This window comes from Zingiber officinale, chromosome 8B, assembly GCF_018446385.1.
Source record: "Zingiber officinale cultivar Zhangliang chromosome 8B, Zo_v1.1, whole genome shotgun sequence".
Taxonomy (NCBI): Eukaryota; Viridiplantae; Streptophyta; class Magnoliopsida; order Zingiberales; family Zingiberaceae; genus Zingiber; species Zingiber officinale.
In genome coordinates, this window is record NC_056001.1 from 73331455 (window position 1) to 73403543 (window position 72089).

At 38.1% G+C, this 72089-nt stretch overlaps 3 protein-coding genes across 3 annotated transcripts; all 3 read right to left on the reverse strand.

Annotated features, from left to right (window-relative positions):
* Positions 1 to 19501: 19501 nt before the first annotated feature.
* Positions 19502 to 27487, reverse strand: LOC122013968 (3-deoxy-manno-octulosonate cytidylyltransferase-like). Its single transcript, XM_042570172.1, has 2 exons — positions 27220 to 27487; positions 19502 to 19557 (listed from the first exon to the last, which is right to left on the reverse strand). The coding sequence occupies exons 1-2, from the start codon at positions 27485 to 27487 to the stop codon at positions 19502 to 19504; spliced, it is 324 nt and encodes a 107-aa protein (XP_042426106.1).
* A 6500-nt stretch (positions 27488 to 33987) lies between these two features.
* LOC122013969 (probable serine/threonine-protein kinase clkA) lies at positions 33988 to 34626 on the reverse strand. Its single transcript, XM_042570173.1, has one exon. The coding sequence runs from the start codon at positions 34624 to 34626 to the stop codon at positions 33988 to 33990; it is 639 nt and encodes a 212-aa protein (XP_042426107.1).
* Positions 34627 to 35093: 467 nt separating this feature from the next.
* LOC122016561 (protein DMP4-like) lies at positions 35094 to 36056 on the reverse strand. Its single transcript, XM_042573900.1, has one exon. It carries the CDS (start codon positions 35825 to 35827, stop codon positions 35201 to 35203), a length of 627 nt encoding a protein of 208 aa, XP_042429834.1. The 5' UTR covers positions 35828 to 36056; the 3' UTR covers positions 35094 to 35200.
* Between the last annotated feature and the right edge of the window lie 36033 nt (positions 36057 to 72089).

Consider the following 72089-nt stretch of genomic DNA (forward strand, 5'->3'; position numbering starts at 1 on the left):
AAGTTTGCCTCCCGGGCGCCCGGATCCCTTCCGGGCGCCCGGACCTCCGGGCGCCTGGATTCCTTCCGGGCGCCCGGACCCTGTTTTCCCGCAGAATCCGTCCTGCACGACAAACGTTAGTCCGGAGGCAAATATATATCCTGTAAAACAAATTGTTAGCACAATTAAAGTTCAACAAAGTAATAGCAAAGAGTATGACTTAGATTCCGTCTTTCCGAGACCGGAATCTAGTCACGATCTCGACTTAGACATCCGAAATGGATCTAAGCCGGATCGACGCCTAATGTTCCCTTCCCGGGAACGCGTCCTCGCAGTCACTCCCCTCCAGTGACTTACCTCACTTACCTGCCAGACGTCCGGTCAGCCCGTCGACCCGTCTGGACTTCTCGCCAAGCGTCCGGTCAGCCCGTCGACCCGCTTGGACTTCTCGTCAGCTATCCGGTCAGCCCGTCAACCTAGCTGGACTTCGTGCCAGACATCCGGTCAGCCCGTCGACCTGTTTGGACTTCTCCTGCACACTCGATGAAAGTGTCAGACAACAACAAAACTAACTTAACCTATTTGTCATTCATCAAAACCTGGGTTAAATCGTTAGTGCTAACCGCACCAACAATTTACGTCTAACTTAAACATATTGCGACACATCAAAAAGAGAGAGATTGTGAGTGCAATCAACCTAGGTTTGATTAGGTACGATCATGATTTTGATATGTGTGTCAAAAAATTTAAGTTAGGTTTCATATATATTTGATATGTGTTTAAGTTGTGCAAGATTTAATGAACCACATATGAGAAACTTGGTGCTACCAAGTTTGATAAGACTCATCCTATAGCTTGGGTCCTTGAGATCGATGAAGGATGGTGCATCTAAGGGGTTAGACGAGGAGCAAAGGAGTGGGCTGAAGGAAGCAGACTTTAAGGCAACGTGAAGGATTGCATGAAAAGGAGCCATGAGCTTAAATGCATCTGAGGGATGAAGGCTGAGGAAGAGAGTTTCAAGGGACACTCCGGAGAGGATGAGTGTGAGTGATTGTAAGGGACCAGTCAACTGATGTGAATGCCAGTTGATTGGTCCAGGATCACGAGAGCACAGAATGGTTCTGTGCCCAATTGTTGTGAAGACCAGTTAACTGATCGAAATATTAGTCGATTGGTAAAGAGTCGTTGAACAAAATCACAGATTCTGTAGAGTGACGTTGGCTATGTCCAACGGTCACACCGATCGACTGATGTATGTATCAGTCGACTGGTGCAAGAAATTAGTTGACAAGGGGTCAACTCTTTCCTCTCTATTTAAAGGAAGCTTGGGGGATGATACTTATTGAATACTCCTAAGTGTTTGCCCTCAAACTTCTAAGCCTATTCTCTTCCTCCTAAACCTAAGTCTCCATCTTGTAAAGACAAAGAAAGCTTTGTGAGAGGTTCTACTTCACCAAGAAGGAGTAAGCTTTAGTTAAATTTTGTCGTGAAATCATCCACTGACGGATAGGAATCGTTCACCTTACGGACACGCCGTGGAGTAGGAGTTTTATCTTTGAACAACGTAAATGAACATGTATGTAGTTTGATTTCTTGTCTTTGTAGTCTTTAATTAGATTAACTTCCTTTATATTGCTTGTATTTCCGCTACGTAACTAACCATATAAGAAGTTAACGATTTGGGGTAAATGACTATTCAACCCCTTCTAGCCGGGCCACGATCTTCAACATTTTGTTCATTCTTTTCTCCACTTTTTACTTGGTCACTTTACTAACTTGAGCGTTGAAGAGCCTGCACTAGGGACTCCCTCCCTGATTCTTGCTCTAACGTTTCCTTTGCCCTCTCTTTGATGTGTGTAGAGAAGAAGAAGAAATCTTCTTTCTCTAGTTTAGGGTCTTCTTCTAGTCAACAGAAGAGTTACTGTCCAACGCGCCATCTCCGCCAGGATCAAGGGTTAAAAAAAATTATTAGAGAGGTTTATAATAATAAGGAAAAGTTATTAAAAGGAGTGAGATTTTTAACTTTTGATATGATAATAATATAATAGAACATAAACCTCTATAAAAGATTTATGCGTGCGAATGCCCTTATCGTGCATGGGAGTATCACTATATATCCCCTTAATTTTAAGTTGAAAGTTCCTTCGTTGCTTCCATTTTAGATTCTACTAGGGTGATTGCCGAGGTGGCTCCGTCGGCTGATGCATATGCCTACAAAGATGTCCCGTAATTATCATTTCATGAGTGAGCTCAGCTGTAAATTAGTTCTTTCGCTTTGATTAATTCGAAAATCATCAATCTCATTCCATAAAAATTTTTTATTAGTCACTAAAATAAATCGGGAAGTACAGATAAATTTTGATGGACAACCTATCATTAAAAATTTTTTAAATTCCCTAAATATAATCTATGTGATATTTGAACCCCTGCTACTAAGAAAATCTATATCACCTTTTACCATCACACCAAAACCCCCTTGAACAAATTGATGCTGAGATAACCCTTGTTTACTCGTTTCATTGATGCTTAATTACAATCTTCTAACAATAATAGATGATTAATGATAACTTTTTTTGTTTTGGATTTAACTGTTTGTTTAGGTAGAAGATTGGGATAATCATAATAATGCCGCCCATCCTTTCTCTAATATCATTCTTCTCCTTTCTTGAATCCACGTCGATAATTTGATAAGATGCATGTTAAATAACACCGACTCTATCCATTCGAGAGAGACGATGAATAATTTGAGAAGAGGTCGGCAAACGGATGAAGCTAAATGATTAAAAAAAGGGCGAATAAAACATTGTATTTGTGAAAGGTAATGAGACTTTTTGTTTTCTCTTTAAGAAAATTCTCTCTTTTCCACTTTGCAGGTTAGAATTCATTTTTAAAAGAAGAGAAAAGAAAGAGTTTTGCACATGGGCGATTGGGCGGCCGGCTTATAGAATTTTAGACAAAGATATCATAATTTTTACATTCCATATAGTTAAGTTCAATTAGATATAGATTTTTATTTGTAAAAAAAAAATCCCTTTAAAATAGTATAGTGGTTGACATATGGAATATTATCATATTAAATCATGGGTAAAAACTCAACGTGTTCAACATATCTTCTTTCATACCTTGACCATTGCACTAATAGAACTGGAAGTCAACATATCGCTTGCCTTTTACCATATTATTTATAAAAAAACATTATCAAACCTTTATTTAAATATAATATTAAAATTTATTAAAAATATACTTATATGATGTGCAAAAAAGTATTCTCTTAACTTAAGTTATGACTGATGGATTAACCAATCCAACTAACTTTTTAGGCTATTCTGGACATTGAACTTAATCAACTTGCTAGAACCTATTGATTTGCTTTATCCTGGCCTGCCACTCTCAGAAGCATGAACTGAATGAAGGCAAACAACATAGCCACTCGCAGAAGCATGAACTAGTGAATGAACATCAGTGAAAGATGAGCTAGCCAAAGTAGGTATTTTTGGAGTAGGTATTTTTATAAAATGCCGTCTGGTGATAGCTAGGCTCGATCGTCTGGTCATATGGATCGTGTATCTCACTTCAGCATCATACCATGTTTCTTTCTCTCATCAGTGCTTCTATCTTTTGAACATCCTCAGGGGTGTCGACACTATGGGCGTCGTGATGTACCTTAATTACCTGTAATGAAAAAATAGAGCTTTACTAAATGCAGAACTTAGATCTCTCAAACTTAGTAGAAAAGGAACAAATGTGAAATTAAGTGCTTTCTTCATGAATGGCAATGTTCATCAAACCATCACCAATTTCACTGTTTCGGTGCTTCTGGAATTACCAAAAAGAATGATAAGATTCATTTTACGCAGTCCTTGAAACCTAAAATAAAACTTGGCTAGGAAACCTCAGTTAAATGGAGAACCATAAACCAAATTTTTTGGTTTTACACGTTAATGATTTATATTCCTAATTGTTTTTTATTTTTTTTTTTCTTTCCTATCTGACAAGCATGTTGTGCAAACACAATATAAAGGTATTCAAGTTTAAGGAACATATTTCCATTCAAGAATTTACCCACTGAAACATGTGAGCTCAATTCTTTAATGCACTAATCGTCAAAAAGATATGAAATGCACACAAGTACACCCATTTGTAAATTTACTGGAGGACATGGGAATCAGATGTATATACATTTGGAACAGTTGGATAAGATGACTTATTAATATTGAATTGCAAATGAATATAGACAAGAAAATATACAAGTTCAGGCTATGCTAGTATTGTATTCTCATGATGCAAAGAAATAACCCTCTTTTCCGCAAGTGACACATAATTGGACGGCAATTAGATCATGATTTTGAGGCTGATGGATCTCCATTTGAAAACAATAAATGTTGATCCTTTGCCACCCAGTGGAAATGACGGCCATGATGAAATGATTAAAATAACGAATGAGATAATGATGACTATATGGATTATGACAACGCCCATAGTTGTAATAAAGATGCACCTGTCTTTCCAGCCTCACCAAAGTGACAGATGGGGCGAGGTGTATTCCTGAGAATAACTGATATCCCTTTTAAGACAATTTTGATCCTCTGCCACCTAGGGTAGAGGATCATGAAGAAACACTTAAAATAATGAATGAAAAACAAAGAGATTATGACAATTGCTCATGGGACTCATACTGATGTGTCAATTTTCATCTTTCCGGACTCACCAATGTGACAGATGGATTAACTCTATTCCTGAGACTCATTCAGGTAGTCATTGTTGGAAATTTCGGACCGTAAAAATCATCTTTTTACGTTACGGAAACCCCGAATCCAAGCCACTGGATCCGTGTGAAGATAAAATTTTCAAAAAACATTACGAGTACGAGTTTCTTATGCTAGTTCTAAACTAGATCTACAAGGAGAAGGAATTTACCCTCGATGCGATGCCCTTCGCAATCCCGCTCGTCCAACGGTCCGCCGGATCTCGAGATCGTCAAGTGTACGATCCTCTAGAAGTATCCACACGAACAAACTAGTTGGAGAAGACCAAACAAAGGTGTGCTAGCACCTTAGATGGTTCGGCCAAGGAGGAGGAGAGGGAGAGCAAGAAGAGAGGAAGAAGGAGGAATGAATGTCTTTAATGAAAAATCAACTCCATTCATTACCATAAGTGGTCGGCCACTATTGGAGTTGTAACCTCCATTCTCATTTAATGTGGCCATTAAAGAGGAGATTTGTAACCTCCATGAGGTGGCACACACATGTGCTAAACATGATGATGTGGCATATCATCATTAGGCCACTTAATGCCAACTCACAAATGAGGTGGCATATAGTCAAGTCAAACTTGACTCTTCCTCTTCCTCTTCCTCTCAAGTCAAGTCAAACTTGACATTATAACTCCCATGGTTGATCAAATCCAACCATTTGATTCAAGCCAATTTAATAAAATGGATCTAATTCATTTAATTAAATTGATTCAATGAGTCATAATCTAAATTATACTCATTGAACACATGAATCAAATTGAATCCAACTCAATTATTTCAATTAGGATTACTCTTAATCCAATTTGATTCATCACATGAATCTAATCCTCTTGGTTCATCATATGAACCTAATCTCCATCTAATTGTCCTTTGTGTGTGACCATATAGGTTCTTATAACGTTGGCAATGCTCCTAAACCAATTTAGAAGCATAAGTAATGAGCGGTATCAAGCAACACATCATTACTACCCAAGTTATAAGAATGTTGAGATCCAACATCACCGTGTGACTACTAATTGTGACTCCTCACAATATATGACATTGTCCTTCTATCCTAGACATCTAGATTGATCAATGTGAGGCATAGACCGTGTCATCCTCTAATCAATCTAAATCTTGAACTCCAAGTAGACTCACTCAATCAAATGAGCTCAACATCTCATATTGACTCATTTGGGCATGGCCATGCACTTAGTGGTCTCACTCTATCAAGAATATCGATGTCACTCCCGTCATATAGGAGGGATAGATCCCATCTACATCACTCACATCCCTCTGCATAATTTGTAACATACCCAGTAATCGCCTTTATAGTCCACCCAGTTACGAATGACGTTTGACGAAACCAAAGTACATAACTCCTTATGTAGGGAACCATGGTGACTTCAGGTCTAAGGACTAATAGTCATACTAATAGCCACATAAGAAAGTATATGACACTCATATAACGATCCATGATACTTTCTCACGGCGGGTCATTCAGTATACATTCTCCAATGCATACCCATGTGTCAACTTGATATCTCCATATCCATGACTTGTGAGATCAAGTCATCGAGTTGACATACATGCTAGTTTCGTTGCATTAACATTATCCCTGAATGTTAATACTCGACTAGGAATGATTAAGAATAGTATTTACTATATCATCTCACTATCGATTCAACCAATCGATTGATATAGGTAAGAACCTTCTACTCAAGGACGCTATTATACTTAGTTATTTGGCACCAATACAAGTAAGTATAATAACCAAAACAAATGTCTTTATTTATATAAGAATATGATACAACGAGTCCATACAATAATCATCAAATGATTGGCTCTAGAGATCTAACTAACAATCTCCCACTAGCACTAGTGTCAATCAGTGTAGACTCTAAACCCCAATGACCTAGTATGACCATCATGCTTCCTCTGTACCAAAGCCTTGGTCAAGGGATCTGCGATGTTAGCCTCTATGGGTACTCTGCAAATCTTTACATCTCCTCTCTCGATAATCTCTCGAATGAGATGGAAGCGCCGTAGTATGTGTTTGGTCCGCTGGTGTGAGCAAGGTTTCTTAGCCTGCGCAATTGCTCCATTGTTGTCACAATAGAGCTCAATAGGGTCAGCGATGCTAGGAACCACCCCAAGTTCAGTGATGAACTTGCGGATCCAAACTGCCTCATTTGCTACTTCTGATGCAGCAATATACTCGGTCTCTGTCGTAGAATCAGCGACTGTGTCCTGCATCGAACTCTTCCAGCTCACAGCACCACCATTTATACAAAACACGAACCCTGACTGCGATCGATAATCATCCTGGTCAGTCTAGAAGCTGGCATCACTGTAACCCTTTACAGCTAGCTCGTCATCACCTCCATATATCAAGAAATATTCTTTACTCCTTCTTAAGTACTTAAGAATATTCTTGACCGCTATCCAATGACTTTCACCTGGATCTGACTGGTATCTGCTCGTCATGCTAAAAGCATATGAGACATCAGGACGAGTACATAGCATGGCGTACATGATAGATCCTATGGCTGAAGCATAAGGATCTGATCCATGCGGTCTCTCTCCTCTCTAGAAGAGGGACCTTGAGTCTTCGAAAGACTCACGCCATGTGACATCGGCAAAAATCCCTTCTTGGAGTTCTGCATGGCAAACCGAAGGAGTACCTTGTCAATGTATGTACTCTGACTTAGGCCAAGCAATTTCTTAGATCTATCTCTATAGATCTGTATCCCTAGAATGCGGGATACCTCACCTAAGTCCTTCATTGAGAAACATGTCCTTAGCCAAGTCTTGACAAACTGTAGCAAAGGGATGTCCTTCCCAATGAGTAGTATGTCATCCACATACAATATGAGGAAGACAACTATGTCCCCTACAACCTTCTTTTAGACACAAGGTTCATCTTCATTCTTGATGAAACCAAACTGTTTGATTGCATCTTCGAATCGAAAATTCCAGCTCCGAGAAGCTTGCTTTAGTCCATAAATGGACCTATACAGCTTGCATACTCTGCCAGTATGCTGTGGATCTTCAAAACCCTCAGGTTGTGTCATGTACACATCCTCGAGCAGGTTTCCATTCAGAAACGCGGTTTTGACATCCATCTGCCATATCTCATAGTCATGGTATGCTGCAATAGCAAGCATGATCCGAATGGACTTAAACATCGCTACTGGAGAAAAGGTTTCATCATAGTCAATACCATGAATCTGCTTGAAACCATTAGCTACCAAGCGACCCTTATAGATAAGTCCATTCATGTCAGTCTTTCTCTTAAAAACCCACTTACACCCTATGGGTTTTACCCCTTCAGGTGGATCAACCAAAGTCCATACTTGGTTAGTGTACATGGATTCCATCTCGGATCTCATGGCCTCTAGCCATTTCTCGGAATCTGGTCTCATCACAGTTTCCTAATAGGTGGTAGGCTCATCCTCTATGAGCACAACGTCATCATGGTCAGACAAGAGAAATGAGTATCTCTCAGGCTGACGACGTACCCTATCAGACCTGCGAAGAGGTATGTCTACTTGAACTGGTTGTGATTCCTCAACTCCTTGTGGAACAACATCATCCACAACACTTTGTGGTTCCAGTTCAACTTCCATCGAGGCTTCAGTGCTATGGTTCGCATCTTGAACTTCTTCAAGATCGAACGTACTCGCACTAGTCTTTCTAGAAACAAAGTCCCTTTCTAGAAAGACTCCAGTCTTTGCCACAACTACCTTGTGCTGACTGGGAATGTAGAAGTAATATCCCTTAGTTTCCTTGGGATATCCAATAAAGTAGCACTTGTCAGATTTGGGTCCTAGTTTGTCCGAGACTTGACGTCGTACGTAAGCCTCACAACCCCAAATCCTCATAAAAGACACTTGGGCATCTCTCCCAGTCCATATTCTATATGGTGTCTTTATCACAGCCTTGGATGGAACTCGGTTGAGTATAAAAGCTGTCGTGTCTAGAGCATAGCCCCAAAGAAATGTAGAAAGATCTGTGTGACTCATTATAGACCGTACCATATCTAATAGAGTACGGTTCCTCCTTTCGGGTACACCATTCCACTGTGGTGTTACAGGAGGAGTGAGTTGGGATAGAATCACACACTCAGCTAGATAGTCACGAAACTCATGGCTAAGGTATTCTCCACCTCGATCTAATCGAAGTATCTTAATACTCTTGCCAAGCTGATTCTGTACTTCATTCTTGAATTCTTTGAACTTTTCAAAGGATTCAGACTTATGTGTCATCAAGTACACATAACCATATCTACTGAAGTCATCAGTAAATGTGATGAAGTACCTATAACTGCCTCTAGCAACGACATTGAAAGGGTCATATACATCACTATGTATAAGTCCTAACAAATCAGTCGCTCTTTCGCTGTGCCCACTAAAGGGAGTCTTGGTCATCTTGCCTAGTAGGCATGACTCGCACGTCTCATAAAATTCAAAATCAAATGAGTCAAGAAAACCATCCTTATGGAGCTGGGATAAGCGCTTGTCATTTATATGACCTAAGCGACCGTGTCAGAGATAGGTTTAGTTCATGTCATTTGACTTGAACCTCTTGGTATTTATGTTATAGATAGGGCTTTCAAGGTCTAGAATGTAGAGTCCGTTCATCAGAGGTGTACTACAATAGAACATATCTTTTAAATAAGCAGAACAACATTTGTCCTTTATTATAAAAGAGAAACCTTTCTTGTCCAAACAAGAAACTGAAATTATGTTCTTAGTTAAAGCAGGCACATAACAACATTCATCTAATTCTAATACAAGCCCAGAGGGCAGAGATAGAAAATAAGTCCCTACAGCAACAGCAGCAACCCGTGCTCCATTGCCTACTCGTAGGTCCACCTCGCCCTTCGTCAATGACCTGCTATTTCTCAGCGCATGCACATTAGTACAAATGTGATAAGCACATCCGGTATCTAATACCCATGGTGAAGAAATAGATAGATTGACTTCTATAACATATATACCTGAAGTGGAAGTCTCACTTCGCTTCTTCCTAAGATCTTCTAGGTACACCTTGCAGTTCTTCTTCCAATGCCCGGTCTGACCGCAGTGGAAGCAGGTAGCATCCTTGGCGACCCCTCCTTTAGGCTTCAGTGCCTTGCCTTTGCCCTTGGCTTGGGACTTTCCTTTGCCTTTGGGTTTGCCCTTGCCCTTGTGTTTCTGAACCATCAGAACAGAGTGGGGCTTAACCTTCTTAAGGTTCAGCTCAGCAGTTCTTAACATGCTAAGCAACTCGGGCAGTGGCTTGTCAATTTTGTTGTAGTTTAGAACGAATTGACTATAGCTATCCGGCAAGGATTGCAAGATCAGGTCAGTGGATAGCTCTTGGCCAAGCGAGAATCCCAACCTCTGTAGGTTTTCTATGTACCCAATCATTTTGAGTACATATGGGCATACGGGAGCCCCATCTGACATCTTGTACTGAAATAGTGCCCTTGAGATCTCAAATCTCTCGTGTCGCGCTTGTCCTTGATATAGTTGACGAAGATGTTCAACCATATCATAAGCACCCATTAACTCATGTTGCTTCTGAAGCTCAGAGTTCATGATCGCGAGCATAAGACATGACACATCTAATGCGTCATCTTGATGCTTCTTATAAGTATCTTTGTCAGCTCGCGTGGCATTAGCAGGAGAAGCCTTCGGAATGGGCTGCTCCAGAACGTACAGTTTACGTTCTTGGATGAGAACTATTCTCAGATTCCTGTACCAGTCCAGGAAATTTGCTCCGTTGAGCTTGTTCTTGTCAAGGACAGAACGCAGAGAGAAGGTGTTCGTGTTTGACGTCATGGTTATCTACAACAGAAAAATGCAGAAAATAAATATCATATTCTTTTAATCATTTAATTAGGCCTTTAACTAAATAATGCTCCCACTGAATTCTATAATTCAAATGGGACAAGATCCACATCAAACTATGCCTTGAGTTAGCTTTGGCTAAATCGCCCAAGACTTAGTATGATCGGTAGGTAACTAATTACCAATTACATCTCTATGCAACTCTTGTTTATAGGATCATTATCCGCAGTTATATTAAAACTTGAGTTAGCTTTGGCTAATACGCCCAAGAATTAATATAAATGTGATTATGTCCTATATTTCAACCGTTAGAAATATGCCTATAGTTTTACTCGATCCAACCGAGTTAACTAGTTACTCAATCTAATTGAGTTATACTCACCCATGCGTTGATAAGCGGGACCAAGATTGTCCCTCCGTACCCTACCAAGATAATATGTGTTGCTCTGCTTTGGCAGATTCAACAAAACATGTGATCGAGGTAGTGATAGGTATCACGGCATGGTAGGCATTTGAGTTGACGCGATTGAGATATAATCTAATCGATAGAGTGCATCTTGTACACGATTTAGATCTAATCTAATCGTTAAGGCGCTAATTAATTACTATACTAGCATGCATCACATATACACACACAAGCAATTAATTAAATTATTTGTGATTAGTCATGGCCCTACTACAATCTTCTCAAGCCAATGAGAAGATCGGATGGTCAACCTAGGGTCAACAGCTTCTCAAACTCCTCCCTTTGACCACCTTGTGTTGCTCGGCCCTCCTCGTAACTCCGTCTCGAGTGGACCTTCCACCGCTCCAATTTTGTACATTACAATTTTGAAACTTGAGTTACATTCGAGTCTAAACTAATTTACAACAAGAATAAAAAGAGAGGCATGACGCGCAGGTCGCGTATCAAGTATACAGCACACACAAGACAAATGACAACGCGCAGGCCGTAATATGAATTACAACACAATTTTTCAAATCCAATTTGGGTCTTTTGGGCCATGACTATCACAAAATAATACATAATTCTAAATTATGTATTTTCTATAATTTTCTATAATTTTTACTACAATTTTTACAATATTTATGAGTAAAATTCCCGGTGATTCTGTTTAGCGGGTTTTCGGGCGCAATCGCGGAACGAATCCCCTTGTGGGGCCAGGGGCAGTACCCCTACCCGCGATATAACCATCGCGAGTGTTCCTTAGCGATCCTACAGCGCCTTAGCCTGCTGTCCCAAAATGTTTTGGGGCGAAACCTTGCCGTTTCAGAAAAGTCTTCTAGGTAGTCGAAGCCTACAAGTGTCGAAACACTTGTGCTTCGCTTCTACGAGAAAAATACTCATAAAAACCATAAAATTACAGAAAGTTACAGAACTGATATTTTTTCTAAAAATACAAATTAAACTCGTACAAGACTTCGCACGTGGCTCTGATACCACTGTTGGGAATTTCGGGCCGCAAAAATCGCCTTTTTGCGTTGCGGAAACCCCGAACCCCAAGCCACCGGATCCGTGAGAAGATAAAATTTTCGAAAAACATTACGAGTACGAGTTTCTTATGCTAGTTCTAAACTAGATCTACAAGGAGAAGGAATTTACCCTCGATGCGATGCCCTTCGCAATCCCGCTCGTCCAACGGTTCGCCGGATCTCGAGATCGTTAAGTGTACGATCCTCTAGAAGTATCCACACGAACAAACTAGGTGGAGAAGACCAAACAAAGGTGTGCTAGCACCTTAGATGGTTCGGCCAAGGAGGAAGAGAGGGAGAGCAAGAAGAGAGGAAGAAGGAGGAATGAATGCCTTTAATGAAAAATCAACTCCATTCATCACCATAAGTGGTCGGCCACTATTGGAGTTGTAACCTCCATTCTCATTTAATGTGGCCATTAAAGAGGAGATTTGTAACCTCCATGAGGTGGCACACACATGTGCTAAACATGATGATGTGCATATCATCATTAGGTCACTTAATGCCAACTCACAAATGAGGTGGCATATAGTCAAGTCAAACTTGACTCTTCCTCTTCCTCTCAAGTCAAGTCAAACTTGACATTATAACTCCCATGGTTGATCAAATCCAACCATTTGATTCAAGCCAATTTAATATAATGGATCTAATTCATTTAATTAAATTGATTCAATGAGTCATAATCTAAATTAGACTCATTGAACACATGAATCAAATTGAGTCCAACTCAATTAGTTCAATTAGGATTACTCTTAATCCAATTTGATTCATCACATGAATCTAATCCTCTTGGTTCATCATATGAACCTAATCTCCATCTAATTATCTTTTGTGTGTGACCCTATAGATTCTTATAACGTTGGCAATGCTCCTAAACCAATTTAGACGCATAAGTAATGAGCGGTATCTAGCAACACATCATTACTACCCAAGTTATAAAAATGTTGAGATCCAACATCACCTTGTGACTACTAATTGTGACTCCTCACAATATATGACATTGTCCCTCTATCCTAGACATCTAGATAATGTGAAGCATAGACCGTGTCATCCTCTAATCAATCTAAATCTTGAACTCCAAGTAGACTCACTCAATCAAATGAGCTCAACATCTCATATTGACTCATTTGGGCATGGTCATGCACTTAGTGGTCTCACTCTATCAAGAATATCGATGTCACTCCTGTCATATAGGAGGGATAGATCTCATCTACATCACTCACATCCCTCTGCATAATTTGTAACATACCCAGTAATCGCCTTTATAGTCCACCCAGTTACGGGTGACGTTTGACGAAACTAAAGTACATAACTCCTTATGTAGGGAACCATGGTGACTTCAGGTCTAAGGACTAATAGTCATACTAATAGCCACATGAGAAAGTATATGACACTCATATAACGATCCATGATACTTTCTCATGACGGGTCATTCAGTATACATTCTCCAATGCATACCCATGTGTCAACTTGATATCTCCATATCCATTACTTGTGAGATCAAGTCATCGAGTTGACCTACATGCTAGTCTCGTTGCATTAACATTGTCCCTGAATGTTAATACTCGACTAGAAATGATTAAGAATTGCGTTCCCTATATCATCTCACTATCGATTCAACCAATCGATTGATATAGGTAAGAACCTTCTACTTAAGGACGCTATTATACTTAGTTATTTGGCACCAATACAAGTAAGTATAATAACCAAAACAAATGTCTTTATTTATATAAGAATATGATACAACGAGTCCATACAACAATCATCAAATGATTGACTCTAGGGCTCTAACTAACCGTCATCAACATTACTTCTCCTTTGAGATTGACCATATCTACATTTCAAGTTGTACGAATATGATTCTCTGAAGAATTTGGAATTTCCCTCGATGATTGCTTTAACAAACTATTCATCTTCTTCTCCACACAAATCTTTGATCCATTAAAAGAAATTAATTCACAATAATACCATGCTAGTTTTTCAAGCATTGATCGAGTAGTTTTTTTGATGGCTGCTGAACATGGGGGCAAACCTAGTGCATATGATTGCTCTTCGCCATACAGGAAAGTGTTATTGTTGTGCATGTGAATGTGGTAATATATTTCATATTATTTTGGATTTTCAGTTTTCTTTTTATTCATGGGAGTATGTGCAGAATTCATCAATTTAGGCCCAATACTTGCTTAAGTTATCAGGGGGGGCGTTGCAAGATCTGATGTGCTAGGAATTGTTGTGGACACTCCAACTTGTGCAACTTTTCTCTCTAGATTTAATTGGGATTGAGTCAGTACTCCCTCATTCACCACAATTAGATTGTCCTAAGAATGGAGGCACACAAGTTCAGAATTTGTTACTGTCAAACACAGTGCAAGACTTCCATATGGATTTAGCTCTATTTATGAGGACATAAACTCCATTAACACTGGATCCAACACCAACTCAGGCAAAGGTTGGATGATGGAATTGTGCTGCTTTTTAGCTCTTTTCCATCCTAATTTTTATCTCACCAATCCAGAAATCTTCCCTACCACCCATTATCACTATATTTAAAATTTAGGATAAATAACTTACTTTATTAAATTTAGACAATCACTTGTCACTACACACTACATTAACTACTCTAAAATTTCTATTATCTTCAATTTTTTATTATTTTCTTCTATTTTTTTATTATTATATATGTGAAATGAAGGGAAGGAGAGAGATTGAAAAGAATGAGTGGAAAGAGAGAGATTGAAAAGAAATATTATTGTACTTTTAGGGTGAAGTTTCATTCTCTAAATTTAGAGAATCACTATTCATCAAATCTAAATTTAAGGAATAGATAGAGTAGTTGATGCAAAGGATTTTTAGCTACCCTATCCAAAATTTAGGGTAAAATTTTTGGATAGGGTAGCTGATGTGGATGCTCAACACTTGAGGCTTCATGTCTTATCCAACTTTAGCGTGACTCTTTGCAATGGACAAAGACATTCATGAAGGATTAACCTTTGGGACTTTGTCTTGGTCCGTTGCATCTTTATATATCACATGATGTCAAGTACTACCATCGACTTTACTGGTTCTCTTGGAATCTTTTAGTGATTAACACAACTAGTAAACAACATAGACGGCTTCAATATATATAAGTGAGAATTTTAGATATCTACATACCCTAGAAGCTTAAACTAACGAGGATAGATGGACTTGATTATCCTACGCAAATTCATGGACTAACTTAACAGGAGGTATTCTAAAATTTGCATATACTACCCTATTTTACCACAAAATAGTTCCTCTTGTATATGAAGGATATTTGAATTAACTTCATCTTGTACCCATTTTCAAGGACTTTAAGTTGCTCAAGGTCCTCCTCCAATTGCAAAAGAGTAGGTGGTATCTGTGGATAGATCTTCAAGAACTTGAATCAACACTCTGGCTAAAAAAAAAAAAAGGAAGAAAAAAAATGAGCACAAGTGTAGGAGGAGGATAAGCATTGACCAGCTAGCAAGATTTAAACAAAAATAACAACATTGAACAATTAAACATAAATACTAGAGAAAATAAAGATATCAACAAGAGTGATGTAGTTAAACCTGAATGCCCAAGTGAAGTAGATATGGAAATTGTGAATTGACTTTCGCTGACCTGGATTTTATGATGAATATGCTATGCTGATGAATATCCCAAAGTAATCCATGGATTATGTTATAGGAAGATTAAGAAAAAACTAACTTGTTAAATGGGATCAAACCCCTTGAGAAGTAGATTGCATATCCTTGGTTGTCAACCACACACTTTACCTGATTAGGGTCAAGTCCATCTTCAGGTTTTAAGGATGTAACAGCAGTACTGAAAACAGCATCAGGAGCTCCCTACAGCATGGCATATGCTCCAATGAAAAGGAGAGAACAACATTGGATCATGTTAAAATGCATAACCAAGGAGGAAAAAAAAGACACTGGATCATGATCATGAAAAAAATTCATAACCAATGCAATAGCAAGTCATAACAGAGAACATTAAAGCAGATAAGAGCAACAAAAATGAGAATAACAAGACATCTTAATGATGTGAACCTGCATTCCTTTGAACATTGAAAAATCAGAATAGCATAGTTGCACTTTCGCCTCTTTATCAGAAATCTGAGGAAGTTAAATTTCTTCTAGTAGTAAATTGTGTGCATCATAAACCACTCCCCCCCCCGCCCCCCCCCCCCAAAAAAAAAAAAAAAAAACACAAGCAATCAACAATAAGCTCTTTTACTTGTTAGTATTCTTTTATGTTGCAAATTATGTTAGGGATCTTATAACTATTTATTTATTCATATTTGTTTGTGAAGTAAATATTTTTTCCTTTGTTGTGTTGGATATTCTTGTTGTGTATTTGTTTGGGGCTCAACTGATGGAAAAGAGATTGTCATGCTGCCGTTCAGTCCCTATAAATGCCAGATTTCACGTTCTCTAATTCAGAACCTAGGGGTTACAATAAACAAAGAAAACTTTTCTACCATTCCTGCACTCTACTGATGTGATTACTACTGTAACACCCCAATTTCCTCAATTAGAGTTCTAAAAATAATTTAAAAATATTTGGAAATGCTATATAAAAATTCTAGAGATTTTTAAAAATTTTTAGAATATTTTTATGTAATTTTTGGAGTTCGTTTGGTATTTTTATCAAAAGAAAAAAGTTTAAAAAAAAAATGTTAAATCGGATTTTGAACCCAAGACTTCAGACTTGGCTCGAGTCTTAACCGAATTCAACAAGCCAACTGGTCTACGACCTGTTTGTGAATATATATGGGATGAAATATATATAAGCAGTATTTAGGAACGTTTAAATAAATTGGAAATAAAAAAGTGTGCGACTGAAGAATCGCAGCTGCGACTGGGATTTGGTTAAAGCCGGGAGAAAAATTTTATTTAAGCAGTAGTTAGGAAACAGAGAATAAATAGGAAATAAAATGGTTGCAGCCGAGACTCGATCACACGAACCGAGTTTTAAGCGGAACGCAGCCAACCAACTGGCCCGCAGATAATTCATGAAAAAGTAAGGCACGAAATATTCTTAAGCAATAGTTGATAACGGAAATTACCTTAGGTTATAAAAAGAGGGCTTAAGTGATTTTCAAAAATCAAAACCTAACTTTTCCTTTCTCCTCTCTCGGCAACGGCGTTTTCTCTCGGGCGAAGAACGCAACAGAGCTTTAGGGCTTCTCCGGCGGCCAGCCAAATGGGACCTCTCCGTGGGTTCTCCACAAGTCCGAGCTCCTCTCGTCGAGGAGAATCCGTAGGCACGAGGAAGAGGGCGAGTTTGCGAGATCCTCCGCAAGCCCTAGAAGCATTGGAAGCCTTCTTCTTCGGCTGTAAGTCCAAGAAACCCAAGGTAAGTTGCTACTCACCTGCGGTAGGAGTAGTTCCGGACCCTTGTTTCTTCTCTAGTTCAAGTTTTTTTTTGGGATAGGCTGCAGGTTGTGTGTTTTCCGGTTGTACATGCAGTTTTTAGATCCATTGATAGTGTAGTTTAGTCTTTCAATTTAGAAATTTCTTTGTTAAATCTAAGTATGAAATAGTTTAGTTCTTTTGAGCAAGTAGTCTTTATTTCATTTGTCATAGTGATGAGTAGTTTCGGATTCCTTTATTTACTGCCATGAATTGAAGTTTCAGATTCCAGTTTTTGTTTGTTAAAGAAGAGGAGAAGGGATTTGAATGGATTTAGCATGTTGTTTAGATTTTTCTCTTGTTGTTTAGTTTTCATTTGCTGTTAGTAAAGCATGAGCATATTTCTTTTCCATTGCTAATAGAAGTGCAGTTTTTCTAGCTTTATCTTAGCTATTTGTAAGCATGAGCAGATTTCTTTTCCATTGCTGATAGAAGTGCAGTTTTCCTTTCCTTGCTACCTTATTTAGCATGAACAGAACATATATGTGTGTGGTGCATTTTCCTTACTTGAACAAGCACGAACGGCCTTTATTTTTAGCACCTTTGTGTAGATTCCAGCCTAGCATTAAGCCTTCAGTTTTAGTTTAGCTTTTAGTGCTACTCTAACATTTGTTCCAAATTCCTGGATTTAGCATTTCAGTTTTCGCCTTTAGTTTAATTGCTGTTTTAGATCTTTCCGTTGGAAGTTTTAAGCATGCAGATTTAGTTTTCAGCCTTTAGTTATTTACAGTTTCAGATTTCAACCTGTTTGATTCCTTTATTATTAGATGAGCATGAGATATTTCTTTATTAGAGGTATTAACAAGTATAAGAAAGATAAAGAGAAGAAATAAAAAGGCCAAGGCCTTAAGTAGATCCCAAAGTCAAGACTTTAGGGATTTTGGCACACAAGGTGCTAAAGAAAATGCCGAGGCATTATATAGAAGTATTAAAAGATAACAAGTATTTTACTTTTATCAGTGGCATTGTGCTGGACTCTTGGTTGTCCTTGGGTTGGGCTCCCATAGTCGTCCCTAGGTTTAGATAACCTACTAGTAACGGCACGGCCGACGGTCGACGGTCGACGGTCGACGACCCGAGGGTCGCCAAATGGGCCGCCAAATAGGTCGGGTCGTTACAAAAGTAAAAGCAAGTACAGTTGTCGGGCCCAAGAGAAGTTGATTACTATTTTGAAGTATTATAAGTATAAGTTTTTGAACAAGTAAAGTAAGTTTTACATAAGTATAAAGTATTAAAGAATAAGTTTTAAACAAGTGAATTAAAGAATAAGTTTAGAACAGATGAATTAAGTTTCACTTTGTTTTAAAATCAGCAAGTTGAGTTTTCTTTTATGCTAGCATGTTATTTAGATTAGCTTACTGTTCTTTGCTATTTTCTGAGCATGAGTAGTTTTACATGTTTAGCATTTCAGCATGTCTTGTTCTTTTATTAGTAGATGAGCATGAGTAGTCTTCAGTAAGTAATCAGTTAGATCATGTTATAGATATATGTACATGCATATCGAGATTTTGTGAGTTAAATAGCGCTTACTAAGCATTTTGCTTATAGTTTGCATTTCCTCTTACTGCAGATACAGGAAAAGAAAAGTGTTAGCAAAGGAAGGCGACAAGGAGGTGCGGATGGATGTGTGATGCCAGGACTATGGAGAGACCTGGGAAGTTTTGAGTTTTCATGTTTAGTGGATAGAAATAGTTGAGTTGTACCTTATGGTTTATGTCTTTTTAGATTGTATTTTCATTCCGCAATGTTAGTTTGGTTATTTTCCACTGTTGGAGTTTTATTCATTTGTTATTGCTAGAATAGTTTTTTTTTTTTAGTTGTTGTGTCTTATAAACTGCGTGGTTGTTTGATAAATGTTCCAGCCGCCTGTGGTTGTGTATATTATGTTATGTATTAATGATTATGGTCACCAGTACAGGGGAGACTCTGCCGAAATTTTTCAATAGGGATTCCTCGTGGTTTTTAATTATACCGGTTAAGTAGAGTTAGTAGTTAAGTAACGATCACTCTTAGAGAGTAATAGAGCAGTAGTAAGAAGAGTGGTCATTACAACTACATCAGCACAGAAATCCTCTACAACATTCTGCAATCTTCTCATCATCTGTTGCAACAACTGCAAAAAAAGAGTAAGCAAATACAGATGAAAGATAGAAATTGTATGAAAAATCCAAAAGAGTTAGTCTTATAGGTCATAATTTCATCATTGTAATTTCTACATGAATGGTTAAATCACTGAACTGGAAATTGTATAATCTCAGAAAATTAGGAAAGTGCTCCAACTTGATTACAGTGAGTACTTAACAACACTGAAACACATCCTAGTCTATTTATGAACCCTATTGAATAATTAAGAGATGTTAAAAGATGAAACAGAATGCAATTGGAATATAAGTACCAAAAAAACTTGATGATGGAATGTAAGTGTCAAACAAATTTGATCATCATGAGTGTACCGGTATTACACTCATAGTTGTTGCTTTATGACTAAAAGGTCACGGGTTCGAATCCTAGAAATAGCCTCTTACAAAAAGTAAAGTAAAATTATGTATAATGGATCCTTTCTCGAGACCTCATATGATGGGAGTTTCATGTACCAGACTGTCCTTTTTATGAGTGTACCAGTATTACATGCATTAGAAAGAAATGTTGATTTCTTGTAGAATAATTTACACCTACTAGTTAATTAACTGTGCATACTTACCAACATCCTCCAAAGGTGAGGCCAGGTTTTCTCTCTCCCATGTCCTCTGTTAAGAAAGAATAAATAACACAAGAATATAGTGAAATAACTGTTTTCCATTGAACTCTATGTTATTCCCGGGTAGCTTCTGGAGTATGCAAACTGATCGTCGAGGCTAGTGTTCGACACTATCTCCGTAAACGATATTGCTCCCCTACGGTGCTTAACGGATTGTTGCAATTCGTTCCCAAGATACAACAACAACGAACGTCTCGGAATCGTAGTACTCCGACTTCCGAGACCAGCGAACCTTCTAGTAGACTTCTTGGACTCTTGAATGCACAAGATGAGATGAATGCTTGAGGAAGAGAAGAGAGGATTGAGTGAATTGAGTGAATATTCCATCATCTGGAGGGTTCTATTTATACTGAAAGAAGAGGTTGATTGTCCTTTGGGTGAGTGGATGTGTTCCTTGGGCTGGATCGATCTAGATCATCCATTCTGAAGGGTTGTAACCCTTCACCAAGCCCACTTCAATCTCATCCATCAGATCTGAGGAGTTGTGACCCTCAGATCCCGCCTATTGTCATCGGCCATCGGATCTGGATCCATTGATTCGATGCTTCAGATCAAGTCTCATCCCAAGCCGTCAGATCGTTACTCTTTGCGATCCAACGCTCTAGATCGCATCACAAGCGATCCATCATACCTATTTGATCAACGTTGATCAACGGTAGCCATCCATTCCCTAAGTCAACTGTCCAGTCATCTCCCTTTGCCCACGAGGATGCCGCATAGGTACTGCCACGTCAGGTACGAGCCTGACACGTCACCCGAGTGCCACGTAGGCACTGCAATGTCACCTGGAGCATAAATTTAAGCTCCTCGCGATGATGCGAAGTGCAAAGTGCGCCTACAAAGCGCCCATTGCGCACGTGGCGGGTGGCGGGCTCACAGGTGCGAGCACCTGCTCGCCCTGGGCTAAGGGAGCACCTGTCCTTTTATTTTTTGTGTTAACTCCATTAACACATCTTCATTAATAAGTAGAGAATACACATCGAGAATTTCCGATGTGGGACTATTCTCCCATGCACTTTATTAATGAATAATAAATGTTATTTTGGGCCGACTTTAAACATTAATTTCTCATTCACCCTTAATCGGTTTTGACCAAATTAATAGTCTAAATCTATCTACGCGAATCGTAGATTTCAATTTTGAAGTCAATTACGACTTTCAACAATTGATGGCTTCCTTCCTCAAAATCATTTTGGTCCATTTAAGGCCCCAATATCCAACAATCCCCCACATGAATGGAAATTAATGCAATGCGTGTATGCATGCTGACACTTTACAAGAGTCCAATCGATAAGTCACTGCATCGGGAGAGGTAGCTTGTGGCTTTGAACCTTTCGTAGTGAAATGCTATCGAGTATACTAGGCTGCGCAGTGAACGTGATGTCTTGAACTGCTCGCTGTTGGTGTATACTTAGACAATAACACCCACACAGAGATCTATCTCACCTACTTTAGGTTCTCATGGTTGGTTCCGTTTCGGCCATGGATACCATCTTGGATTCATGAGTGTTTCATTAAAGCGGCCTGTCTTCACACTCACATAGGTGACACTTCTATCAAGAGTATCCTACCATACTCCACCTTATCAGGTATAGAAGTCACTAAAAGCATAAGCTTAACCTCACTACATGAGGTAGGACAGCACAAATTCATCCTAGGATTGGGATAGAGATAAACTATCGAATGTGCTGGACCACAACTTCTGTAACTTCGTTGTCCCATTGAACCAAGATCTTGGGATCTCCAGTCAAAAAGGTTGAGTTACCGCTACAGTCATTTTCAGTTGTAGATTTTTAATCTCATTCCTCTTGATGAGCAGTATACTTGATCTCGACTCAACCCCTTCATTAGAGGATCTGCCAAATTATCTTTGGACTTAACATAGTTGATTGCAATCACTCCATTCGAGATCAACTGCCTAATGGTATTATGTCCATGACATATATGTCGTGACTTCCCATTATACATATTACTCTGTGCCCTTCCAATCGCCGATTGACTATCACAGTGGATTAGTACGGCAGGCACAGGTTTCATCCAGCTCGGAATATCTTCCAAGAAATTCCGCAGCCATTCAGCTTCCTCAGCTGCTTTGTCTAGTGCTATAAACTCGGATTCCATAGTTGACCGAGCAATGCAAGTCTGCTTAGTGGATTTCCAAGATACTACTCCCCCACCGATCGTGAATACATATCCACTAGTGGATTTGGAGTCTTTTGTATCTGATATCCAATTAGCATCACAATATCCTTCCAACACAGCGGGATATTTTCCATAATGTAATCCAAAGTTCATAGTATATTTCAAATATCTGAGAACTCGCATCAATGTTTTCCAATGGGTGTCGTTTGGATTACTCGTAAAATGACTCAGTTTGTTGATCGTACAGACAATATCTGGACGTGTGCAGTTTGTGAGATACATCAAACTGCCTATTATCCGAGAATATTCCAACTGTGATATGGTCTCACCATGGTTTTTCGCTAAGTGTTGACTTAGATCCATAGGTATTTTCACTGTAGAGAGATCGTACGCATTGAATTTTTTCAATACAGATTCTACATAATGGGATTGTGTTAAAACTGTCCCTTCTGATGTCCTGAGAATTTTAATTCCCAATATAACATCTGCTTGACCCATATCTTTCATATCAAAATTTTTTGTCAACATTTTCTTTGTAGTCATGATTACTGCCCATTATTAGCATGTCGTCTACGTATAGACAGATAATTACATAGCCTTCAGGTGTGTTTTTGACATAAATGCATTTGTCACATTCATTTATTCTGAATTCGTTTGACAGCATTACTTTGTTAAATTTTTCGTGCCATTGTTTAGGCGCTTGCTTAAGTCCGTACAACGACTTAACAAGTTGACACACCTTTTTCTCATTTCCAGGAGCCATGAACCCTTCGGGTTGCTCCATATAAATTTCTTCTTCCAACTCACCATTTAAGAACGCAGTCTTAACATCCATTTGATATATTTCAAGGTCATACAGTGCTGCAATGGCTATTAGCACTCGTATGGACGTAATCCTTGTCACCGGTGAGTATGTATCGAAGTAATTAAGGTCTTCCTCTTGCTTGTACCCCTTAGCTACAAGTCTGGCCTTATACTTGTCAATTGATCCATCAGCTTTATACTTACATTTTAGTATCCACTTACAACCTAATGGTTTATTACCAGAAGGAAGGTCTACTAATTCCCAAGTATGATTATTCATGATAGACTCAATTTCACTATTGACAACTTCTTTCCACATTGGAGCATCGGGTCTAGAGAGAGCTTCACTTAATGTTCTTGGTTCCATTTCTGACATGAAAGTCATGAAATCTGGCCCGAACGATTTCTCAACTCTAGCCCGTTTGCTACGACGTGCCTCTTCACTTTGATCGTCAATAGTCCTTTTATAACAGCTAAGTTCGGTAACGTCATTTTTGTTTGAACTTCCGTTGCTATCACTTTCAACGTTTCCCTTTTTATTTGGGAATACGTTTTCAAAGAATATCGCATTCCGAGATTCTATGGTTGTTCCCACATGTATATCAGGAATGTCTGATTTGTGAACTAGGAAACGATATGCACTACTATTATGGGCATATCCGACAAATACCGCATTGAACGTTTTAGGTCCGATCTTTACTTGCTTTGGTTTAGATACTTCGACCTTTGTCAAGCACCCCCACACTTTCATGTATTTGTACGATGGCTCGTGACCTTTCCATAGTTCATATGGAGTTTTATCATTTTTCTTATGAGGGATTCTGTTGAGAATGTGATTTGCCGATAATATTGCTTCCCCCTACAAGTTTTGAGATAAGCCTGAATTTATTAACAAGGCATTCATCATTTCTTTTAGTGTCCGATTTTTACGTTCGGCAACACCGTTTGATTGAGGTGAGTAAGGCGCCGTTGTTTGATGGATAATGCCAAATTCTGTACAAAATTCATCAAACGGTGCACCATATTCTCCACCTCTATCGCTTCGAATTATTTTAATTCGTTTGTCAAGTTGGTTTTCAACTTCTGTTTTATAGGTTCTGAACGCCTCTAAGGCTTCGTCTTTACTTCTTAAAAGAAAGACATAACAGAACTTTGTGCAGTCATCGATAAAAGTAATAAAATATTTTTTTACCTCCTCTAGTTTGCACAAATTTCAAGTCACATAGATCACTATGTATCAACTCTAGAGGAGTTGTTGTCCTTTCCACCGAATGAAAAGGTAGTTTCGTCATTTTCGCTTCCACGCACACTTCACATTTGTGTGTTCCGTCAACATTGACGTTTGGTAATAATTTTAATTTGACGAGACGTTTGAGAGTATTATTATGCACATGTCCGAGTCGATCATGCTATAAATTAAAACACTCAACAACATAGTTGAAAGCATTTATTTTATTACCATCAAAATTTCGGAGTACAGGCATTACAACCATTTTGAATAGACCCTTTTCTAGGTACCCCTTTCCTACGAAGACACCATTCTTCATAAGTACAAAGTTGTCTGACTGGAACACTAGCCTAAATCTGGCCTTGACCAATGCCGCTCCAGAAACTAGGTTCTTATTGATGTCGGGAACATGAAGTACATCAATGAGTGTTAGCTCCTTTCTGGACGTCATCTTCAGAACAACCTTTCCGAGTCCAACAATTGGCGACGTCGTGGAATTACCCATATAGAGCTTCCTGCCATTTATCGGAGTATACTTGGAGAACATCGCCTTATCGGAACAGATATGACGAGTTGCTCCAGTATCAATGAACCACTGCTTCGGGTTGGTATCCACCAAATTGGCTTCAAATACAACCGCAGTGAGATCCAAGTCCTCAAGAGAGGTTGCGACAAGATTCGCAGCATCCTTTGGCCCCTTGGTTGGCTTCTTTGGGCGTCTGCAGTCCTTGGACAGGTGTCCTGCCTTTCCACAGTTGTAACAGGAGCCTTTGAACTTCTTTGCTTGAGCCTTCTTTTTGAACTGCTTCGATTTTTTAGCGTTCGGCTCGACCAGGTTGGACATTTCGTCTATAGTCCGCTTGGTTCCTCTGGAGTCGGATAACTTTCGATTATCCTCCTCTATTCGTAGCCTCAGGATCAGGTCTTGCAGCCCTATCTCCTTTTGCTTGTGCTTTAGGTAATTCTTGAAATCCTTCCATGACGGAGGGAGCTTCTCAATTACTGCAGCAACTGCGAATGTCTCGTTCAGCTTCATGCCTTCGGCGTCCAGATCATGCAGTATTAATTGCATATCTTGGACTTGAGATGAGACGCTTTTTGAATCCACCATCTTGAAATCCAGAAACCGACCGACGATGAATTTCTTCAATCCAGCATTTTCGGTCTTGTATTTCTTCTCAAGGGATTCCCACAAAGATTTCGCCGTCTCCAGAAAACAATATACGTTATATAACGTGTTGTCCAAGGCGTTGAGTATATAATTGTGGCACAAAAAATCTCCGTGAGACCATGCATCGCTAGCAGCCTTACTACCTTCCGTAGCGGCTGGCGTGTCTTCGTGCAAAAACCGTACAAGGTTTAGCGTTGTTAGATAAAACAACATCTTCTGCTGCCATCTTTTGAAGTCGGTTCCGGTGAATTTCTCCGGCTTTTCTCCGTGCGGAATGGTTGTCGGAACGACGGTCGGTAGCCATATCAGTTTGCACGAATTATCGTTTACGACTGTTATTCCCTGGTAGCTTCTGGAGTATGCAAACTGATCGTCGAGGCTAGTGTTCGACACTATCTCCGTAAACGATATTGCTCCGCTACGGTGCTTAACGAATTGTTGCAATTCGTTCCCAAGATACAACGACGACGAACGTCTCAGAATCGTAGCACTCCGACTTCCGAGACCAGCGAACCTTCTAGTAGACTTCTTGGACTCTTGAATGCACAAGATGAGATAAATGCTTGAGGAAGAGAAGAGAGGATTGAGTGAATTGAGTGAATATTCCATCATCTGGAGGGTTCTATTTATACTGAAAGAAGAGGTTGATTGTCCTTTGGGTGAGTGGATGTGTTCCTTGGGCTGGATCGATCTAGATCATCTGTCCAGTCATCTTCCTTTGCCCACGAGGATGCCGCATAGGTGCTGCCACGCCAGGTAGTGCAAAGTGCGCCTACAAAGCGCTCATTGCGCACGTGGCGGGCTCACAGGTGCGAGCACCTGCTCGCCCTGGGCTAAGGGAGCACCTGTCCTTTTATTTTTTGTGTTAACTCCATTAACACATCTTCATTAATAAGTAGAGAATACACATCGAGAATTTCCGATGTGGGACTATTCTCCCATGCACTTTATTAATGAATAATAAATGTTATTTTGGGCCGACTTTAAACATTAATTTCCCATTCACCCTTAATCGGTTTTGACCAAATTAATAGTCTAAATCTATCTACGCGAATCGTAGATTTCAATTTTGAAGTCAATTACGACTTTCAACAATTGATGGCTTCCTTCCTCAAAATCGTTTTGGTCCATTTAAGACCCCAATATCCAACACTCTATCCAAATGCAAAGACAGGAAGGTCAAATTAAATTTGATACGAGCTGTAGTAGTATAATTCTTGTCTCAGCACAAGGATATTTACATCTTCCGTAACACAAATAAACAGAAAGTGTACGAGGCAGAAGAGCTAATCTAATATACAAATTTTCTCAAGTAAATACACTTTCTAATATCGACATCACGTTGTTTGAAGGTTCTTACTGATACATCCTTACTCATTTTATAGCCCATATCCAACAAATTATAGATGGTGGTCAGAGGATTGCACACGCTCAACTCAAGTTTAGCCCTAAACTAGAATCAGAGGTAGGGTATCTGGAGTTCCACCCAAATGCAGCAAGGTTTCTATGAGGATTCAGCATACATGACAGATTTCAACTACAAGAGAACTGGTGATAAACAGCTTATATAAGAGCATTAAAATCCTTTAAAAAAAAAAATCTTGGACGGGACTTCCTTCAAATAAGAATGCACGACAATAGAAACGCATAGTTCGCATCGGTAAAGAAAAACGTAGCGAGATCAAGAGAATTGAGACGTGGATCATGGACTTGCTGAGGATTAGATAAAGGGGCTTCCCCTCGAAGCGGGAGGAGGCAAACCGAGCAGGAATGATCCCGACCACTCTGCTCCGGAACTTGCCGGAACGGCGTCGTAGAAAGAAATGCACACCGGCTGAGGCCGCAATCGCTACGCCAAGAACGGTGAGATGGGAAATCCACACCCTGGATCCCGACGACGACGAGGAGGATGAGTCCGGGGGGTTGGCGCAGATCGGCATGGCTGCGGAGTCCCCTGTTCCGTTCCGGATCCTTCGGTAGGGGAACGGGCGTACGGGATGAGTCTTACATTTTCCTTTGTAAACAAACTTTTTTTTTTCATTTCCCATTTTCCATTTTCAATAGAAATGAAATTAGATGACGGAGGAATTGCTTGAAATTGGAAATAATTTATGAAACAAGTTTCACAATTTAGGATGGAGGAAATTTCAACTATAATTTCTACACTAAATAAATTATTATTTGTATTGTAAGATAAAGTATGTGGATGTTCATAATTTCAAATAATTTCATAAATACTATCGTCTATATAATTTATCATATTTTAAACTCTTAAGTTATGTAAATTCATAAGAAGTTTCAATATAATTATGTACCTATAAATACATATGTATATATTTATTTCAAAGAGTAAGAAAGAGAGTGAAGAAAAGAAATAGGTTAATAATATTTTCTTTTCATATGCAAGTATTTATATAATTTCACAATATATTATCAGGACGAAGAGCTCTACTTTTTCTTTTAAAATCAATTATAGATAATATCAAAAAAAATGTATAGATATATTTATATATACATTTTTTTTTCTCAATCAAAATTATTCGTATGCCAAGAAATTAAATTTATAGTTCCTTTATCATTTGTTAGCTATTATCTGATTAACTATTAGTTAGTTACTTATTTGTATGGCTTGCAACGTTTCAAAAATTTTACAATATTTTACAGTTAAGTATTACCAAATCATCTTTTGATTATATCATATTTTATCATTTATTAATAAATATATATGATGCACGATAATTATTATTAATAATTTAGTTTTTTTAAAATAAATTCTTACTATGCCCAATCTTTCAAAGTTAGAGTTTGGGCTTTTGACATTTCTGAAAAAAAAATTATCTATCGTAGATTTTGGATACGGAGATTCATTTATATGCTATGGGTCTTGGAGACACCATAAAAGATGGAAATAAGGAATCTTTACAAAATCGTGCAAAAGCAATGATATTCATTCGTCACCATCTTCATTAAGCATTGAAAATTGAATATTTGACGATTAAAGATCCACTTGAGTTATAGAATAATTTGAAGGAAAGGTATAGCCATTATAAAACCGTGATTCTTCCAAATGCTCGTTATGAATGGATTCATTTATGCTTACAAGATTTTAAATCTATAAGTGAATATAACTCAGCAATGTTTAGAATTAGCTCAAAATTAAAATTATGTGGTGAACAAATTACTGATGAAGATATGTTGGAAAAAATATATTCTACCTTCCATGCTTCTAACATGCTCCTGCAGTAGTAATATAGAAAGAAATGTTTTAAGAAATATTCTGAGTTGATTACATGTCTTCTGGTGGCTGAGTAAAATAACAAGCTTTTGATGAAAAATCATGAGATCCGTCCAACTATGCTAGTCCAATCCCTGAAGTGAATGAGATAACTGGTAAAAATGATAAATGGCAGCACAGACAAAAATTTCATCATGGTCGTGGTCGTGGTGATAGATACGAAAATGATCGATCTCAAGAAAATCATGATGATTGTAATAAAAGAAACACAACAACTCACCAAAAGTGGGTTAACAATAATGTTCACCAAAAGTGGGCAAATGACAATGGTAAAAGGGTTCAAAGTGGACAAGATAATGACGAAAATAAATCAGAAAATTCATTTTATAGATATGGCATGAAAGGGCATTGGTCACGTATTTGTCGTACGCCAAAATACTTTATTGATCTCTACCAAGCCTCTTTAAAGGGCAAGGCAAAAGATATAAAGACAAATGTTGTCTTTCAAGACAATAACACAATTGTTGGTCCTTCTATGATAACACATTTGGATGTTTTTGATTTCTTTGCAGATCCTGATGCGGAGATAGACAATTTGATTGGAAATGAAGATATTTATAGAAATGTCTAAATTAATCAAATATTTTAAAATAAATTAGTTCATTTACTATTATGTTTTCTTTTACTAATCTTTTAGTTGTTTTTTATTATGTATCTCTTTTGTTTTAATGAAGAATATCATGACTTTTGGATTCAATAATGGAGATTTATGTCTTATTGATAGTGCAACGACACATTCTATATTTAGAAAGAAAAAATATTTTTCTTATTTAGAAATGAGTGAAAGTAATGTTAATACAATATATGGTACTACAAATATTATTGAAGGTTTCGGAAGAGCTAATATATCATTATTTGGAGGAACAAAATTTGTTATTGACAATGCATTGTTCTCTCTAAGTTTCAAAGAAATTTGCTAAGTTTTAAAGATATTCGCCGAAATAGATATCACATTGAGACATATAATAAGAATATTGAATATCTCTATATTACAAAATTAGTGTTGGGTAAGAAACATGTATATGAAAGATTACCCGCTTTCTTATCTAGTTTGTACTACATAATAATATATGCAGTAGAAATAAATGCAATAGTAAACCTGAAGTTTACTGATTTAAATGATTTTATACTTTGGCATGACCGATTAGGACATCTTGGTTTTACAATGTTTCAAAAATTATCAAGAATTCACATGGACAGCCATTAAAGAACCAGAAGATTCTCTAATTTAATGAATTCTCATGTTCTGCTTGTTCTCAAGGAAAACTTATTATACGGCCTTCACCATCTAAAGTTGGAATTGAATCCCCTACATTTCTGGAATGTATACAAGGCGATATATGTGGGCCTATTCACCCACCATGTGGACCATTTAAATATTTTATGGTGCTAATTGATGTCTCTACAAGATGGTCACATGTATGTTTATTATCAACTCACAGCCTGCCATTTGCGAGATTGCTCGCCCAAATAATTCGATTGAGAGCTCAATTTCCAAAATATTCTATCAAAAAAATACGTCTTAATAATGTCGGTGAATTTACATCCCAAGTATTTAATGACTATTGTATGTTTATTGGAATAACTGTTGAACATCCTGTTGCTTATTATGGAAAAAGGCGAATACGCTCGCCCCCAGTGCCCCCGTCAACCCGTCCCAGGGCCAAAACGGAGGAGGTAAATCACGGGCGACTACTAGCCTTTGGAATAGTGACTAGCATATAAGGGAGGTATTTACCTCGACTTTTGCCAAGATTCGAACCCCAGACCTCATTGTGGCAACACCTCATGCGCTAGCCACTAGACCCATCCGAGGGGACAACATCCTATTGCTTATGTTCATACACAAAATGGTTTAGCTGAATCATTTATTAAACGTCTCTAGTTAATAGTTACACCATTGATTATGAGAACTAAGCTCCCTACTTCTATTTGGGGGCATGCTATTTTGCATGCAGCAACACTTATACTTATCAGGTCAACCAGTTATCATATATTCTCCCCTTTACAATTAACTTTTGGTCAAGAGCATAATATATCCCATTTGAGAATATTTGGATGTGTGGTATATGAGTTAGCCCATTACAATGCACTAAAATGGGACCCCAAATGAAATTAGGAATATATGTTGGATATGATCCTTCTTCAATTATAAGATATTAGGAACCAATGACAGGAGATGTTTTTATGGTGCGATTTGCCGACTATCACTTTAATGAAACAAATTTTACAAAGCTAGGGGGAGAAAATAAAGAGTTTCCCAAAGAAGTCACTTGGCATGCATCATTATCGCAATTTGATCCTCGTATAAATCAATGTGAATTTGAAGTTCAAAGAATAATACATTTGCAAAAAATTATAAATCAATTGCCTAATGCATTCACTGACTTGAAGAGAGTGACTAAGTCACATATACTAGCTATTAATGCTCCGGCTCATATTGATGTACCAATTGGGTAATCAATTAATGAGATTACAACTCGCCTGAAACGTGGTAGACTAATCGGTTCTAAAGATAAAAATCCTCGAAAAAGGAAATGAGCAACTAATCAAGATGTTCATTTTGAAGTGTCTAGGTCTCCTATAGAGACAACTGACATAACTTTTAATAAAACTCCAGAAGAGGTCCAGATACTTAAAAATAATGAAGAAATCTCAATAAATTATGTCAGGTCAGGGAAGAAATTGAATCGATCAAGATTAATTATCGACAATAAATTTGCATACAATATAGCGCTTGAAACTATTTATGAAAATGATGATCAAGAACTAAAATCTATTGAACAATGCCATAGTATGCATGATTGCCCAAAATGGAAAGATGCAATTCAAGAGGAATTAAACTCACTTGCAAAATGTGAGGTTTTGGGACTTGTAGTCGAAACACAAAAAGGTGTAACACCTGTAGGGTACAAATGAGTTTTTGTATAAAAGCGAAATAAGAAAAATGAAATCATAAGATATAAAGCTCGTTTAGTGGCACAAGGTTTTTCTCAAAAACCTGGTATTGATTATGAAGAAACATATTCTCCTGTAGTGAATGTAATCACATTTCGATATCTTCTTTGCATGACAGCACAAGAAAAGCTTGAAATGCATTTGATGGATGTAGTAGAAGTTTATTTGTATTGAAAACTTAATAATGATATTTATATGAAAATCCCTGAAGGGCTCACAATGTCAGAAGCATCAAGTTCAAATTTTAAAAATATTTATTCCATTAAATTACAAAGATTTTTGTATGGATTGAAGCAATCTGTACGTATGTGGTATAAACGTCTAAGTGATTATTTAGTGCAACATAAATATCAAAATGATCCAATATGTCCATATATTTTTATAAAAATGGATGGACTAAAATTTATCATTATTTCTGTATATGTTGATGATTTGAATATTATTGGAAGTCCTGAAGAAGTTATACATACAGTTGATATTTTGAAAAGAGAATTCGAGATGAAAGATCTAGGAAAAATGAAGTTTTGTATTGGATTACAAATTGAACATTTTACAGATGAAATTTTTATCCATTAATCAGCTTATACACTAAAGGTTTTAAAACGATTTTATATGGATAAAGCTTATCCATTAAGTTCCCCGATGGTTGTTCGATCGCTTGATGTGAACAAAGATCCTTTTCGACCTAGTGAAAACGGTGAAGAACTGCTTGGTCCTGAAGTACCATATTTAAGTGTAATTTGTTCATTAATGTATCTTGCTAATAATACATGACCAGATATAGCATTTGCTGTAAATTTATTAGAAAGATATAGTTCTTCTCCAAAACGTAAACATTGGAATGAAATTAAGCATATATTTAGGTATCTTCAAGGTACCATCGAATTGGGTTTATTTTATTCTAATATGTCTACTTCAGAGTTAATTGATTATGCAAATGCAGGATATTTATCTGATCCACATAAAGGTCGATTTCAGACTGATTATTTATTTACATATGGTGGAACAACCATATCTTGAAGATCTATCAAACAAACCATAACCGCTACATCATTGAATCATTTTGAAATACTTGCAATACATGAAGCAAGTAGGGAATGTGTTTGGCTGATATTAATGATTCAACATATCAAGGAAAAAGGTGGTTTAACTACTAATAAGAAAATTCCAACAATATTATATGAAGACAATGTGACATGTATAACTCAATTAAAGGAAGGGTACATCAAAAGGGATAAAATTAAACATATTTCATCAAAGTTCTTCACTTATGATCTATAAAAGAATAGTGATATTAAAGTTTAACAGATTCGCTCTAGCAATGATTTGGCAGGTTTATTTACTAAAGCATTATCTACAATAACATTTAAGTAATTAGTACATAATATTAGAATGCGGCGGTATAGAGATCTCAAATCATATTTTAAATAGGGGGAGTACATTTTCACTATACCATATTATGTTGTCCATTAAATTTATAGTGATACAGTTACGGAATGGCGTACTCTTTTTCTTTACTAGGTTTTTTCCCATTGAGTTTTTCCTAGTAAGGTTTTAATGAGACGGATTCCTTAATTATGAACATCCAAGGGGGAGTGTTGTAAAAAAAAGTATGTGGATACCCATAACTCTCAATAATTTCATAAACTCCCTCATCTACATAATCTATCATCTTTTAAACACCCAAGTTATGTAAATTCATGAATAGTTTTAATATGATTGTGTACGCGTGTATATATATATATATATATATATATATATATTCATTTTAAGGAGTAAGAAAAATAGTGGAGAAAAGAAATATGTTAATAATATTTCCTATTCGTATGTAATTGTTTATATAATTTCATAATAATTTTAAAATAATTACTTTAAAGAATTATAAAAAAACCCTGATGCTTGGGATGGCTGCGGTGATTAATATAAATCAATTATAATATTATGAAACTTTTAATATGGACTAAACTCTCACCCTATTTCATTTCATATAATAAAGATCCACTTTCTACCAAGCATGAAGCGTACGCCAACGATTACAACAGATTTTACAGTGCCAGGAAACATCGATCACAGAACATAAAATTAAGTACTGGATGACATAACTTTCAATTTAGAGATTAATATTACCGATCGAACAAATATATTAATTATAATTAAACCTGAGCTCGAGCAAGCAAGCTAGCTAGCTCAAGGAGCGAACTCCTCTTGGTTCTCCTGATCCATCTCTTGGTTCTTGTTCTGGTACTCTTCTTCTTCCGCGGCATTGTTATGACTACCGTAGCCATTCCCATAACTGTATGATCTCCTCCCACTACTCTCGTAGTAGCCGCCACTTGTTCCGCCATTATAATTATACACCCCGTACCCTTGAGCATTTCCCTTCCATCTACTGTTCGAACGACGACTATCAGGATACTTGTAATTTCTTTCATCGTCGTGAGCATTGTACAAGCTTTGCGCGTCACGATCAAACTGGTTCTCGAACTCGCTCGGCCGGTTGCTGTACACTTCGCTGGACTCCTGGGAGTCAACGTCGGCAGGACGACTGCGGCCTCCATTGTAGTTGTAGGTGCCGACGGTGGTTCTGGTTCCGTAGAGGCCATATCCGTTGTTGTTGTTATTGTTGTGGTTTTGAGGTGTTAGTGTGGGGGTATCTTGGTGGGCTTTGGTGGTTGTTTCTGAGGGGGCAAAGGCTTCGGTCGCTGGTTCTCTGGTGGTTTTGCTGAAGAACTGGCGGCTGTCTCTTGCATGGATTTGGAGGAAAAAGAGGAAGAAGAAGCAGAAGAAGAAGAAGAGTAGAATTTGGTTAGCAGAGGAAGAAGCCATTGGAGACTAGTGGAGTTGGATGGAAGCTAAGGAGAGGAATTGAGAGACGGTGTGTAAATATAGAGGATGGGAATTGAATCGGTCAACGGGAGCTGATCGATGCGGGGATTGAGGAGGGAATCGATGTGGACACAATCGATGCCTGGAAGCACGCTGTGTGCTTTTTGGGTAGTGTGTTTATGAGATTTGTCTGTTTGATTAATTAGATTGAGAATTTAAGGACAATAGGATTTGATTGCGCTGCCTTCTTTCAAACAATTGGTTGACTAATATCTAGGTTGATTGATGTACGTATTTGCGTTCCTGCTGTTTAAGCTGCGTGACTAGCGGAGTAGTTTGCGGATTATGGAAGACACATGCATGGTCCATCAAAAGTCATGCTATGATGCTATTGGACACACAAACATTAATCATTCTTGTTCGGTTCAATCAGACAACATTATTAGATTCTTTTTCATTTTCCATGATATAACATAATCCAATATGAGAGAGTAGAGTCGAATGCAATAGATTAAACAAACATTTCTGTGACATGGGACAACTTGAATTATATTAATTACAACCAATCAAATCATCAATTAGGGGAAAGTAGTGGAAAGCCAATGCCATGGCGTGTTGTTGGGAAAGTTACAAATAACATACTGCTGATTACTCCGATGGCCACTGGCAAGCACGTCAGCACCTGCTTCGTCTCCTCCGATGGGATCGGGTAGAAGCAGGAAACCACATTTTGGTCGAACAAAGCGACCGCCGCGAAGACTGATACAGAGGCGAAGGCATGCACGAAGTCGATGAGCTGTATCCTGTACTTCATTGCCTTCTCCGATGGCAGCTTCTCTGTTCCATCGATCACCCACAGGCCTCTCCGAGTCGCGAAGCCATACCGCACCTTCCCTTTCGCATCCACAAAGCTATCGCTGAAGCTAAGGGCGATGCAAGACAGCCCGCAGAGCGCGATTAGGTAGGCAGTCATGGTCCTGTTGGAATCCAGGCAACGGCCTGCGTCGGTGAAGATGGGGGAGAGAAGCTGAAATGCCAGCACGGTTCCGGTCGGCAGGAGTTTCGCGAGGTGGGATGTGCTTTTGAACGTCTGGCTGATGGCTCTCTGTATCGCGCTCGTCTGCTCCTCCTCGTCCTTATCTATCGCTACTGTCGTCGGAGCCAAGAGAGCTTCCTCCACGTCGTTTGTCTCGGGAGCCATAATGTATAATTCACTGGCTTAATTACATACAAAGTGAACATCCATCGATCCCGCAGAATGGTCGATCGATTTAAATTTGCATCGCGTTCTCTGTTGAGTGGAGGCAACGAAGAGAGGAGATGTGGAAGAGAAGCAATTGTGTGTTCCGTACGCCCGTTACATGGCTTGCAAGGAAGAGTTACTGGCGGGGGGGACTGAGGAAGCGTTACGTTTGTGAACGATAGGTCGAGTTGAGAGGGTTACAGAATTGGAGGAGTTATACTTTTGGTTGAAGTTGCTTGATCGGGATCGACCGGTGATAAGATAACATTTGGGCTTTCAATACAATTACGCCACGCAATTTCATTTCATGCTTAATTTCGGTAATCCTAATTCTGCCAGGATACATCTCACTCAATTATAAATTATTGCATAGGCTCACCACGGAAGTATTGATAAGAACAAAATTTAATTTGTCCTTGAAAGAATGATGAATTAGATCAGGGCCGGCTCAACCTATTCAAGGCTTAAGTGGAAATAAAAAATTTAAATCTTTGACACGGTTAAAAAAAAAAAAAAAATTTCTTTAACCGTTTTTTCATTCAGATTTCGAAAATGATGTTTTAAAGTTTTTTTAATAAATTAAAATATTAATTTAAAAAATATTTTTATATAAAAATAATTTTTCCATTTTTTGAGATGTAAAATTATTAATTAAAATTTCATATTCAAATTTTGATAATATAATTTAGGGAAACATATGAGGTAGTATTGTTATTAGATATAATAATATAAGTGTATTCAAATGTTTAAAAATGAAAAAAATAGAAGTATGTCTAATTACTTAAATGAGATATGGAGAAAATAACCCTTACAAAAAGAAATAAAATTGAGGAAATAAGAATAATCAAATAAGATAACAATAGAAAAAAAACATGCTCCCGTGCTCAACTCATCATCATACGCGAAGTACAAAAATTAAATAAATAAAAAAATATATATATAATGATAAAACTCAATACAATACTTAGAAAATAAAAATCATAAAGGCAAAATCCAACAATTTATGATTGTAAATACATCTAAATAAAAGTTAAATTTAATGTCTATCAATAATAGAAATGGTAAAGATATTTAACTCGTTATTACACAAAAATAATAAAATCTTTCATTTCGATTAGACATAATATGAATGAATGCATCAACATTTGAATTTAATTAAGCAAGGAGCATAGTATCAGCATCAATCAGATCAGCGTGTTAGTGTTAGGCGTGGTTTCTCTTCTCCAATCTCAACAAGGAAGAGAAGCACGGAGAAGGGGAGTTGGAAAATGGGAAGAGGGGGAACTAAAAAAAAAAATTAGCATTTTTATTTTACATTGTATGGATAAGATAAAAAATTTCTAATTCATGTTCTTATTAATAAAAGGAGAAAACATCACCAACAAAAGATAAAATGTAACAAGAGAAAACTAGGATTGAGAGGTATTGAAGAGCAATAGATTAGATCTTATAAAACAATATTTATAATTAAAAATAAATTTAATTTGTTAAAAAAGAGAGTCCCTTTATGACTTTATTCATTGGAACCTTCATGATATCTTTCCAAACTTTGACCAGATTATATAAATCTTTAATCATGTGGGCCCTATTATAAAAATATAATAGTGGTCCTTTTTCTAGGACTATAGAACTTGATTGCCGCTTTTGAGATCTCTCTCTTCAGTGGATGTAGTTTTATCATTTTCGTTCGATCACTTCGTCATGACATCTCTTATTTCCTATGATGTTCATTTACTCTATAAATGTTTTTTGAAATGATTGTATACTTTACTTTATGTGAAGTAAAGAATCCACAGAAAAAAAGAAAAAAAACATACAAACTATTTAATTATGTAAAGGTTGAGTTATTGTTCAGTTTGGATCCCTCTGAAGTTGAAGATTTTATACTCAGTTGCTTGGAATAGTATATTTGTGATGTCGTTGGATTTGATGAATATTTTTTTGCTTCTATCATTTTTGATATTGTGATAGATGTTTTAATTATGCAAGACCATTGACAGAGTTGTTACCATCATATTACGTTTTTTTAATAAAATTATTCAGTCCATGACTTTGTGTGATTTTTTTTGTATTTACTTATAAGGGTAAAATGAGAATTTTGGCCGATTCTCATTCCATAATTTAAGCCAAACCAAGCAACATTAATGGGAATAATATCCATTCCAGTATCTATACCAAGCACCATCAATCCAGTAATCATTCCCATTGCCATTAACCCCTCAATCAAAATTCATTATCATTCTCATTGTCAAATATATACCAAGCGCCCCCTGAAAGAGGGAGTGCTCATAACTGTCTCATGTTCTCGTGAGCATAGTCAAAACATCCTTCACAGTTGGCATCTCATGGCCTAAGAACCAGGCCAACCACCCCTTCACAATTGGCCCAACCCGTGCTAGATCACAAGCCACATACACGTGTTAGAAATAAATCATAGAACTTCATTTCTAACATGAATTATTATCATTAAGGAAATTTTACCTCTACTATATTACTGCTAGATTTAATAACAAATTCCCTCCAGAATATTAAAAGTAAAATAAAATAAAATTTATAAATAATAAATTTATAAATTTTCTCAAGACAAATTAAAGAACAAAACTGATTGCACACAAGAAGATGGTGAGAAATTGGGCTTTAAAGATAAACCCTAATGCCTTGTTTACTTGGGAGGACGGATGGAAAAAGTGAGAGAAAAGTTTCCATTCGAAAATTTTCATAATTCACTTCATGATGAAAGATGGATTATACTTCCTTTATTTTGTTTACTCGATATCAATTAATGAACGAATGTCTTCGTAAATCCATTTGTGGAACAGTTTTTGTGCTAATTTTCATCTACCCAAATCGGGCGAAATGCCTTTCTCTTCTCTTCCTATGCTGCATCTCCATGCATGCCATGGACCAAGTGAGGCGATCACCAAGGCATCTTCTGTAACGCCCACCCTTCTTACCCTAGGGCGGCGCTACGTTCTTATACTACTTACGTACATGCTTCAGTTATACTATGGCAGCGGAAGAATAAAAACTTTAAAGAATTTAATTTATTAAGCATAATATCACATATTCTGATTTGTTCAAATGTGCATATATTGAACTTATAACTAATCATATTAATTTGTCCGGATCGTTCTTTGCCGAGCCACCATCACACACATCACTATCTGCTCCTCCTGTTGCTCCTCTAGCTCATCCAGCTTCTTTATCTGCGGTACAAGGAAAGTAAGCTGTGAGCACTCATGGCTCAGTAAGTTCCTTTCCTACTCACTAAAACCGAAAATCATCGTATATTAATATCATGCGTAGTATCATAAGCATACGACATACAAGGGTATCATATTCATATCATGACATTATATCTAATCATCAGATAATTCAAGCACATATGTAGGCAATGCATCATGAATTTGAAAGCTTATACTTATAAGTACTTGAAATTCATATCATCATTAGAGGGGATCCCGGTTTGTACCACATACATAATGCGCGCGCTTCTTAAATAGGTCCAAGGTAGCAAGTCTTGAATCCTACCATACATACATACTAGGTCCGAGTCTTACTCCATCGACCTAGGGCATTCAGAAGCCCATTACTGATGAGGCCCGAGTCTTATTCCATCGACCCCGGGGCGTTTACGGAGCCCACCCTTGGTACAAACCATACAAAAATAATTTATCATGCATAACTATCATATCATATCCCTAACAATCTTTCATGCATTTCATTTTTCATTTCTTTTCATTATGTATAGCATTTCCTATGCTATCACATATCATGGCATTTACATAACATAAATTTCATTCTTTTCTCATTATGTATAGCATTTCCTATGCTATCACATATCATGGCATATACATAACATAAATTTCATTCTTTTCTCATTATGTATAGCATTTCCTATGCTATCACATATCATGGCATTTACATAACATAAATTTCATTCTTTTCTCATTATGTATAGCATTTCCTATGCTATCACATATCATGGCATATACATAACATAAATTTCATTCTTTTCTCATTATGTATAACACTTCCTAGGTTCCTTTCCTTTTTTTTTTCTTTTTATTTTATTTTATTTTCAATTATCTTCTAAACAAGAAAACAAATACATGATCCTTAACATTTCATAGGGAGAACCTCGTACTAGTTGGGTAAAACAATAATTTCCCTAGCCTCTTAAAAATATTTTTTGGCCGAAATTCTAGGGTTAAGTACTCCTTTGATCAAGCATCATATAGGTGTAAAAACATGAAGAAGATCCCTTTTCCATGGCATAGAAAATCTATCATGTAGTGTAGACTTAGTTAAACCTCACTAGATTTCGAAAGCTCTTCTTAACCGAATTTTCTCAAACTTGTTTCTAGGTTTTAAAATCCTCATAAAATCTGAAAAAATATATAAAAAGCCTTGTACCACAGGTGAGGGGAAGCTTACCTTCTTCGTTTAAGTTTCCTAGAGTTGAGAACTTGCTTGGACCTTTCTTCCTTGCTTGCTTTGCTCGGCACCAATGGAGGAGAGGAGTGGCTAGGTCTTTTGGTGGAGAGGAGGAAGAAGAGGCTTCTCTTTCCTCTTGTGTTGCTCGGCAACAACAAGAGAGAAAGAGGGAGAGAGAGTGAAGAGGAAGAAGAGGTTCTTCCTCTTGTGTTGCTCGGCAACAAGAAGAAGAAGAGAGGGAGAGGTGAGTCTCGGCACAAAAGGGAGGAGAGGAGGAGAATGAGTGGGGGATGAAGTTGAAGTCACCCCTCCATGCCTATTTATACTAAAATGAGGGGAGGAAACTTGACTTGATCCATCCTCCCTATTCATTTCTCCCCTTAAATGACAAGAATATTCTAGAGAAATGCCTTTTGAGTTCTCTCTTTTCTTTCCCTTAATTTCTCTCTTTTCTCTCCTTTAATTAAAATTCCTATCTCTCCTCTTACAATATCCTCTCCTATCCCACTTGGTTAACACATGCATGCATCCACAAGAGAACCAAGGATCAAAACTTGTTTATGTATATTTTTATTTCTTTTTACTTCCTTTTCCTTTTAAGTAGAAAGAATCCTTTCTTATTCTTAACTACTTAATCCTTTCTCTCCTTATCAATAATTCTCCTATCCCCTTTGGTATCCTATACATGTTCCTTACAAGAGATCTAAGGTTCAATCTCTCTTCTAACATTTTATTTTCTTTTGTACATAATAATTCGTATATTACTATATTATGCATTATGCATAAATATTTCATACATATATATATTATCTCATATTTCTTCCTTTTGTCCATATTAATTCCATACATTTTAAATCATGCATAGATGATTTATATTCTCAACTTTATTTTTCTTTCATAAAGTTTTAATCATCTAAATCCATCTTAATATTTAACTTAGAATATTTACACCTTCTTTTCATTCGTACTCTCATTATCCTTACTTTCTTATCTAGGCTTTCTAGGGGTGTTACATCTTCACCGCCCACAGCTGTATCGTCGACCTGCAACTTGTAACTCTGCTTATTCTTCATCATCGTCATCCTCCCTGCCTTCCCCCTCTGCAACCTTGCCGCTTCCCAAGAAGTGGTAGCGCCTCGGTCGCAACTTCGTTGGCACCATTTCCACACTCCGTAGCTCCTCTCCCTTAATCTAGACTCTATCCGTGACTCCTCGCCTTCACACTTTGACCACCTCTTCCATGGTAGACATAATATGGGCTCTCAACCACCGAAGAGGTTCTTCTTCAAGGCTCATCGGTATTTTGATGCTTTGCTCAATAGGTGTTCACCTATAATAGTTGCTATCTTTTCGAGGCTTTGATCAACTAAAGATTCATCTTTTGCTTTAATTGATGTCGCAGCTATACGCAAACAAAATTAACATGAAAAATGTGTTTTTGCATGTGTTGGAACCCCGTGGTAGTTTTGATATAATCAACTAGGTTAAGTTAGGTCCTGTTATGTTTGATCCTTGTGTCTAAGTGTGAGGGAACTTAGGAATACAAGAAGTCGAGCAGAAGATGCAGCTAGTGAGAAGGATAGCACGGGAAGGGAGCCGACGGGCTCGGTGCATCCGAGGGACGAGGTGCTGTAGAAGAGTACACTTGTGGATGAGAAGGACGTGCATGACGTTTTGAGAGATGAGAAGCCGGAGCGGAAGCCTGCTCGAGGAGAAGACCGGGAAATGGATTTGGGTGAGCTCTATCCCGGATGGTTGCAATTACCCAGACGATCGGAGCAGCAGAAGAGCAAAAAGAAGGCTGAAAATACTGCTGGAGGTGCCTTCAAAGGGAGCTGAAGGCGCCTCCGCGCGCCTCCACACCTTCACTATGGAAGGCACCTTCCATGGCTAGAAACCACCTTCGATGAATAATACAAAGGCGCTTTCCATCCCTATGGAAGGCGCCTTCAACTAGAAAAATATTGTCGTTGCCAAAGGATAAAGCTTTATCCTTTGGCGCCTCGCTAGAGGCACCTTCTAGCTTGTTGGAGGCGCCTTCCACCCACGGATAGGATTTTCCAAGAGCTATAAAAAGGCCCCTGGAATTAGGAAATAGACAATGACTTCTGAATCAACTCTTGTTTTAATTTCCTAGCAACTTTCTAAGTTTTCAATGAGTGTGAGAGACTTCTTCATCTTCAACGAAGGAGATTTTCTTTTAGTGCTTTCATTGGTCTTGGATTAACAACCACCTAAGTTATAACCAAGTAAATCTTGTACCTCGTCTTTAAATTGTTATTTTTATTTATTATCATAGTTGCTTTTAATTAGAGTTGAAAGAACGGGAAAGGTGTTTGTTTTATTTTTGTTGATGCAATCGATCTCTAGGGTTTCGATATTTGACAATATGACCAAGGGTTGACCCAAATAGGACTTGATGTTTGGGTGAAAGAAGTCTAGTCAGGACTAGATGACTAGCAAAGGTAAGTTCTAACTAAAGGTTACGTAAAGTGGAAGTTTTGGTGAGTGAAGTCGGACCCTAGTGAGTGAAGCTAGGTAGTGGAAGTTCCGGTGAGTGAAGGCGGGCCCTAGTGAGTGAAGCTAGATGGTGGAAATTCCGGTGAGTGAAGTCAGGCCCTAGTGAGTGAAGCTAGGTGGAGGAAGTCCTGGTGAGTGAAGTCGGGCAATGGAAGTCCTAGTGAGTGAAGCTAGACAACCCTAGGGAGGTAACCCTAGGTTTACTGTACTATTTGTAGGGGCCGATATGCTTGCTAGAGGAGGGGGGGGGGGGTGAATAGCATTTCTTCGCGCTTGCATTGGTTTGCTTCGTCTTGTTGTTGTGCAACAGAATACTTGAAGACACACACTCACAATGCTAACACCTAGGGTTTACTTGGTATCCACCTCAAGATGAGGTGACTAATCCAAGGATCCACACACGACACGTTATCTCCACTATAAAACACTCATTTTCGGTCGTAGCCGGAGGTGGAGAATCCTCGTACACACTCACACTACAACACAATACTCACACAAGAAAGAGAAATACAAATACAAATGAATACACTCTCTTCTTGCTTACTTATGCTTGTTGTTGCCTCTTGAACCTTGAGAGAACACTCTCAAGAGCCTTCAAGAACTGGCGGTGAAGATCGGAGAAAGTCGCTGAAGATCGCAGCAAAATCGCAGGAAGAAAGCTTGCAAAGAACTGCGGAGAAAACGCTCCGCCCAGGCTTTAAACAGTGCTCTCAATCGATCCAATTCATCCTCAATCGATTACCACGTCAGCACCGCTTCATCCCATCCATCCATCGCTCGTTTCCTGTGTAATGAACACTTCCCAATCGATCGACCGATCGATTGGGACTGTCTGAATCAATCGGCCGATCGATTCAGAGCCTTTCTGTGCTCTTACGATCGCGCGAGAGCTTTTGCTGCCCAATCGATCGACCGATCGATTGGGATTGTCTGAATCGATCGGCCGATCGATTCAGAGCCTTTTTGTGCTCGCGATTCCACATCCCCATAATTGCAGCACACCCCAATCGATCAACTAATTGATTGGACCCTGGTTCAATCATTCGCTCGATTGACCAGCCTGGACTCGACTCAAACTCAAGTCCAAAATCTCCAACCCAACTCCTGGTCAACCGTAACATGTTGGGTCTCCATGCCTAGCATTTGGCCACACCCGACCAACCTCGAACTAGCCTTCTAGCTTCCTCCATCAGCCTTGCGCCCCTCGGATATCTCCCATCCTTCACGCCTTGCCTTCAGGAGCTTCCTTCGGCCTCATCCTAATTGTCAAGTTTTCCTTGCCAAGTCATACTAGGACTTACCTTGCCAAGACCACATGCTTGGACTTACACCCTTTGCCAAGATCACACTTGGACTTTCCAATTGCCTAGCTCCTCACCAGGACTTTCTCCTTTACCAAGATCACACTTGGACTTTTCAATTGCCTGGCTCCTCACCAGGACTTTCTCCTGCCTAGCTCCTCACTAGGACTTTATAAATGCCTAACATCCAGTTAGGATTTTCCCAGTCAAGTATCCTGTCAACCTTGACCTACTTGACTTGTATTCTCATCAACCTGGTCAACCCTTTGACCATCTCCATAATCGAACAATTGCTCCAGCAATCTCCTTATATTGTCAAACATCAAAACTCAAATCCTGACTCAAGCTTGACTCAACTCAAACTTAGTCAAACTAGTTAACCTTGACCTAGGGAAATTGCCCCAACAATCTCTCCCTTTTTGATGTTTGACAATACCTCTAAGTTAGGCTAAATCTCATAGCCTTAACCTTTTCTTTATACCAAGGCTAAATCCCATAACCTTAACCTCCTCTTCATCACAAGGCTAAATCCCATAGCCTTAATCACTTCTTTACACCAAGGCTAAATCCCATAGTCTTAACCTCTTCTTCATCACAAGGCTAAATCACATAGCCTTAATCACTTCTTTACACCAAGGCTAAATCTCATAGCCTTAACTTCTTCTTCATCACAAGGCTAAATCCCATAGCCTTAATCATTTCTTTACACCAAGGCTAAATCTCATAGCCTTAACCTCTACTTGACAAGGCATGAATGAAGGTTTCCTTCATTCTCTCCCCTTTCCTAGAGTGCAAACTCCCCCTGCTTGGGATGAAGGCTTAACTTAACCTTCTCTTCTCCCCCTTTGTCACACATCAAACTAGAAAACAAACTCTTCTCCATAAGAGTTAACTCTACGTTGTTTACAACCTCATATGGTGTTAACAACCCCACAATGAAGATCTCATATTCTTCATTGCCGCCAAAGCTCCCCCTTAAGCTCTACTTCACTTCACAATGCTCATCCTAGAACATGCATCAACTTCCCAATGAAACTCCCATTCATTGTATTCCATGCTCCCCCTTGAGCAGTAATCTTCTTCACAATGCTCATCCAAGAGCATTTTTCACTTTACCAATGAAGGTCCCATCCCCTTCATTAATCCAATGCTCCCCCTTGAGTAGTAACCTACTCCACAATGCTCATTCGAGAGCATTTATCATCCTAGCAATAAAGATAACCAATCTTTCATTGTTCCCAATACTCGACCCTGAGTATTAACCATCACAAAGGTTTAACTCCCTTCCAAGGTCCTTGAAAATGAATTTTCATGCATTCAAGGAGTAACTCCCCCTAAAAACATGGTCAAACTTCTATTATTGCACCAACAATGACTTGAAGTTCCTAAACAGTTAGGAAAATTAAAACTTGAAGTTTTGAGGTTCAAAATTCAATAATGAAACTAAACCACAACCTAAACTTCACCTAAGTCTACCTTAACCAATCCATACTTGCTTTCGTCATGAAAGCTCCCCCTAAATGTATACAAGTGTATTCCAAAAGGTTAGGAATGGTTAATGACCCTTAAAAATCAAAACTTGAAGTTTTAAGGTTCCAAAATTCGAAATTGAAACTAACCCCATCTTAAACTTCACCTTGATTTATCTTAACCAATCCATACTTGTTTTCATCAAGAAAACTCCCTCTAAATGTATACAAATGTATTTCAAGGGGTTAGGAATGATTATTAGGACTCAAAGTGATTTGAAGTGTAGAAATCAGGCTTTTCCAGCCAAAAATCAAACTTCCTAATCGATTGAAGTTGGGTCTCAATCGATTGAAATCACTTCAATCGATCCATTCATCGATTCCGCAAGCTACTACTTGTAGAGATTCCCTCTGAATCGATCGACTGATCGATCCATCCTGGGTCAATCCATCGGCTGATCGATTCACTGACCTTTTGTTCGCAGGAATGGACTTCCCAATCGATTGACTGATCGATCGAAACCATCCCAATCGATCGGCTGATCGATTGAGTTTCTGATTTCCTGAATTTCAATTTCAGCGAAATTTAAAAACTCCCCAAAAATTCTACACAACTCTAAAAATCATGAAACTTCATGTAGACATTATTTAGAATATACTTTATCAAGGAAAAATAGTTTTCTATGAAAATACTTCATATTTTCAAAGATTAACACAAATTTGAAAACTCTTAGAAACTTCAATGTTTTCTCCTAGTTTGTGTCTACCTTTTCAATGATGGTTACTATCAAAAGATGGTCTTCACCAAGGTTTTCAAAAAGCATTTTAAAATCATTTTCAAAACCAATATCCAACCATGTTCTTTGGGCTCAATGCACATGACTTGTACATTAGCTTTCCCAATGATTGGAAAACACATAACTATGTGTTTTGATGAACCTAAAACTCAAAAAGATGCACTAAATCAACATCTTGAGTTTTGTTCACTATCCTAACATCTCACTTGTATCTAATGTGTACTAAAAACACATACAAGTCATCTTATTGTTCTTTGTGAAATGTATATTTGGTTTTGCCCTAAACTAAGGGATCATACATATCTATCTAGGCATTGTGAAAACTTGTGATCATCCACCTAGGATGTCACTTGGTGTCATCCCACTTGTTGGGATATTTACCATTTATAATAGATGTCGTTTGTCCTTAATAGCAAGGAAATTAAAATAATGCATGATGTTATATGACATACATCAAAATAAGTAATTTTTCAAATGAAAAGCAAGCTATAGCTACATGATGTATGTATGACATGACATGATATTTTTGTGTTTTTCATAATAGAAATGAATGCGACACATGATGTCATGACATATGATAGGCAATCAATCATGGCATTTTTAGCATAAGTAATATACACTTAGATAATCTATCTAAGTATCCTTAAATCTTGGCTAAACCTTAACATTAACCTAGATTGCCTATTTCTTAAGGAAATGGCAAAACCCAACTTGACATTTCTTCTACCCTTTTTATTTGTGCCAATTGAGATTAAGAATTCAATCCTCAAATTTTTGTTTGACAAAAATTACTCCTCTTAAGGATTACACGTTGAGACTTAAGATTTAGATTTGCTCTTAGTTCCTTAAGAACATACTAAGATCTCAACTAGCCATTTCTTATCCTTTTTCCAAGTGTACCAACTTACATTAAATGTGATTCCTTAAAGTTTGGCACAACTTACTCTTCCAAGGAGTAATTAATTTTACTAAGGTTTAAATTATCCCTTAGCCCATTTAGAGAACACCAAAATCTCAACGTAGTATCTCTTATGATTTTCCTTTAAGTGTGCCAATGTTAACCTAATTTCAAATCCTCAAAACTTGGCACCTTTTTGCTCTTCAAGGCTTAATCACATTTGATTAAATCATGGGTTTTCTCTTAATTCCTTAAGAAAGTATAACAATTCTAACTTGATTTTTCTTATACTTTTCTTAAGTGTGCCAATTTATATTAAGTTCAACTCTTCAAATTTTGGCACATATATTACTCTTTTAAAGAGTAACCCCATAATCCTTTTCATTTTCAAAGGTTAACAATAACCTTGAAAATGCTCTCAAGTGTCAACTTTAACAAGGTTGGGTTAACTACCCTTCCAATTTGAGTTGACACTCTCTAAACCCATCTAGGGTGTAGAGAATATTCTCCTAGGAACCCAAAACCTATTGGTGCTCCTTGGATGTTCTAGGTACTCATTAGGGATAACTTCCCTAGATACCTTCTTAAGGTACCTTCTTAAGGTACCTTCTTAAGGTACTCTCTAGATACCTTCTCTTAAGAATATTTTCCATTCTTGCTAGAGTTCTTTCTAAGTTATCAAGTATTGACATCAAGACTTGGTTTTCCGTCATTAAATCCATAGATTTGGATTTTTCTTGACCCCTATAAGCATTTCTATGTTTTGGCATACATCTATAATCCTTAGAGTTATTACCTAAGTAGTTATCTACCTTCCTAACCTTAGGTGTGGTAAATCTAGCATGAGGAGGGATGCATTTATCCTTAAAGTCATCATGCTTCCTATTCTCATGATAAATAGCATTAAGATGATATGAATTATTTCTAGCATGCTTTTTATCATGTGTCAAAGGAATAGATTCATTAAATGATACCTTGATTTTTACCTTGGAAGCTCCCCCTAGACTTGTGCTTCCTCCTTTGACTTTAGTTGGCTTCTTCCCTTTAGGACATTGATTTCTATAATGTTCTCTTTGATTGCATAAGAAACACACAATGTGCTCCTTGCTTTTGTATTCCACAGGATCAACCACCTTAGGCTTCTCCTTCACCTTTAGTGTCATTTGACCCTTCTTCTTATCCAATTTGGGGTACTTACTCTTATAGTGCCCATGTTCCCTACACTCAAAGCATACGATATGATTTTTATTCTTTACAATGCAAATTTCTATACCTTTTCTTGTAGGGGTAGCACTCAATCCTCCAATTGATGTAGCTTGAATTGTGGAGGTTGCATCATCTTCTAATTCTTCTTCTCTTGAGAGTGTGGGTGCTTCCACCTCTTCAACTCTTGAGAATGTGGATACTTCCACCTCTTCCTCTCTTGAAGATGTAGAAAATCTCTCATCTTCTTCCTTCTCCTCCTCTTCCTTCTTCTCCTCGAATGTTGACCTTATGTCAACATCGGATTGATCCTTCTCTTCTTGGACCAATGAGCCCTTTTCCTTGGGCTCCTCCACTCCTTGGAGTTGTGTAGGGTTCTCATGATGGGCAATGATCTTTTTCCAAAGATTACATGCACTTGTGCATTCACCTACACTCAAAAGGATATTAGAAGGTAATAAATTTAACAAAATTTTCGTTACCTCCTTATTCGCCTCCGCTTGTTCCTTTTGTTCCTCAGTCCAATGTCGAGGTCGGAGGCGTTTATCCTTCTTATCCGTTGGAGCTTCAAATGGGTCTTCAAAGACCATCCATTGGTTCCAATCCATTTGGAACCAAGTCTCCAATCGATTCCTCCAAAAATTGAAGTCCTCTTTATCGTATGGAGGTGGAATCTGGATATCCCATCCCAGCAGTCCTTCGAACTCCATCTTCTTCTTCCTCTAGCTTCTTGCTCTCTTGGCGGTTAGTCCGTAGAAGAGCGACCTCGCTCTGATACCAATTGTAGGGACCGATATGCCCGCTAGAGGGGGGGGGGGTGTGAATAGCGTTTCGTCACGCTTGCGTCGGCATGCTTCGTCTTGTTGTTGTGCAGCGGAATACTTGAAGATAAACACTCACAATGCTAACACCTAGGGGTTACTTGGTATCCACCTCAAGATGAGGTGACTAATCTAAGGATCCACACATGACACACTATCTCCACTATGAAACACTCCTTCTCGGTCGCAACCGGAGGCAGAGAAGCCTCATACACACTCACACTACAACACAACACTCACACAAGAAAGAGAAATACAAATACAAATGAATACACTCTCTTCTTGCTTACTTGTGCTTGTTGTTGCCTCTTGAACCTTGAGAGAACACTCTCAAGAGCCTTCAAGAACTAGCGGTGAAGATCGGAGAAAGTTGCTGAAGATCGCAGCAAAATCGCATGAAGAAAGCTCACAAAGAACTACGGAGAAAACGCTCCGCCCAAGCTTTAAACAGTGCTCCCAATCGATACAATTCATCCCCAATCGATTGCCACATCAGCACTGCTTCATCCCAGCCGTCCATCACTCGTTTCCTGCGTAACGGTCACTTCCCAATCGATCGACCGATAGATTGGGACCGTTTGAATCGATCAGTCGATCGATTCAGTGCCTTTTTGTGCTCTCGCGATCGCATGAGAGCTTCTGTTGCCCAATCGATCGACCGATCGATTGGGACTGTCTGAATCGATCAAGCGATCGATTCAGAGCTTTTCTGTACTCGCGATTCCATATCCCAATCGATCGGCCGATCGATTGGGACTTCCCATAATGGCAGCACACCCCAATCGATCAACTGATCGATTGTGCCCTGGTTCAATCGTTCGCCCGATCGATTGACCAGCCTGGACTTGACTCAAACTCAAGTCCAAAATCTCCAACCCAACTCCTGGTCAACCGTAACCTGTTGGGTCTCCATGCCTAGCATTTGGCCACACCAGACCAACCTCGAACTAACCTTCTAGTCTCCTCCATTAGCCTTGCATCCCTCGGATATCTCCCATCCTTCATGCCTTGCCTTTAGGAGCTTCCTTCGGCCTCATCCTAGTTGTCGAGTTCTCCTTGCCAAGTCACACTAGGACTTACCTTGCCAAGACCACATGCTTGGACTTACACCCTTTCCCAAGATCACACTTGGACTTTCTAATTGCCTGGCTCCTCACCAGGACTTTCTCCTTTGCCAAGATCACACTTGGACTTTCCAATTGCCTGGCTCCTCACCAGGACTTTCTCCTTCGCCAAGATCACACTTGGACTTTCCAACTATCTGGCTCCTCACCAGGACTTTCCCTTACCTAGCTCCTCACTAGGACTTTCCCGTTGCCTGGCTCCTCACCAGGACTTTCTCCTGCCTAGCTCCTCACTAGGACTTTCTAAATACCTAACATCTAGTTAGGACTTTCCTAGTCAAGTCTTCTGTCAACCTTGACCTACTTGACTTGTATTCTCATCAACCTAGTCAACCCTTTGACCATCTCCATAACCGGACGATTGCTCCAGCAATCTCCTTATATTGTCAAACATCAAAACTCAATTCCTGACTCAAGCTTGACTCAACTCAAGCTTAGTCAAACTGGTCAACCTTGACCTAGGGAAATTGCCCCAACACTATTCTTATCTATTGTGCTAACTCAGTGTTGCTAGGTCAACGGGCTGACCGGGTAGCTGATACGAAGTCCAGACGGGTCGACGGGTTGACCGGACGTCTGGCAGGTAAGTTAAGGTAAGTCATTGGAGGAAAGTGATTGTGAGGGCGCGCTCCCAGGTAGGGAACTTTGTAACGCCCGCCCTCCCTGCTACCCTAAGAGACGGGGCTACGATACTCTACGTATAAAATTTTCTTTTTAAAACAGCGGAAGACTTAAAATAATTTTCATAGTTTTAATAAAAACTTTTCTTTTAAATTTCTTTTGAACTATACTATCACATGACATCAAAATAATAACATCAAATCCAGTGGAACCATAATGTCAAGACACACATGTTTAGGTATCACAAGTCATAAAATACCAATGCATAGTTCTTTAAAGAAACTTTAAGCAGGTTCTTAATTAGTTGCCTAGCCACCACCACACACATCTTCGTTGCCCCTCCTGCTGCTCCTCTAACTCATCCAGCTTTTTCCTTTATCTGTGGTACAAGGAAAGTAAGCTATGAGCACTCATGGCTCAGTAAGTTCCTTTCCTACTCACTAAAACCAACAATCAGCACATAATCAAGAATGCATCAACAAGTCATAATCTCAACTAATCATGGCATAACATAGCATTCTATTCAAGCATATCATGCATCATAATACAATCACAACTAGTCATAGCATATCAAGCATCACCATGGCCGAAACATATACGTAGTGCATTGCATAAAACATAGCTAGACATGACATAACAAACAAGTATCATGGTATATCAAAGCATGGCCGAAACATGTATATCAAAACATCATACTATGGCCGAAACATGTACATCAAGGCATCATCATATCTATGACCGAAATCTATATATCAAGCATCAACAAATCCATGGCCGAAACATGTCTACAAGGTATAGCATGAACATAACATAATCATACCTTATCATGGCATATCATAATCAAGAGCATAACATGAAACATAGCATAATCATAAGGTGTATGCAATATGATTTTGGAAAACATGTATCCGAAAAACATGTGTATGTCTCATGATCTTTAAAACCATTTTCTTTTACATATATATACTTGAAAGTAATTTCAACATAAGGGGGATCCCGGCTATGTACCACTTACATATTGCGCGCAACCTTGTAGGTCCAAGGTAGCAAGTCTTGAACCCTACGAGGCAAACATACTAGGCCCTTAGTCCTAGGGGCACTTAGGAGCCCATCCCTAACGAGGTCCTTAGTCCCCGGGGCGCTTATGGAGCCCACCCTTGGTACAAGCCACTCACATATAAAGTAAAGTACATGTCATACATATCATGTATCATAAAAGCATGCATCACTTAGGCACACATCATATCGTAAAAGTATGCATCACTTAGGCATACATCATGTCATAAAAGTATGCATCACTTAGGCATACATCACTTCATAAAAGTATGCATCACTTAGGCATACATCACTTCATAAAAGTATGCATCACTTAGGCATACATTACAGCATCAAATCATGCATTTTTAACCACATATCATAACATAAAGCATGCATTCTTTTAAACACTTAGCATATCATCAAAGCATGCATATATTAACCACATATCACATTCTAAAGCATGCACATTTTTAAGCACTTAACATATCATCAAAGCATGCATATATTAACCACATATCACATTTTAAAGCATGCACATTTTTAAGCACTTAACATATCATCAAGCATGCATATATTAACCACATATCACATTTTAAAGCATGCACATTTTTAAGCACTTAACATATCATCAAGCATGCATATATTAACCACATATCACATTTTAAAGCATGCACATTTTTAAGCACTTAACATATCATCAAGGCATGCATTTTTAACCACATATCATATCATAAAACATGCATGTCTCTAAGCACGTATCATATCATAAAAGCATGCATATTTCTTAAGCACATATCATATCATGAAAGCATGCATATCTCATATCATAAGTCATAAATCACAAGCATACATATTAAGCATAAAGGTGTATCTTGTGAATATCCTATCATAGGAAACATGGTATCATATTTATCTTGGTTGTAAGCTTCCTAAACCCTTGTGGCCGAAACCCTTTAGAGCTCAATTTAGGTTAAACACAACATCCAAGCATGTGGCACCTAAATTATCATCATAACATTTTTCATAGGAAGCATTATAACCATGATTAACTTAATTTCTAAGTTCCTCAAGTCCCTAATTTCATATGGCCGAAACCTTAAGGTGTGAAACAAGGTTCCATATGACATAAAAGCATGGACAACTTTAAATCATATTTATAACATTTTTACCAAGGAACAAGGTAAACACATTTGACACATTTGAATTAGTTCCTAAGTTCTTTAAGCCCTTAACATATGTCATGGCTGAAATTTAACAAGTTCTCATTAGGGCTACAAATAAGCATACAAGCATGTGAACTTGGACTAACATTATGTATAAATTCATACAAGGCATCATACAATGGTTATGGCCGAAACATACCCTAGCATCATTTTAGGTCATAAAACAACATATAGCAATTGAACCTTGGCTTTCTACTTATCATATTTCATGTAGAGTGACATGAGCATATTTAATTTAAGTCCTAGGGTTTCTAGGGCATCTATTCCTTCATGACCGAAACATTCAAGGGTTCATTTAGGTCATGGAAAAATTATACAAGCATGTGAAACAATCAACACATTATCCTATTTTCATAAGAAGTACTTTTAACACATTTGGTTTCATTTCTAAGGCCTCTAGGTCTTTTAAACCCTACTTGGCCGAAACTCACAGAATATAAACTTGCTTCAAATAGCCTAAAAGCATGAGAATTTATACAAGTTTCATAGCATGTATAAGGACAAGCATAATGAGTATACATATGAATTGTGTCTTAGGCTTTCTAGGTTTCTTTTTCTCTTTTTCTTTTATTTTCTTCTCATGGCCAAAACCTACCATTCTTTAGCTAGGTTCTTAAGTAGCCTAAAGCATGAAAACCTAAGTAAATTTCATGGCAAAAGTTACTAAAAAAAACATATATATAAATTGGTTCATGAATAAGCTAGGACCCCTTGTGGTCATACATGTTATATGTCATGCAACTAATTTTTATGCACCCTAATTAAGCATGAGGGCATTAAACAACTTTCATATCTAAATAGTATAGAGGTCTTGAGCATATTAAAATTTTGTTTAAGCTTTTCTAAGCTATCCATCTCATCATGGCCGAAAAACCCTAAGAAGGAGTTCATGAAATTCTAGCAATATTCAAGCATACAAATCCTTTAAGATCTTTGTATTCTATCACATGAGCATGGTTATTTAAATTTAAAGGTCTTCCTAACCCTAAACCATTTCTTGACCGAAACATATAAGAGGTTTTCTTTTAGTTTCAAATATCTTTTAAGCAAGAAAACTAATACAAGATCCTTAATATTTCATAGGGAGAATCTTGTACTAATTTGGTAGAACAATAATTTCCCTAGCCTCCTTAAAATATTTTTGGCCGAAATTCTAGGGTTAAGTACCCCACTGATCAAGTATCATATAGGTATAAAAAAACATGAAGAAAAACCCTTCTACATAGCATAGAAAATCTATCATGAAATGAAGACTAGTTTTAAACATCACTAGATTTTGAAAGCTCTTCTTGGCCGAATTTTCTTAAACTTGTTTCTAGGTTTTAAAATCTTCATAAAATCTGAAAAAGCACATAAAAGCCTTGTACCACAGGTGAGGGGAAGCTTACATCCTTTTCGCTTGTGGATCTAAGGTATGGTGAAGAAGAAGTAGCCTCTTCTTCTAGTTCCTTTCCCTTGATTCCCTTGCTAAGTCCTCCTTGTATCTTAGGTTTTCTTAGGAGAAAACCTTGGCTTGGGGCCGAAAATGGAGGAGAGGGGGAACTGAGGTTTCGGTGAGGGAGAGGAGAGAATGAGAAGAATGAGAGAAAATAGAATTTTCCCTTTATATATTCTCTTTTATGTTAAGGCGGAAGAGGTAACAAACTTAGTTTTTGCTTTCCTTCTCCCTTAGCCTTTTTCTTCTATTTTATTTTTTATTTTTATTTGTTTATTTATCCTCATCATTCATGGTGAAATAAGGGGGAATGAATCCCCTTAATCCCTCTTTAAATTTTCGGCAAAACCAAAGAGGAAGAAGGAGAGAAAGGGAGGAAGACAAGTTGCCTTTCTCTTGCTCCTTTCTTGTTTTCTTTTGGCTAGCTTTTACTCTTACCTTTATCATGAGTTTCCCTCCTTTGTTATCAATATCTTCTCTCTATCCCAATTGGTTTCTACTAATTAATTCTATGAATTATCATATAAGAGGTTCATGGTTCAATCCTTGACCTCTTCCTATTTTTATTTCTTTTTATTTCCTTTTTGGTTCAACTCACTTCCTATTATTTTCTAAGGCAAAATCCCACATTCATATATTTATCCTACAAGCTTAGTGGGTATTACAAACTTAGGCGTCGATCCAACTTAGATCCACTTCAGAAATCTAAGTTGAGATCATGACTAGATTCCAGTCTCAGTGAGATGGAATCTAATTACTACTCTTCTTAACTTCTATTTTGCAGGGTAGTTTAAAATATTAGTTTTACCTCGGTCTAACTCCTTCTTGTAGGAGGACATTCTGGAGAAAGGTGGTCCGGGTGCCCAGAGGCAAAAATTCTATCCTGTCGTCATGGGGAGAGCGCTGATTGGCCAGACCTACATCACAGTCTGGGTGCCCGGAAGGGATCTGGGCGCTCGGAACATCCTATATATGGAGTGTTAGAATGTATACTAAAAGCCTAGTGTTACGCTCCGCAAGTGTACGGAAATGTCGCAAGTAATATAAAAGATTATCGTATCCACAGGGACTGGAATAAGCACTAGAAATGTCTCAATGCGAATTAGCTAAACAACTATCCAATCGTTTCAAAAGCAAAGTAAAGGTAAACAAATCTAATATTAGAGATCAACAAACAAGAGTTTAGTGTTTTGGGTTATGATAAAGGGAGATTCTAGGAGTTTCGGTTTCTTTGTAAGATTTCTTGAATGTAAATGGTTCACCAATTCTTATTCCTCAATTGCCAAGCATGTAGAAAGTTGCCGGTTCCCTCTTGCAATAGACAACCGGCTAAGGACTGAGAAATGTATCTAAATAGGATTAATTAGACATGAACCTACGTTGTCCTTACACAGAAGCGCACCTATTACTATGCCTTCCTCGGATATCAACATAGAAGCCCACACCTTATTACTCTATAAAGATACAAGAAGCTAATCATAGAATCCATCCTACTCTCTTGAATATTCCTATTTCCTCTTCAAGATTATCTCTCAAACGTCCTTACACGGGCTTGCACCTGTCACGTGGATCCCTCGGATGATCGAGTGAGAGTTTATCCTTACCAAGTCCATAAGATATCCAAACAATCAATCAAGAATGAGAATTAAGCACAAACCACCATCAATCATTCAAGATCTAATTGATACAAGCAAGATAATGTCATTGAAACAAGAAAATGGCAAATCCATAAGAGATTACATCAATCCATCATACAAATACTCTCTTAATCCTAGAATACAAGATCTACTCCATGAATCGAGGAAGAAAACCCGAAAGAATAGAGATTACAAGCATTCCTTGAATCCCCAATACAAGAAAACAAGAAGAGGGGAAAAGAGAAAACTTATCTACGAAGAAGCCTTGTCTTCGGATCCAATCCTCGCTCCAGAGTCGAAATCGTCGAGATCTCCCTAAGAATCGCCCAGAAATCCTCCCAAGAATGGGAGGAAACCACCAAATCTTGCTTTCTCCCAAAGGGGGAGAGATCCTCTTTCAATTCATGAAGAAGGGTTTAAATAGAGGAGGGAATCGGGCGCCACACGGCCCCGTGACACGGCCGTGTGAGATTCACACGGCCATGTCCAGCTCCTCGCTGCACGGCCGTGTGACTCCACACGGCCAGAACCCCTCTGCTCTCTGGAAATGCTACACGGCCGTGTGGTGCACACGGCCACAACCTGCTTGGTCTCTGGAAGTCTCACACGGCCGTGTAGATCCACACGGCCATGTAAGGCTTCTGCTCTGGTTGGCTTCAAATCTTGACACGGCCGTGCGAGGTTCACACGGCCATGTCATCTTCCTCTTCTGTTGGTGCCAAACTCCACACGGCCCGAGCTCCATCCCAGTGCATGGCCGTGTGAGGTACACGGCCCGGTGCTTTCTCCCTTCGTTTCCTCCAATGCATGCCCAAAGATGTAGATTCTTCACCAAATCGACTCCTGTGTACAGAAAATACACAAAAAGCAGATCTCCGAACCAAAAGAGTAAATATGCTAAAAGGAAAGCTGGAAGTATAAAAATGCATAGATCAAGCATGCTCAAAGTATGTAAATGTGCGTAAAAACATGCATAAAAGAGTATATAATCTACGCACATCACCTAGCTTTTTGTATAAACATTTATTTTGAAATGAGAATTACATTGGTCAAATATCTACTTTTAGTTAAATGCAGTTGTCCATTTCATTTATATTGTAGATAACATGGTGTGTGGTGTCACACAGAAGATTATGCTATCAGTTTCTTATAAATTATAAATAGAAGCTCACAACCAAGATGGATTGGGACAAACCATTGGAATGGTTGTAGTGTAATTTGGTATTAGTTTATCTTGACTATAAATTTACACTAGTACACTATGTGTGTATAGAGCAAGACCATTTGAGGTTGTTCTTTTTATACTGACTGCATAAAAAAATAGAACCTCTGTTATTATGGATGTATGTACTCTTAATCCCGATATAATAACAAACACATGTACTTAGTATTTATTTCTTTAATTTATCAAAGGGTGAGATTTATTCATTAAATCAATAGGCCCGATAAGTTGGGAAATAATATTATTTATATGGTGTGTTGTTGATTATAGAAGGAAACTGTGTCCTATTTATTAGGATGATGATGCCCCCTTGAGGAGCTCATAAGGATTGTCATGTAAACCTTGCAGGTGAGCTTAGTTCCGACATGACAATGAAGTTGAGTGGTACTACTCTTGGAGCTAGATGTTAATTAAGTGAGTTGCCATTAATTCATTTAATTAATGGACATTCGATATCTTAAACACAGGGAGATTAACGCACTCATGATAAGAAGGAGCTCATAATGTAATATGGAATTGGTGCGGTAGTTCAATAATAACTCATTAGTGGTATGAGTTATTATTGATGAACTTGAGTTGGATGTTTGGGTCGAACACAGGAAGCTCAAGCTCATCAGGCGGCCAAAACCAATTCCTCTTCTAGGTCTCTGTTGTAGCCTCTATATATAAAGCCTCGCATCCACTCAAGTCGTCCTTATGGCCGGCCACATCTTTGCTTGGTGCCCAAGCAAGGGGCTGACCAAGATGAGTCTAAAAGTGGGTTTTTAATTTTTTTAAATTTTTTTTAACCATCTACAATGTTTTAAAAGAGAGATTTTAAATTTTAAAAAGTTTCCTTTTTTGAAGCCATCCACATGGTTTTAAAAGAGAGTTTTAAATTTAAAAAAATCTTTCCTTTTGTAGCCATCTACAATGGTTTAAAAGAGAGATTTTATTTTTGTTAAAACTTTTTTTTTTTTTTTTAACCATGATTTAAAAGAGATATTTTAATTTTTAAAAATGTTTCCTTTTTGTAACCATCTACAATGTTTAAAAGAGGGATTTTTAATTTTAAAACTTTCCTTTTATAGCCATCCATAATAGGAAATTTAAAAGAGAGATTTTAATTATTATTAAAATATTTCCTTTTTAGTCATTACCAAGGATTATAAAAGAGGATAGATGGTGCCTTAGAGGAAATAATCATCTACACAATTTCTATTCCTCTTCTTTTCTCCTTGTGGCCGACCCTCTCATATTTTTATTCTCCCCTTGCTTTCTCACCTAAGGCCAGCGACATCAAGAGGCTTCAACCATCTTGTGGCCGGCGGGTTGCAAGGAAGAAAGAAGAACAAGAGGTGGTGTTCCTAGCTTTGATCCCTTGGTGGCCGAAAGTCTTGGAAGAAAGAAGGACTTGGGTGGGTTTTGTTGGAATGTATACTAAAAGGCTAGCTTTTTTTATAAATATTTATTTAGAACTAAGAATCACATTGGTCAAATGTCTATATTTATGCTAAGTGTAGTTGCCCATTTAATTTATATTGTAGATAACATGGTGTGAGGAGACACACAGAATATCATGTTATCAGATCCCAATAAATTATAAATAGTAGCTCACAACCAAGATGGAATGGACAAACCATTGGAGTGGTTGTAATGTAATTTGGTATTAGTTTATCTTGACTATAAAATTACACTAGTACACTATGAGTGTATTGAGCAGGACCATTTGAGGTAGTTTTTTTTATACTGACTATATAAGAAAACAAAACTTCTGTTATTATGGAAGTGTGTGCTCTTAATTATGAAATAATAACAAACATATATATTTAATATTTATTTCTTTAATTTATCAATGGGTGTATTTTAGCTCGTTAAATCAATAGGCCCGATAATTTGGGAAATGATATTATTTATATGGTGTGTTGTTGGTTATAGAATGAAACTGTGCCCTAGTCATCTAGGTTGATGATGTCCCCTTGAGGAGCTCATAAGGATTGTCATGTAAACCCTGTTGGTTAGTCCTAGGAAAATCGTACTGGTTCCACTGTACAAAAATTTTGTACAAGTGTCGAACCTTTCCTTAAATAACCTATTGTGTTCTTTAGAAGTTAAGTTAGGAATCACAAACGGAACTTAACATTATTGATTCTAAATTTAACTTATTTGTTCTTAGTGGTTTAGACTTGGACCGCAAGCGGAACTTCACATTATTGTTCCAAATCCACCTACGTTATAAATTCAATTAAATATTAATTTCTAAAATTAGTTTCCAAGACTGCATGGCGAGGCACATGACCTTCTTGGGTATGGGAGCATCCACCACCGCCTAGACAAAGCTTTTTAAGGAAAGCTAATATTTAATTTCCTTATATAAATTTAGGTTTAACCAAAAAGAACAATCGAATCACAAATTCAAAAAATAAAGAAAAACACAAACACGAATTACTAATTCAAAAAACTAGATTTAATGCCTCTTGTGTTTGGAATTCATACAAAGAAAAATAACTAGCATGATGCGGAAAACAATTGCTAATTATACCTTTTCTTTGCAAGCTAATGACCTAGAGATCTTTTGCCGTATTCCTCGCCTCGCCTTGGACGTCGTGTGGGCAACGATCCTCCAAGATGAACACCACCCAAAGAGCTTTCTTCTTCCTCCTCTAATATTCGGCCACCGCCACCACCAAGGAAAAGAGAGCAAGGGAAAGGAGAGGGAGAGAGGGGCCGGTCACACCAAGATCTCCAAACAAGAGAATAAGAATTGTTGTATCATGAGGTCTCCCCTCCCCCTTCTTTAATATTACTTGCCTAAGGAAAATAAGGAAAGACTTTTTACAAAAATTAAAATCTTCCTCTAGTTTTCCTTTTCCATTTTTATTTTTCCTTTTCTTACCTCTTGATTGAATTAATCACCAATCATTGATTGGGTTTAATCCTATTGGCAGGCCCCTTGCTTGGGCACCAAGCAAGGTGGCCGGCCACCTCATCAAGGAAAAAGAATAATAATTTTTTATAAAATTTTATAAGCCCTTATAAAATTTTACAAGCTCTCTTCTAATTTCGTAAAGTAGGAGTTAAAAAAGGAAAGTTTTAAAAAATTAAAACCATGTTTTAAAATTTAAAACTTCTCTTATAAAATTTCCTTTTTTAACATGGTGATAGAAAATTTAAATTTTAAAACTTCTCTTCCTTTTTTTTCTTAAACCATGAGGATGGTTAAAAAAGGAAAGTTTTAAAACTTTTAAACTTTCTTTTAAAACATGTGACCTAATTCAAATAAGGAAAGTTTTTAAATTTAAAATATCTCTTTTAAAACGTGTAGTTTTCTACAAAGAGAAGATTTTAAAAATTCAAAACATCCCTCCTTGTTTGAATTATTGTGGCCGGGCCCCTACATGCTTGGGAACCAAGCAAAGGGCCGACCCTTTAAGAGGAGATGTGGCCGGCCATTGCTTGGTCACCAAGCAATGGACTGACCCCCTTCTTGGACACCAAGATGGACCTTTCTTTGGATGGACTTGAGGGTTTAATGAGGCTACGACAGGGACCTAGAGGAGAAATTGATTTTGGCCTTCCGATGAGCTTGAGTATCCCATGTTCGCCCCGAACACACAACTCAAGTTCATCGATAATAACTCATTTCACTAGAGAGTTATTATCATACTACCGCACCAATCCCAAATTACATTATGGGCTCCTTCTTATCATGAGTGTGTTAGTCTCTCTGTGCTTAAGATAACGAATGCCCACTAATTAAGTAAGTTACTGACAACTCACTTAATTAATATCTAGCTACAAGAGTAGTACCACTCAACTTCATTGTCATGTCAGACTAAGTCCACCTGCAGGGTTTAACATGGAAATCCTTATGAGCTCCTCTTGGGGACATTCTCAATCTAGAGATAACTAGGACACAATTTCCTTCTATAATCAACAACACACACTATAAGTAATATCATTTCCCAACTTATTAAGCCTATTGATTTATCAAGCTAAATCTCACCCTTTGATAAGTTAAAGAAATAAATACTAAATATATGTACTTGTTATTATATTAGGATTAAGAGTACACACTTCCATAATAACTAAGGTCTAGTTCTTTTATTAAGTCAGTATAAAAATAACTTACCTAAAATGATCCTACTCAATATACATAGAGTGTACTAGTGTAATTTATTAGTCAAGATAAACTAATACCTAATTACACTACGACTATACTAATGGTTTGTTCCTTTCCATCTTAGTCGTGAGCAACTGTTTATAATTTATAAAGAGCTGATAATATGATCTTCTGTGTGTGACACCACACACCATGTTATCTACTTTATAAATTAATTGAACCACTATATTTAACAAATAAATATAGACATTTGACCAATGTGATTCTTTTATTTCAAAATTAAATATTTACAAAAACTAAGCTTTTAGTATACACTCTAACAATCTCCCACTTATACTAAAAGAGTAAGCCGCCATATCTGCTGCCATACATATGATTCCCATCCCTTCCACATGCTGATCAAAAACTTTCGCCGAAAGGGCCTTAGTGAAAGAATCTGCCAGGTTATCTGCTGATGCAATCTTGGCGACGACAACTTCTCCTCGCTTGACAATGTCTCGTATCAGGTGGTACTTGCGCTCTATATGTTTACTTACCTTATGGGCTCATGGTTCCTTCGAGTTTGCAACTGCACCGCTATTATCACAATAAATTGTGATGATTTTGGGCAAACCAGGAATCACATCTAAGTCCATTAGAAAGTTCCTGAGCCATACAACTTCTTTGGCTGCCTTAGAGGCTGCCACATACTCAACTTCCATGGTTGAGTCTGAAACGCATTTCTGCTTAACACTCCTCCATGCAATGGTTCCACCTCCTAAAGTAAACACATAGCCTAATGTAGACTTACTGTTGTTCCTATCTGATTGGAAATCTGAATCCGTGTAACCCACAGGGAGCAAATCGTCTACTTGGTAAACTAGCATATAATCTCTAGTCCTTCTCAGGTACTTTAATATATGCTTTACAACAGTCCAATGTCCTTGTCTAGGGTTACTCTGATATCTGCTAACCATGCCCATGACAAAACAGATATCAGGTCTCGTACACAGTATTGCATACATAAGGCTTCCTACAGCCGAAGCATAAGGAACTGCCTTCATATCCTCTATCTCCTTTGATGTCTTCGGAGACATCTCTTTAGATAAAGCTACTCCATGCCTAAAAGGTAAGAAACCTTTCTTGGAGTTCTGCATGCTAAAACGAGCAATGATTGTATCTATATATAAAGCTTGAGATAGACACAACATTCTTTTCTTGCAATCCCTTATAACTTTGATCCTAAGAATGTGTGCACATTCTCCTAAGTCCTTCATATCAAATTGTTTGGACAACCATACCCTTACGTTCGATAATACCTTGACATTGTTGCCAATTAACAAAATATCATCTACATATAGTACAAGAAATACCACCACGTTTCCGTTATATTTCTTGTATACACAAGACTCATCCAGACACTGAATAAATCCATATGACTGAATTACTTTATTAAACTGGATGTTCCAAGATCTTGAAGCTGGCTTCAGTCCATAAATGGACCGATTGAGCTTGCACACTAGATGTTCTTTGCCTTTTTCAATGAACCCTTCTGGTTGCTTCATATGGATGTTTTCTTTAAGACTTCCGTTAAGGAAAGTTGTCTTGACATCCATTTGCCAAATCTCATAATCCATATGAGCAGCAATGGATAAGAGTATCTGGATAGACTTTAACATAGCTACCGGTGAAAAAGTCTCCTCATAATTGATTCCCTCTTTTTGAGTATACCCTTTCGCAACAAGTCTTGCCTTGAAGGTTTCTACCTTCCCGTCTGCCCCTCTTTTCCTTTTGTAGATCCATTTGCATTCAACAGCTTTTACACCATCTGGTGGTTCTACAAGCTCCCAGACCTTATTAGAATACATAGACTCAATTTTGGAATTCATTGCCTTTTTCCAAGATACTGCATCTATATTTTGGAGTGCTTCGTCATATGTTCGGGGATCAGGTTCATGTTTACCCAGAATTAAGTCCAAAGACTCTCCCAAAAACATGAATCTCTCAGGTTGCCTTACAACCCTCCCACTACGACGAGGCACTGTCTCTGGTTGTGTGACACGTGTTGCAGTCTCTTGTGGTACTTCATCTTGTACTGTTGGTACTGAAGTAGACATGTCCTCTCTCATTTCTTCTAGAACAATTTTACTTTTGGGCTTGTGGTCCATTATATAGTCTTCTTTTAAAAACTGGGCATTGGTGCTAACAATGACCTTCTGGTCTTTAGGACTATAAAATAAACCACCTTTCGTTCCTCTAGGATAACCCACAAACACGCGAACTTCTGTACGAGATTCTAACTTATCAGCATCTGCTTTCAGCACATGTGCTGGACTACCTCAAATCCGAATATGTCTTAGGCTGGGCTTTCGCCCATTCCACAATTTTGTGGGAGTAGAAGGTACTGATTTAGAAGGTACTAAGTTCAGAATGTGCGCTGCTGTTTCCAGAGCGTATCCCCAAAATGAATTTGGTAATTCTGAATAACTCATCATCGATCTAACCATCTCCATAAGAGTCTTATTCCTTCATTCTGCCACACCATTCTGTTGGGGTGTACCAGGTGCAGACAATTGGGATTGAATCTCGACCTCTGATAAGTAATTCCTAAACTCTCCCAAGAGGTATTCGCCACCACGATCAGACCGTAGTGTTTTGATAATTTTACTAAGACGTTTCTCCACATCAGCCTTGTACTCTTTGAACTTACCAAAGCACTCAGACTTGTGGTGCATCAAGTAAATGTATCCATATCTCGAATAATCGTCTATAAAAGAGACAAAGTATTCGAAACCACCTCTTGCCTGGATAGACATAGGACCACACAAATCAGAATGAACCAGTTCTAACACATCTTTGGCTCTATACCCCTTGGCCTTAAAAGGTCTCTTGGTCATTTTACCTTCCAAGCAAGATTCACAGGTTGGAAAATTTTCCAACTCTAATTGTTGGGTTTTTCGGGCCGCGAAAACCGCTTTTTCGCGTCGCGGAAACCCCGAAACTCCCTAGCCAATGGATCCGTGCGAAGAGTATAGAAAAAATATTTTACATGTACGAGTTTACTAACTAGATCTACACTTAGATCTACATGTTTAGAAAGTTACCCTTGTTGCGTGCCTTTTTGCGAATCCCGCTCGTCCAAGGTGCGCCGGATCTCGAGTGTGTTCAAACGTACACACCTCTAGTAGTATCCACACGAATAAGAAGTGTTCTCTAACACTCAAGGATGGAGAAGAGAACACCACAAGTGTGCTAGCACTTCTTGATGCTCTCGGATAGGATTGGAAGATGAAGAAAGGAAAAGAAGAGAACACACTCCTCTAAAAACTCTATGTGACTTTCACTAACCTTTCTTCTTGGATTAGATTCACTCACCTTTCTTCTTCCTTGCTTGAAACCCCCAGAAACAGTAGCAAAAGAGGAGGAAGAACCCAAGGAAGAAGATGCAACAATAACCACACTTGAATGCCACAAAACAAAAACTCCTCTAACATTAGTGTGGCCGGCCACATCTTGTAACCCCTTCATTTAATGTGGCCGGCCACATTAAATGGAATGGATGTGTAACCTCCATGAGGTGGCACACCATGATGAGGTGGAGATGATGTGGCAAGGTTAGTCATGCCATGTAGGATGAGTCAACCTTCATGATGTGGCAATACATCAAGTCAAACTTGATGTTTCAAATTCCATTTGGTCAAGTCAAAATTGACCAATTCTCTTCCTTGTTGAGTTAAAACCAACCTTTGGTTCAAGTCAATTTTAATCTAATAAATCTCAATTCATTAATATAAATTGACTCAATGAATCAAATTTAAATTAGACTCATTCAACAATTGAATCTAATTGAGTCTAACTCAATAAGTCTAATTTGAATTAATCCGAATCCAATCTTTGGTGCATCATATGAACCTAATCCAATTGGTTCATCATATGAACCTAATCTCCATCCACTTGTTCTTTGTGTGTGTCCCAATAGGTTCTTGTAATGTTGGCAATGTTTCTAAACTCTTTTAGAAACATAAGCAAAGAGCGGCATCTAGCAATACATCATTGCTACCCAAGTTACAAGAATGTTGAGATCCAACATCACCTTGTGACTACTAATTGTGACTCCTCACAATATATGACAAGTGTCCTTCTATCCTAGACATCTAGATTGATCAATGTGAGGCATAGGCAGTGTCATCCTCTGACCAATCTAAATCTTGAACTCCAAGTAGATTCACTAAATCAAATGAGCTCAATATCTCATATTGACTCATTTGGGCATCACCATGCACTTCGTGGTCTCACTCTATCAAGAATACCGATGTCTCTCTCGTCATATAGGAGGGATAGATCCCATCTACATCACTCACATCCCTCCGCATAATTTGTTACATACCCAGTAATCGCCTTTATAGTCCACCCAGTTACGGGTGACGTTTGACGAAACCAAAGTACATAACTCCTTATGTAGGGAACCATGGTGACTTCAGGTCTAAGGACTAGTAGTCATACTAATAGCCACATGAGAAAGTATATGACACTCATATAACGATCCATGATACTTTCTCATGGCGGGTCATTCAGTATACATTCTCTAATGCATACCCATGTGTCAACTTGATATCTCTATATCCATGACTTGTGAGATCAAGTCATCGAGTTGACCTACATGCTAGTCTTATTGCATTAACATTATCCCTGAATGTTAATACTCGACTAGGAATGATTAAGAGTAGTGTTCCCTATATCATCTCACTATCGATTCAACCAATCGATTGATATAGGTAAGAACCTTTTACTCAAGGACGTTATTACACTTAATTTATTTGGCACCAATACAAGTAAGTATAATAACCAAAAACCACATGCCTTTATTTATATAGAATATGATACAACAAGTCCATAATACAATCATCAAATGATTGGCTCTAGGGCTCTAGCTAACAATCTCCCACTAGCACTAGTGCCAATCAGTGTAGGCTCTAAGCCCCAATGACCTAGTGTGACCATCATGCTTCCTCTGTGCCAAAGCATTGGTCAAGGGATCTGCGATGTTAGCCTCTGTGGGTACTCTGTAAATCTTCACATCTCCTCTCTCGACAATCTCTCAAATGAGATGGAAGCGCCGTAGTATGTGTTTGGTCCATTGGTGTGAGCGAGGTTCCTTCGCTATGCTATAGCTCCATTGTTGTCACAATAGAGCTCAATAGGGTCAGCAATGCTAGGAACCACCCCAAGTTCAGTGACGAACTTGCGAATCCAAACTGCCTCCTTTGCTGCCTCTGATGCAGCAATATACTCGGCCTCTGTCGTAGAATCAGCTACTGTGTCCTGCTTTGAACTCTTCCAGCTCACAGCACCACCATTTATGCAAAACACGAACTCTGACTGCGATCGATAATCATTCTAGTCGGTCTGGAAGCTAGCATCACTGTAACCCTTTACAGCTAGCTCATCATCGCCTCCATATATCAAGAAATATTCTTTAGTTCTTCTTAAGTACTTAAGAATATTCTTGACCGCTATCCAGTGACTTTCACCTGGATTTGACTGGTATCTGCTCGTCATGCTCAAAGCATACGAGACATCAGGTCGAGTACATAGCATGGCGTACATGATAGATCCTTTGGCTAAAGCATAAGAGATCCGATCCATGCCGTCTCTCTCCTCTCTAGAAGAGGGACCTTGAGTCTTCGAAAGACTCACGCCATGTGACATCGGCAGAAACCCCTTCTTGGAGTTCTGCATGGCAAACCGAAGGAGTACCTTGTCAATGTATGTACTCTGACTTAGGCCAAGCAATCTCTTAGATCTATCTCTATAGATCTGTATCCCTAGAATGCGGGATGCCTCACCTAAGTCCTTCATTGAGAAACATGTCCCTAGCCAAGTCTTGACAGACTGTAGCAAAGGGATGTCTTTCCTAATGAGTAGTATGTCATCCACATACAATATGAGGAAGACAACTATATCCTCTACAACCTTCTTGTAGACACAAGGTTCATCTTCGTTCTTGATGAAACCAAACTATTTGATTGCATCATCGAATCGAAGATTCCAGCTCCGAGAAGCTTACTTTAGTCCATAAATGGTTCATCTTAAGTTAATATGACCAAGCCTTAGATGCCAAAGATATGTTTGGTTCATCTTTGAAGGTTCTTTTCTCTTATTAGAGTTAGAAGACGTGTTATTAATTTTCATTTGTTGCTTTATGGGAGAAATTGGATTTAATGTATATAAATTGCCAACCAATGCACCATAACAGATAATAACTCTATTTCTTTTTATAACTACATTGTTACTGAAAGAAACATAATATCCATCCAAATACAGTTTAGAAATTGAAATTAAATTCTTTCTAAAACTGGATACATAAAGACAATTTCTTAAAACCAAATTTCCATTCCTAAAAGGTAAGTAGACGTCTCCCACTGTAACAACCGCTACCTTAGTAGCATTCCCCATGTAAACGGTTATCTCTCCTTCAAATAGTCGTAGAGTTTCCTAGAACCCCTGCAAAGAATTGCAGACATGATCAGTGGCTCCTGTATCTACACACCAGGTGCTGGTAGATAACACCACTAAACATGTTTCAACTACTAGAGCATGAGATATACCTTTATTGTTCTGATTCTTACGAGGACAGTCCGTCTTCCAATGTCCCGACTACTTGCAGATGAAGCACTTGCCCTTCGACTTCTTCATTCCAGCTTTTTGTCCTGTACCCTGAGGTTTATTCACCTTCTTCTTGCCTTTTGACTTAGAAGTAGAACTATTTTCAGCATAGTGAATCTGAGAACTGTGATGAAATATACCTTCTGCTACCTATAGTTCTGTCAGAAGTTCCGCCAACGTATACTCCCTTTTGTTCTTGTTATAGTTCAGGCGGAACTACTCAAAACTTCTGGGTAGCGTTTGGAGAATTATATCGACCTGGGTTTCCCCATAGATTTCTCCTCCAAGGACTTGTATTTCGTTCAGATAAGCCATCATTTTGAGGATATGATCCCTTACGGGTGTCCCCTCAGACATGGTGGCTGTCATTAGCTTTCTCATTGCCTCTTACCTAGCAGTCCGACTCTGGTGCCCAAAAAGTTCTTTGAGATTATTCATTAAATCGTAAGCCGTTGGTAAGTCCTGATGCTGATGTTGCAATACATTTGACATTGAAGCCAAAATGTAACACCGCGTCATCTCATCTGCCTTTACCCATCTCTTATGATATTCAATCTCCTCTGGGGTAGAATCATTGTTAGGTGTTTCTGGGCATGCCTCTGACAGTACAAACTTATAGCTTTCAGCAGTTAAGACAATATCTAGGTTTCTTTTCCAATCTATGTAGTTTGGACCAATAAGTCTATTCTCTTTCAGAATAATGGCCAGTGGGTTGAAAGTCATCCTAAGAATCACAAAAATAAACTTTGGTCAAGAATCTAAATTTAGAATAATATTGATTCCTCAAACAATACTATTTTAAATTAACCAACACCTCAAATCACCGTGAATTTTGCATGCCACGATAGTGTGGACGTATACAAAAATAAACATTTATAAGAGGAGGTTTTACCCATTAATTTTATTCTTGTCAACCTAACTTTATGACAAATAAAATTAATAGTGGGTTTTCCTTCGGTCACACAAATAATAGCAATGACTCCGATGGGGAGGATACTATTAGACGTGCCTAAGTGTATACCATTACTTGACACTTAGTCCATTAATAAGATTGTGCCCCTTCCGATGGGGAAGATCACACGCTCTTAATTAATTTCCTATAAGTCATCCAATATGGAAGTTTGTTCTAGTGATCCTCAAATAAACTCATCCGATATGGAGGAAGACACTCAGAGCCAACGCGCAAGTTTGTTTGTATCACTCACAAACCAGTAATGGAGACCGTGGAATTTATTAAAATTCCTCTCCCACTTAGTTATTTAAAAATGAGGATTTTAACCTATGCTAGCATACATCACATGCATATAAACATCACAGTAAATAAAAGCAATAAATTTGAAAATTAATTTTCTAACTATTATGACATTTTCCATCACTGTCTTTAGTATGCTCCAACCCTAGCTGCTGCCATCTTTAGCCACCACCATCGGGTTGAGTTGTCGCATCTATCTTGCTTCTTATTCCGCTGCGCCTCGCAAAGATACGTGATGTGCGTAGATTTTATATACTTTTATGCATGTTTTGACGAACATTTACATACTTTGAGCTTGCTTGATCTATGCATTTTTACACTTCTAGCTTTTCTTTTAGCATATTTACTCTTTTTGTTTGGAGATCTACTTTTTGTGCATTTTTTGTACACAGGAGTCGAATTTGGTGAAGATTCTACATTCTTGGACAAACTTATGAGCTAAGCATTGGAGAAAGCACTTGGCCGTGTGTCACACACGACCCTGCCTAGGTGGAGTGCTCTGGCCGTGTGGTCAACCAGGAGAAACAGACAAGGAACTTGGCTTGGCCGTGTGAACCTCACACGGCTGTGCCAAGTTTTAAAGCAAATCAGAGTTCAATCCTTACATGGTCGTGTGGATCTACATGGCCGTGTAAGGTTTCCAGAGACCAAGAAGGCCCTGGCTGTGTGCATCACACAACCGTACAGGGTTCCCAGCGCTTAAAAGTGTTCTGGCCGTGTGCACCACACGACCGTGCCAGGTTTCCAGAAGCTGGGGCAGTCCAAGCCGTGTGGATCTACACGGCCGTGCTTGGAGGTCTTGATGGGAGTTGTCCACGGCCGTGTACACCACACGGCCGTGTATGGATGGCAGAGAGGGGAAAGGCTCTGGCCGTGTGAACCTCACACGGCCATGCCTCGGGGCCGTGTGGCACCCGAAAGCCCCCCTATTTAAAGCCTCTTTGAAGATTTGAAAGGGGATCTTCTCCCCTTTGGGAGAGAGCAAGATTTGGTGGATTCCTCCCATTCTTGGGAGGATTTTTGGGCGATCTAAAGGGAGATCTTGGCGAATTCGACTCCGAGAGCGAGGATTGGATCCGAAGATGGAGCTATATTGTAGATAAGTTTTCTTTCTCTCCTCTTCTTGGATTGGGATTAAAGAAATGCTTGTAATATTCCTATCTTTGGTTTTCTTTCTTCATTTTATGGAGTAGATCTTTGTGTTCTAGGATGGAGGGAGTATTTGTGAGATAAATTGATGTAAACTCTCATGGATTTGCCATTTCTTTGTTTCTATGATTTTGTCATGTTTGTATCGATTGGATCTTGAATGTTTGATTGTGATTAGGGCTTAATTCTCATTCTTGATTGATTGTTTGGATATCTTATAGACTTTGTAGAGATTAACTCTCACTCGATTTTCCGAGGGATCCACGTGACAGGTGCAAGCCCGTGTAAGGACGTTTGAGGGATAACCTTGAAGGGGAAATGAGAATATTCAAGAGGGTAGGATAGATTTTATGATTCAATCCGTGTATCTTTATGGCTTAAGAAGCTATGAACTTCTATGTTGATATCCGAGGGAAGCATAGTAATAGGTGCAATCCTGTGTAAGGACAACGTAGGTTCATATCTAATTGATCACATTTAGGTACATGTTTCAGTCCTAAGCCGGTTATCTATTGCAAGAGAGAACCGACAACCTTCTACAAATATTAGACAATTGAGATATAAGAATTGGTAAACCATATACATTCAAGAGATCTTACAAAGAAACCAAAACTCCTAGAACCTCCCTTTATCATAACTCAAACCCCAAACTCTTGTTTGTTAATCTTTCATTTTAGATTTGTTTTTCATCTTTAGCATTTGAAACCAATTGATTAGTTGTTTAGCTAATTCGCTTTGAGATATTTCTAGTGCTTATTCCAGTCCCTATGGATACAATAATCTTTTATATTACTTGCGACATTTCCGTACACTTTCGGAACGTGACAATACGATCCGCGACAAATATAGAATTTTACATATATCGATCCTATATTCCATAAAAGAATGTACATGTATTCTAGATCGAACAAAAAAATAAAATTCTAAAAATAATACAGCTCCTGCTGTATTTGATACATATAATCATACACATAAAATAATACCCTTGACATGTTAAGGGTCCAATCACACACAATATCTAAATGCCATAATAGTTGGAGCCTGCAACCACAAAGTTAGCACATCCTACTATTATCCTACCTAAATTATGTATGACATGTGCATAATTAATTTGAAAACCAAAACACACAGAGGCAAACCCTAGCTCTGATATCAATTATTGGTTAGTCCTAGGAAAATCGTACCGGTTCCACTGTACAAAAATTTTGTATAAGTGTCGAACCTTTCCTTAAATAACCTATTGTGTTCTTTAGAAGTTAAGTTAGGAATCGCAAACGAAACTTAACATTATTGATTCCAAATTTAACTTATCTGTTCTTAATGGTT

What these genes read in the sequence shown, in the direction of transcription:
- LOC122016561 (XM_042573900.1), bottom strand. Translation starts at nt 35,827, where the DNA reads ATGGCTCCCGAGACAAACGACGTGGAGGAAGCTCTCTTGGCTCCGACG.
- LOC122013968 (XM_042570172.1), bottom strand. Translation starts at nt 27,487, where the DNA reads ATGCCGATCTGCGCCAACCCCCCGGACTCATCCTCCTCGTCGTCGTCG. An exon ending in AATTCTCTTGATCTCGCTAC is followed by an intron (nt 19,558 to 27,219) that starts GTTTTTCTTTAC and finishes CTTTTTTTGCAG; the next exon opens with TTGTTGCAACAGATGATGAG.
- LOC122013969 (XM_042570173.1), bottom strand. Translation starts at nt 34,626, where the DNA reads ATGGCTTCTTCCTCTGCTAACCAAATTCTACTCTTCTTCTTCTTCTGC.